Source organism: Poecile atricapillus, chromosome Z (genome assembly GCF_030490865.1).
Source record: "Poecile atricapillus isolate bPoeAtr1 chromosome Z, bPoeAtr1.hap1, whole genome shotgun sequence".
Taxonomy (NCBI): domain Eukaryota; kingdom Metazoa; phylum Chordata; class Aves; order Passeriformes; family Paridae; genus Poecile; species Poecile atricapillus.
The window spans coordinates 29,754,810-29,826,898 of NC_081289.1; the positions used below are offsets into that span (position 1 = coordinate 29,754,810).

General features: G+C 38.8%; 2 protein-coding genes across 4 annotated transcripts; both read right to left on the reverse strand.

Annotated features, from left to right (window-relative positions):
• Positions 1–7,015: 7,015 nt before the first annotated feature.
• On the reverse strand, positions 7,016–22,225 carry LOC131573892 (GAS2-like protein 3). Of its 2 annotated transcripts, XM_058828237.1 has the most exons (11): positions 22,158–22,218; positions 19,183–19,235; positions 18,266–18,393; positions 17,135–17,181; positions 16,021–16,189; positions 15,516–15,634; positions 14,661–14,802; positions 12,039–12,102; positions 11,235–11,373; positions 10,285–10,392; positions 7,016–9,570 (listed from the first exon to the last, which is right to left on the reverse strand). In XM_058828237.1, exons 4-11 carry the CDS (start codon positions 17,150–17,152, stop codon positions 8,194–8,196), a joined length of 2,136 nt encoding a protein of 711 aa, XP_058684220.1. In that variant the 5' UTR covers positions 17,153–17,181; positions 18,266–18,393; positions 19,183–19,235; positions 22,158–22,218; the 3' UTR covers positions 7,016–8,193. The 2 variants fall into 2 exon arrangements, with proteins under 2 accessions (XP_058684220.1, XP_058684221.1); XM_058828238.1 differs by lacking the exon at positions 19,183–19,235 and having other exon boundaries at positions 22,158–22,225.
• Positions 22,226–22,922: 697 nt separating this feature from the next.
• Positions 22,923–58,705, reverse strand: LOC131573642 (bile acid receptor-like). 2 transcript variants are annotated; one of them, XM_058827793.1, is made up of 10 exons: positions 58,565–58,705; positions 53,230–53,369; positions 44,957–45,319; positions 39,720–39,872; positions 35,895–36,028; positions 35,282–35,380; positions 34,642–34,741; positions 33,515–33,661; positions 24,742–24,855; positions 22,923–23,697 (listed from the first exon to the last, which is right to left on the reverse strand). In XM_058827793.1, exons 2-10 carry the CDS (start codon positions 53,312–53,314, stop codon positions 23,459–23,461), a joined length of 1,434 nt encoding a protein of 477 aa, XP_058683776.1. In that variant the 5' UTR covers positions 53,315–53,369; positions 58,565–58,705; the 3' UTR covers positions 22,923–23,458. The 2 variants fall into 2 exon arrangements, with proteins under 2 accessions (XP_058683776.1, XP_058683777.1); XM_058827794.1 differs by having other exon boundaries at positions 22,926–23,697; positions 39,732–39,872.
• Positions 58,706–72,089: the final 13,384 nt, after the last annotated feature.

The following is a 72,089-nucleotide window of genomic DNA, read 5'->3' on the forward strand; positions in this document are numbered from 1 at the left end:
CTTGAGTTTAGCTTTAGGAACCTATTGGCCTGAGTACAGCTTGAGAATTCCTGCTGTATAGGAATAAAGCATTCAGACAGAAAGCCTGAGCCTTGTTTCCAAAGAGCTTCTCAAAACATCACTACATATCCAGCTCCTCCTAAAATACAGAACAAACCTTGCTTTGAGAGACATCATTACATCTCATGTTTGTGTTATACTTTATGAGCTGCAGAAATCTGTGAAGACTCAGGCAATGTAACAGCACATGCCCTTGAATTTTTATTAGTCTATGCAGAATCAGATTTTATAGAGAGCAGTACTTGTTCAGCTAAAACCAAACGCTTTATCGTCACAATGCCACTTTATATTTTTTACAGACACTGCAGTATTTTCCAAAACCCACATTTCTAATTTGGTTTTTAAAAACTCCTTTGTGTTTATCTGTGTGTCAAGTGAAAGACAAACTAAGCCAAACACTACCATAATTCATTATCTACTAGAATATTTGGTGGTGGGAGTTTCCTAAGAAGAGCATTTGCAGAGAAGCAAAAAGCTGAGCTGAGAATAAGAGTGAGCTCACCTGCAAACTTTGCTTTGGAGCGGTGTTACTGAAGCATCTGGCACTCCAAAGGCAACGTCCCTCCCATCCAACCCACTGGCAGTCACCTAGTCACCAGGTTGTTCTTGGTCAAAATTTCTTTATTTTTGGGAGATAGACACAGCTTTTTAGTCTTCCAAGTGTGGCAAAGCTGCCTGTCCTGATATGTGGTTGAGGTGGTTGTTGGTTGTGACTGGAGATCTGGGGATGAGGTGGGAGAAGGCAAGGCCTCAACAATGCTGTTGCAGAAACTTCAGCAAAGGTTTTTGAGACCCTAGGTATGACTTCATGACTGCTTAATATAATTTCCTTATTGAGAGAGGGGGGGAGCAGTAAAAGACTTAAATTAAGCTTATGTGGTTTTTTTTAAGCTTTATAAAACCCTCTTAAACCCAATTCTTGGAAAATCAATCACATAATGCCTTTTTGTGCAGTCACAGCAAGAGTGATACCCTCCTCACATATTACAGTTCTCCAGGTGCGTGTTTCCATTAGAACGTTCACAAGAAGTTTGCTGACCAAGTTGGTAGTGACTGGCTAAGAAGATTAATAAAAAATGGTAAATAGTGAAGCATCTGCTTCTGTGTTGTATGCAGCTATTCTTAATTGTTTTCTTTCCTTCACCTTTGGCATTATACTCTTAGTTTACAGTTCAAACCCAGCTGAATAACTCAAACACTGTTTGAATCTAGCTGTATCTTTCACTAGGTACAAGCACCTATTTTCACCTGATTTGAACAGCAACACTTGTGGCAGTAACATGGAGTAGAATAGCTGAATTGGAATGGACCCATGCCATTCATTTAGTCCAATGATACTGAGAGTGTGGTCCAGAATTTGTGGAACAGAGAGACTTTAGGTTTCGTTCTACAGAGCAACATACAAAATGGTCAAATAATTCTGGAGGCAGATATTATAAGTTTAGGAATTAACAGAAAAAATTGGTCAGAATTACTTGTAGCACCTGAACTCAGATCCTTTACAAGCATTTAAGATGAGATGCTGTAAATTCCTGAAGATTGGTTCTGTATCCTTGTGAGAGATAGATGGGGAACATGTTGAAGGCATACAGGAAAGCTATATGATTTTCTCTTGCTTCAGGCAAATAATTTCTATCTCTAGGAGCAAGATTTATATGTCTTCTTTTTTATTTCTACCTCCCTGTGGGATATTAGACAAATGACATAAGCCCACCATTTCACAGAGCTACTTTACTTTTTTGTTACACAAATGTCTGACTTAAGCCCATTACTCAAATTTGCAATGCTGCTAAGCACTCCCAAGGTATAAAGCAGTCACCTGAAATTTCAAAATTATTCAGTCTGGTATCACACTATCACACTAACTACTTTGAAGTGCAAGCCACCTCAAGTTAATTGACTCAACTGAATGGATACTTTAATCTCAGTGACTTTCAGCCCTGACTTTCCTCAGTTTTAAGGAGATACACCTCAAGAAACACTGGGATGAGATCCTGCAAATACCCCTGTGACAATGATTCACTGTCTTCAGCACAGGCTGAAAATAAGGCAAGGGGCCACACACTGATGTACAGAGAGAAGTACATTTGCTGTACAACTGCTTATGCAGGCAGAGCTGTGTCTTCTACAGGCTAAGTGAAACAGCACACTGATGAAGTCATAATTTATAATGGACATGTCTGTCAAATGATTGAATCATAGAATGGTTTGGGTTAGAGGGGACCTTAAATATCATCTAGCTCCAACACCCCTGTCACAGGCAGGGATACCTTCCACTAGGCCAGGTAGCTCAGAGCTCCATAGAGCTTGGCCTTGAACTCTTCCGGAGATGGGGCAACCACAAGTTCTTTGAGCAACACCGCTCTCGGAGTGAAGAATTCCTTCCTAAAATCCAATCTAAACCTACCTTCTGCCAGTTTAATGTCATTACCCCTTGTCCTATCCCTCAGTACCATGCTCCCATCAAAAGCCCCTCTTCAGCTTTCCTGAAGACCCTCTTTAGATACTGAAAGGCTGCATTGAGGTGTCCCCAGAGCAGAGCCTTCTCTTCTCCAAGCTGAACAGCCCCAACTCTCTGAGCCTGTCTTCGTAGGAGAGGTGTTCAAACCCTCTGATCATCTTCATGGCCCTCCTTTGGACTTGCTCCAACAGGTCCATGTCCTTCTTATGCTGAGGCCCCAGAGCTGAACACAGTACTCCAAGTACTCCATGTATGCTACTGAAAGAGTTGCACTTACCCATCTGAATTACAGCTTTTTCTAAACTGTGAATGTTTGACTTTACAGACCTAATATGTTTCTTTTAAACACCAGTGTAAATGGACTGTGACTGAAGGACCCAAGTCTTAGGGAAACTCATGGGCTTTTAAGAGGGAAATCACACAAACTTCTCAATATTTTTCATTAAACAATTAAGTCCATCTATAATCTAGCAGATGTTCTTATGGCCATTGTCATGTAGGTTACCAAAAACACGTCTTCATGGATATATTTGTAAATAATTTGACCTAGCAAAATATCCTACTACAGCTAAGAGTGTTTTAAAATCCAGACTATACAACTTTGTAGTTAGAAAAACCTCCCAAATCTAATGTATTATATAGGAGCTTAATTCCAGGGCTATAGACACAGACACAGATATTTAGTTTGACTTTTAAATAAACTCATTCTGCTGCTTTTTTCTTTGGATGTAGCAATAAATAACAGCATGGTACTTAAAGGGTCAATGCTGCAATGTGTACACAATACAAGCAATTTATTATAGTTTTGTTTCACAGGTGTCTATAGAGCAGTGTATTCAGCAAAAAGGGAAAAAAAAAAGCTGTGAAGCAGCATATTGTTCATCAGGATGACACATCATGGTAATTATTTTTGTTCTTCTGGGAACACAGGTTCTGCTACAAGGCATTTTTTGTAACAGCAGCAGTGCTTCAGAAAAGTAAATAATAATAATGCTTTTATAAAAGATCAGCGAATTAGAAGGTTCTAATTTCAACAATTACTTTTCTTTTAAAAAGCAAGAGGTAAAGTATAAACTTTCGCTGTAAAGATGCATGTAATTGACTTTAATATGGTTCTTATGAGGTTCCCTGTGTATTTTGACAAACACCAATGTATGTGTCATTTGTATGTCAATGTATGTCACTTTTCCTGAGTGAATATCCTAACAGAGTGTTTGAGGAAGCATGCAGGTTTGGCTTTGTTTAGTAGGACCTCAGCTTTGCACAGTACTTTCTGACTCAGCACTAAAGGCCAACTTTACATCAAAGCTTGATGTTGCATTCTTACCTTCTAAAAACTCTTAGCACAACAAATCTGTCAATACTTTCTGCCTAGCTACATTCTTTAGAGAAATGGCCAGCTGCTCCCATCCTGCAAGGTTTTTCCTCCATCTGGAACAAAATACTTCACACAGAATGCCATAATAGCATTGGTTTAGACATCAGCACCCCTTCCTAAGCAGAAAGCCATCCACTGCTGGCATTCCCACCAGGTGAAATACCTGAAAGTGCATTTCTCAGTTAATGGGGATTGCTGGCTAGCTAGATCTGAACTGCGGGCAGCTCTCGCCTCTCAAATATTTTATTTTTTATTAAAATGTCTGAAATACCTAAGTGTTGAACTTGTAAACATTTCAGACAATTTGTTTTTCAAAACTTTTAGTAAGGAAGTGATCTTCAATCTTGGCTTTTAAAAAAAGAAAATAATGAAAAGGAGGTTTTCAAGAATGTATTTGCATTAAATGAAAGGGTCTTACAGTATTAAACGTCTCTTGCATTATTTATTTCATGCCAAGTCTGGATTTTGCTAGCTAAAAGTTTTATTTGAATCAAAGAGAAAAGTTTCACTTGTGCATTTCTAGAGAAGTTGAGAGGTTTACATTGTCAGAGTAGTCTCTATAAAATTAATAGACACCAGATGGCCCCATAGCACTCACTCACCTAAGAAACAGATTTCAGTTTCCCTGCAGGGAAAAAGGAAAGGAGCGGCACAGTTTGATGTTCAAAGTTTTGGGTGCTTCAAATTTTATAAGGAAAACAGCCTTAAAATTTACCAGATATACATATATACATATATATGATTAGGGTATATAAAAATAGGGTTAGGATACTTACCTGAGAAATTCTTGGACTGCCTTTGCACTTTACTGGCCAGCTGTAACAGCACCTCTTAAATAAAAGCTGCGACTAACACTTATGCAGAGCTTGGTTCTGTAGGAACAAGGATGGTAGATGCCACTTGCATGTGTTTACTAGACATAGGTGAAGTGGAAAGGTAAGTCTATGTGATTAGGCATCAGCACCAGCCTGCCAGGAACTGAAGGCACTTTGGAACAGGCACACAAACGCAGGCACTAAAGGAGGTTAAAAAAAAATCTAATAGGGAAGTGAAAAAAACTAAGTTAATTAGGTGGGTCCACTGAGAACACCCAATTCTCCACTCAACAAAACTAATTAAATTTCTGTCATTAACAGCAAGAGACACAGAGATGGGTCTTAAATTTGTTGACAAGATATAAGCAGGAAAAATACTAGCACACAGGTGGCTTTATATTTCAAGCAAACACAGCTTTCAGACTTATACCTGAAACTACTTAGGCTCAGCTAGGAAAGAGTAGGAAGCCTCTTCTACACAATTAGTCACACTGACACCAGGGTCAGAGTATAAAATGTCTTGAACTTCAAACAAATCAATGGATTAGACACAGCTATTTATGCCAGATGGAATCTACTTTTTATGTGGTGGTAGAGAGAAAATGTGAGCCTTCTGAAACACCTTCTCTTTCCCTCCCCACAAAAAGATGTCAGGAGAAGAAACACATATGCATATAAAAAGGTGCAGTGTATGTTTATTTTAAATAAGTACTCATACAGAGGACATTGATATCACATGGAGAATTCAGTCAGATCCTTGCTCCAAATTATCTTTCCCTCACAAAAGGTCATATAAACTGAAGATTAGACTTGCTATTTGGCAACAAACATTGCAAAAATAGTATGTATTTCCATTAGGAGGTACTTTGTTACACCTTATCTTGGTTCACCTCATGTTACATGACTATGCAGCTGGCAACTACAATTTTCAGAGTTGGATCACACTCAAATACACTATTTTTATAATAAAACCAAACCAAGTCTACCCATGTGTAACTTCAGATTAGCTGATAAAGCTTTCAATTGTAACAGTTTATGCACTTTTATTTCATTTTGAAATCTAAAACTCAGTCTATTACATGACATCATATACCACAAAGATGAAGCCACGTGCTCCATTTTCTCTGTAGTTCAGAAAGGCAGGTGTTGAAGTTGCCTTACACTGAGATCCAAGAGCCTCAGTGTTAAAATTGATGCTAAAACCCTTGTAAATGGTTTAAAAGGAGCTGTGGGTTGACCCCACTCAGCAGCCAAGTGCCTATGTAGCTTCTCACTCCCCTTATCTCTCCTCCACCCCCAGCAAGATAAGGAGAGGGGAGCAGCAAAAGCAAAACTCACTGTCTGAGATAAAGAGTTTAATGAATGAAGATATGAAAAGTAAACCACCAAATGATGCAAAGGCAAGCCTTCACTACTCCCACAGACAGACTGATGCCCAGCCAGCTGGCAAACAGCCACCTTAGAAGCCACAAAACCTGCATGCCCTTCTTTCTCTACCTCTTCCTTCTTTTTATTGTTGAGGTGATGCTTTATGATATGGAATAGCCCTTTGGCCAGCTCAGGTTGGCCAGTTCCCAGCCATGTACTTCCAACCTCTTGCCCACTCACTGTAGGGGCAGAGCAGGAAAAAGAAAGATTTGACGCTGGAAAGGTTTGCTCAGCAACAGCCCAAACATCAGTGTATTATCAACATTGGTTTCAATTTTAAATCTAAGACACAGCCCCATACGGGATGCTATGAAGAAAGTTAACTCTATCTCTTCCAGACCCATTACAGAAAGAAAACCCCAAGAAGTCAGCTATTAATCTGCATGAGATATATCACATAACTCACCATTTAGAAGCCCAAAAATCAGAAGTCATCTACTGTAAAATGCTTTCAGCATATGAAATCACGTGCCAGATTTATCAAACCTGACAGCAACCCACTACAGTCCATACTCTGTCTAACACTGTAGCAGTGGCTTTGACCAGTGTACATATAAAACAAGCAAGCCCAAGGCCTTTCCCAAACACAACTTTGTATGGGATCCTGTGGGACATGTGTCCACGTTTTCAAAGTAGATCTGTTTTCTTCCTACAGTTTGGATACTGGCATCTGCTGCTTACTCCCAGCAGGTTGTGAGCAGTATTGTACAGTAGATATGCATAAATAGAATCATAAATTAAATAAAATAAGCTAACAAGGTGCTCAGAAAAGCTGCTCTATGACTCTGCCACATCGCATGAGAACTCAGTTTATGACGTTTGCTTACTCTAGTTCCAGGGGGGAAAAAAACCCCAACAAAATAAAGCCTCTCAACAACAGAAACTACGTATTCCATGGAACTCTTCTCCTTTTAAAAAAGACTTCTGTGTTCCACAATCTAGAAGCCTCTATGGCAGTGACACCCACTCCTGCCTGTAAATAGACTGGGAATGGAGGGCAGAAGTGATGGTCTATGGAAACCATCAGTGTGTCTTCAAAGACCTTCGGAGCTCCTCAGCGTCTGTAGGGACAACTGTTCATTAACCCCAAAATAACCCAAACAGCACTACTCCCAAAGGCAGTAGTTTTCAATCTACCATGAAGCTCACTTCTCAAGGGTAAAGGTGTACAGCATCACAAATGTTTAACCCATGGAAAGACTTCAGGAGCTGGGTATAAACACTGCATAGCTTCCTGGCACTTTAAGATATTTAAAGGCAAATGCAGACCGTATTCCTCTTTGGGAAACTACTTTCTCTCCATGCAGCAAGAGCTTGCTAGGAAAGCTAGTCAGATTTGAACATGGACCAAGCAAGGTTATCTGCCCTGGTTTTTAAAGGTAGCATTGCTCACTGAAGAGTTCTGTTCTGAATTTGAGAGGCAAAGGCACAATGAAAGTGAGCAATCAAGGCCATGATTATTGGTGTCCAGCTTAAAAGAAACCAAGCTCCACTTCCAAGTGAGCTGAATCCACTTTAAGGCATACTGGGGGGGGAGGCACAGTGAACACTGACAACAGCATCTGTCAAATCTAAATAAGACTAGAAATTTCTTTTTTCCAAAATACATGACCCAGATTTGGGTTCTGGGATACCAGTGAACAAAACCCACAGTTTTGTTTGAGGTATTAGAAATTTTACAGCTTGTGCACAGCTCTGTTGCTTGCCACACACCTCAATGCAGATGTGCCAGAACCACCAGAGTTCTGCTGCAAAAGCTTCAGCCTTAATTCCCCTTTCTTCTCCCACACTTTTCTGCAGCAGATCATGGATATTTGCCATTCCACAGTGCTACACAGCAAGCAAGCTCACTTCTAAACATGTCCAAATAGACGTTTCTAAACCGCAAAATAAACACCGTTCTTACAGTAAGTTAGGCAGCAAAAGGCAGGTTATACTTAATATTTCATATCAAATGTAGTGTTATTTAACTTTTTTCCTTGTCCTCAGAGTAGTAGTTACAAGAGGCCCTTTTGAACAACACAGACTTCCACAGAAAGTAACAAATTAGTTTACTTTCTGGGCTTTTTAGTCCCTGTCATGACAAAATAGTGATCATCTTGCCTACTCTTCGGAGGAGGAACTTTTGACACACCAGGTGTTCCTTTGTTATATGCCTGCTCCTTTGGGAGTGGCTTCTTGGCTGCTAGGGCCAAGCTTTTGTTTGTTTGCAAGTTTTTGGTTGAATGCTGACCTTTTGTGGAAGGCTGTGCTGGCTTTTTGGTCACTGCTGCTTTGGCTGAAGTTTGAGGAAGCCTTACAACAGACAAAGGTGTGCGTTCAGCAGGTTTGGATAAAGAGGGTCCAACCTGAGGGGGATTACTGGCATTTGGCTGCTTGCTGCCTGCTGATGACACATTTTTGCTTGTAGGTAACAATGGAGGTGGTGACTTTGATGCTTTGCTTAATGCAAGGGAGGGTGCAGAAGCAGAAAGTTTTAGCTCGGAAGCAGTTTTCAAGTTCCTTGCAAGATGAGAACTTGTTTGTGGGGCTTTCTGAGGATGCTGAGACCCAGCACCTGAGATCTGAATATCATTTTCAAGAGGTTTTGCAAGGAGTTGCTGAGAATGTGCAAACTTGGCAACAGTGCGCAGATTTGTAACCGGCAGCCGAGCAGCCCTGGAAGCGACCAAATTCGCTTTGGTTTTAGTGGCAGGTACAGGTTTGCATTTAGCAGGGACACACTTCTGTTTTGAAGTCGTTGTTCCAGCTGTCCCAGACAAGAGAGATGGTTGTTTTTTAGAGGGTGAGAGGACAGGATGGGCTGCTGGTGCTGGGGAGCCCCGAGGCAGGGCAAATTTCACCTTGGCAGTATCAGGGGACCGAATACGTTTGCGCAGCGTTTCAGAGGGAACAAGAGCTGTTCTTGATCCTGCACCTGAAGAACTTTTGCTTCCAGGCTGTGAAAGAGCAGAAGCTGGTGAGTTGCATGCAGGAGACTCCCGTTTCTTCGAGGTGCCAGCTAATGGTTTGAAAGAAGACTGCACACCTGTTGCTGAGGATCCTTGTAATTTAGACCTGACTGTTGATGACTTGGCAGTGGAAGATGGGGTAACAGGCACTCTTGGTGATGCCAGGGCAGGGGACTGAGGACATTTAGATAAAGCCTTCTTGGCACTGGCCCCAAGACCTAAAACAGGAGCAGGAGATTTTGATGGCTGCTTTTGAAACATATTGACAGCTGACATTGGATTCATAAGAGGAGGCTCCTGATTTCTAGCTGACAAGCTGGGGACACTGTCACTGGTGACCCCTTTCTGAAATGCCAGGATTTTTTGTTCCAGAGTTGCAAACTGAAGCACTCGGCATGGATCATATTTGAGCAGAAAACCTTGAAGAGTGTCCCAGCCTCCACCAACACGTACCATCACATGCTTGCCATGCAGCATCTGAGAATGGGGAAGAGGGGGTGGGAGAAGAAGAGAAATTTTTATCTTGTGTTATTTTTCTTCATCTTACATTACCACCTATTGAAAGTGACTAAAAATAGCCCTTCCTTTCTTACAGAGAAACATTTTAAAACAGAGAAATTATGTGATAAACAAGATTTATGCTTCCCAATTATTTTTTTGGATAGCTTCTCCTGCAGAGATAATAATTCTGTGTCAGAAAATAACAGAAGCATCTTCACAGAAGACATTTTAACCATTCTGTAAGAATTTTTGTTAAGTATACAGAGTTCTTGGCATGGGTTTAATTTAAATTATGGATGTTCTTGTAACACAAACTCTTATGACTGCTGGTGAGAGTACTCAACTACCCCACAAATCATAAACTCCAAGAATCCAGGCTTTGAACAAGCAACATTCTCAGGATATTCTATGGCATTATCCTCAATTACGTTGCAAGTCATTACTGAAATTTTAGAGACACCACAGATAAACATTACCTTAGTTTAGTGTGGTTGTAAAATCAATGTTTGTGGATCAAAGCTCTAAAGAATGGAGTAATTACACCTATTTAGAATATGGGATTGAATGACAAGTTGTTCCAACCTAAATAATCCTGTAATTCTAAAACAACTCCATAAAAATGAGCTTTTCACTTAAAAGCATTTCTCTCCCCAAAATAAATATAAATCAGAGTTCTAAAAAACTACTTACTCTTATGAAGAGTATTTTATCTCCCAGCCTATAACGTCCCTCTGATAAGTATTCAATTGAAAATCGATGGGAACAACTGCAGGGAGGATCTTCTGCTATATGTTTTACCTGGTTATTAAATTGAAAGCATTTGTTAGTATTTTGATAGAGGCACAAGTCTAACCATCTATTGAGTTAATCTTCTATTAAGAAGGAAGACTCAAGAAGGGAAACACTAAATAAGGGGGACAGGGAGTCCCCAAATAAGTGCTGGGTTTGAGAGGATCTGCCTCTAAGAGCCACTTAGAAATGTAACGAATTGGAAGGGTGAGATTATAGCCAAGAAGGAGAAAGAGTGAGCTTTCAGAGAAAGTAAGGATCTGGTTGCTGACATTCCCAAAGAAACAGATTTTTTACATTACAACACAGAGGACCTTTAAAACAAATGAATTTTTAAGCAGAATAAGAAAATATTTCATCATTTCCTCTGGACCAGTTCACAAGATGTACAAATCATTTCCTTTTCTGCAAACATACTCATTTCCAATTGGTACAGCTACTGAGGTTTGATTTAGAAGACTTTCATCAAAGCCTGCTTTAACATCTGATGAAGTTTTACAGAAAGATCAAATTGAAGAGAAACATTCATTGCAGTTATAGAATATTGACACACAAGAAAAATTGGAGGAGAGCATTTCTTTTACTCAAAGAAGCAAGGAAAAGGAAGAGGGGAAAGGAAATCCAAGTAGGTAATATGCACTGCAAAACATATAGAACAGTACTGTATTTACATTTTCAAAATAAAACAAAACAAAAATGATAAAAAGAGGTGCATACCCTTCTGTTTTCTATTTGAGGAGGCTCACATGTGTTAAATGAAAACCAGTCTGTTGTTACTGAGACAGATCATACAAGCACCAAACTAAGAGTTCAATTCAAAGCCTGTATCACACTAAGCAAGTAGCACTTACTGCCTCGTGTAGCTCCCCATGGTGACAACATGACTTTGGTGTGCTAGGAGGTGATGGTGGCCCAGAGTTCATCAGCAGGGTTTCTTCTAGCTCAATTTCCTTCTCTAGTTTTACAAGTACAGGAGGTTCAACTCCATACCTCAAATACCAAAGAAGAGTGTTTAATTTACTAAAGAAAACAAAAAGAAACTGATGATAACAAACTTGCAAAAAAAGTGGCTTGACAAACTGGGACATCTTAATCAGTCAGAGGAGTAATTGCCTTGATAATTCAAAGAGAAGGAGCATCTCTGAGTTTCTAGCAGAAGCCCTTTCTAAGGCAGCCTTAGTGTTACCGAGGATGCAGTAAAAATACTTCCAAAACAACACAGTTGAGGTCACATCCAATTTAGATAGACTATCTTAAAGCTTCCAGCTCTGCACTAGAAATAAATTAAGTCTTAAAATAAATTTAGATAATAAAGAAATATGTTCCAAAAAGCTGAGAAATTTAAACCCCTAAAATCATATTTAATGCTCAGTGAGTTCTTCCAAGAGGTACACATTACCTCTACGCTGAATGCATAACTTAAACACACAGCTATAGAAACCAGCACCTCTCCATGGAAAGGGTCTGATAAATTTTTGAAAAAATATTCACACTGTATGATGGTCCTAGAAAAACTACTCATTACTTTTTGCACAGAATTAACATCCACTGCACTGCACTTAACAGCTGCAAATAACATCCTAACTTTGTCTTAGGTTTTACTTAGTAGGATGTATCCTTCAGTTTATTGTTAGGAGCGTGTGCGGATCACATACCCGGATACAATGCGCCCAATTTCCAGCAGACAAAGATACACTTGTCTTGGATCCTTGTGCAACACTGAAAGGGAACAGAATAAAGAGGAGTTGTAGTTCATATTTATTGCAGGAGGCCTATGCAATTAGGTACAGCCAAGAGGAGGGAAGATGAGGTATCCATGACTATAAATTTCCCATCATCCTACCAAGAGGCAAGGTACATTACCATTGATAAAGCACTACATGCTTTACAGCTCTAATTTTCTATTCTATAAAGTCTTTAAAGCCATCCTGGCACTCCTGAAACCACTCTTCCCTTCCTCCTAAGAGAAATATGTTTTATGATCTTTCCTCTTGATGAGAAGAGGAAAGAAAGAGATGTGAACATTTCCCATTCCCTACCCCAAAAATGCAATATTGCATTCTTAAAGATGAAAAGCACTTAACTACAAATAGGAAAATACACCTATCTGTTCATGCTCATGCCTACAGACACAGCCAGGTACATGGCACTCTGGAGGTTGCCATCCACAGGAGGATACACTGCAAGGGCCCTAGCTGAGAAGTGGATGACTACACAGCCAGTCAGCCTGAGTGGTTTTAACCTTGGCTGGGAAAGAACAATCTGGGTGACTGTGTTACCAGTTAAGTAAGCAACAGATATTTTTTCTTATCACTACTTCAAAAGTTCCAGCTCTATATTTACAGATGAAATCCAACACCTTTCTGATGTTCAATTTGATATTTAAAATGCCTTTGCTTTAAATGCGTTTCCTAAAGAATAATCCAAGCATAAAGTCAGATTTTCTTGTTTACATCATCTACTCCAGTTTCTAAGTCAGCTTTTTAAAAGATCCGATTATGAAAGGTAAATCTAGAATAGAAAGTTGACACAGCCATAATCTAAAAACTACTTTTAGAGGCAAATTAATCTCTTTTTTAGTGTATGAATATGTGTGTGCATGTGTGTGTGTATTTGCCAGCTGTAATGGAAGTGTTTTGATTCCCTTGAATCCAAAAGGGAAACATCCAAATATATCCCTAGCAAAGATCAAGACATTTGTTTTGGCTTGATGTCAAAAGGGCACCCCACAATGCCTACTCTTCCTTTCTGCTGTCTCAGGACCCTCTTGATTTATTTCCTTCCCAGTCATCTACACTTTTCAGGAGGTGCTGCTATATGTACCTGATAGGAAAAAGACAATTGTCAACTTATCCTTCCACCTATTTCATTCATGAAGAATGGCTTGAAAGTCTGATAGAAAACATCAGTGGAAAGAATGTTTCATCTAGGAGACTGCAAGTCTGCTCATTTCAGCCGCCAAAAAGGCTCACAGAAGATATTTATGCCACAGATCAAGCTTGTGTCAAGAATTACAGACTTCAAAACACTTCTTTGCTATGAGTGAAAGCCACAGCACCAGGAAATCATATCTGCTTATCTCAGGGAAGCGAAACAGGTTCTAATTACCTGTCCACTTACAGGAACTAATATGTTTAAGCAATACAATTCATACAAGGAGCTAAAAAAGAAAAAAATTAAAATATTCTTGTAATTCAGTCCTACTCATCTGTATTTCCTGGCACTGAAACAAGATACACTCACTAGTTAATCAAAATGAGACAGATGCAAATGATGGAGTTTTCTCAGCTGTTTTAAAAGATGACATATCCAGTAGAGATGCATGGGCATCCAGTCCAGCCAGCATGTAAATAGCATTTAATGGCACAAAGACTTCAAAATCCAATAAATATCCTGACAAATTAATATGATTACTGATAACAAAGATATTTTCTCAGTTTTTTGCTAGTCTGCTGACAGGCAGATATTTTTTCTTATTAAAAAAATAAAAGCCAGAAGACAAAAAACAGAATTTGGCTTGCCATAGAAAGTTTTGTATTAATTTTTACTGACATAATAGCTGGTGGAAGAGCATTTCCTTATTTATTATGTGATGGAAATACAATCCTCTTAACTAGCAGTCAAAAAATTTTATTCTGTCATATCACTCTAGAAGATTATATACAGCATCAGTTGTGCACTGGGGCAGGCATACTCATAGTTGGTAATACTTATTTTTATAACTATCTTACTAAATGGGAAAATACAAATTGTTTAGCATCATGTTAAGTGTGTCCTGAAGTAAATGTTAATTATCAACAGGCTGTTGCCATTTCAGACACAGTGCCCTGATGTTGTTACCAATTTTAACCATCATGAATGTATTATTCTGAGGGATTTTTGCAACAAGAATGAGCTCTAACACCAAATAAAGGATCTTATTGTGAGTTGACTCCATGGCCTTGTGGTCTTCCCACACACAGAAAGTGAAACCACACTTTTCTCCTGATTCTCAGCAGTTCTTTTTACTGAAGAAAAACACGTTATCTTGCACAGCTCTCAGTCCCCACTTCATCCCACACAGTAACTTTCAGAAGTTTAGAAAAGCATCATGAAAGTTATATTAGTTATTGAACTGATTTTTCAAGGCTTTTACTTGGACACTGCATTAAATAAAATCTGGCACAAAACATGCAGAGTCAAGACAAAAAGTTCAAAAGTCTATAACAAGGCATCTTCCTGACCAGGTAGTTATTCACACAGAGATCAAAGCAAATCTTATGAAAAGAATGAGTTACCTAAGCCTTCAGATTCAAAGAGGTATGTCTCATCAACTCCAATGGCTCTACACCACTTAAGAAAGTTGGCTGTATTATCTCTTGCAAAAAAAGATCCTGATGGAGCATCCTTCTTACATGGAACTTTTCTCATAGGAAAATTCTGTCAAGGTCAAAAAACAAGAAGTACATTGTGCACACACAACATTGCCAACAGATTTCAAAGCATATTTGTAAAGGAAAATACACCCTAAGTTCAGAGCACAGAAAGAATTGTAACTATTTTGTGTTCACCTCAGTATGTATCCTATGAAAAAAGCTACACTAATATAGAAGGCATTCTACTCATCATTGTGAATAGTCAGTGAGTGAACGGCCCTTAGCTCTGCAGCCTTTGTACTCCAAAGTAACAGAGACTTGCTTGCTTGCAATTCACATTTCAAGTAAGCATTGCTGCTCAATAAAAACACTGAAGCCCATCTCCAGGTTTGGATACTTTTACGGCTGACCTGCACACGTGAGTTCAGCCACCACTTTCTGGCATAAAACATACTACCAAGTGCCAATGGGTATCTTATTAACAACCCACACTGATGTCAGGGGAACAAACTCCAGACTTGAACTAGCTCTTCCCCTGGCAAGATTTCCACTGAAATCAAACTAAAAACCTAGCAAGAACCTTAGGATGTGATTAACAAAGCAAGTAATTTTTTGCATGAGTTCACCTATAAAGCCACTTTGTTGTTAATCTGTCTCTGGATACACAGCATACAAAATGCTTCTTTGGGAAGCCTCACTCACCTGCTTTCCCTGTAACTACTGCTTAAAATTTAGGACTTTATATATATATGTTTTAAAAATCATTATACAACTTACCCTTAAGTTATTTGTGCTACAACATTTTTTAACTGTGTTTTGAAGAACATCAACCAGTTGGCAAAGCAGTACCCCATTATCAAGTTCTTCTAGCAGTTGTTCTGCTTTGACTTCCATTCCTTTCAGAAAAAGAAGGTCAATATTAGAGTTATTCCACAGAAGGTAAAGAAGTTTCATGTGAACTTAGAGGCAGCTCAAAAAGCATTCCAGTGTAAGACTGAAAAATAGAAGAAATATGTAAGTAAAATCAAATCAAATATTCATTTAATTAGATTTTAATTAGACTAACAAGATTCAGAAATATAAATTTGAATTAATTGTGCAACCCTTAAGAGGTGGCAGCTAATAAAACTGAAATCAAAGCATGCATTTTAATCTCCCAGCCATTCAAACTCAAATACACCAGATCTTAATAGTACTAACCATAGGTATTACACATCAGCGCTGACTAGAATATTGGAAGTGCTTTGAAATTAATTAGAGAGTGATTTATTTTCAAGCTCACCCAGCAAGCCAGAGAGCCAGATTGAGAGATCCTCTTGCATAGGCACCAAAGTGGCTTCATGCCGCACAGATATCCATTGGTCGTACAGGCACACATCTGCCAAACCCGGCCCATGTCTCGGAGTCAGAGGACTTCGGGGGCTCAAGGGAAGCTCATCTCCAAACCACACCTGCAGAAGATTGCAGTAAGCTGAAGAAGGAAGCTCTAATACTTGCAGTCAGATGACAAAATTTGTGGTTCTGAATTAGTCTGAAGAACAATTATTCAAAGAGTAAGCGTTCCCTTTCAACAGATACAGCAAACCAACACTTCAATCAAATGGTTCTGCTCTTGTTAGTAACTCCTGCACCAATATACCACTGCATTCATTCTCTTGATTCCTTTGGATTAAAAATTACATACTTTCCTGAATATAGAATAAAGAGAACATACATTAAATGCTTCAAATTTTTTTTAACTCGGCACATTTTAAGTCATGAAATCTGCAAATTATCATATAATTTACTACAGACTACTGATTTTTTGACCAAACATTTCAGAGACATTTTGTGCTTAAATCATTAAAAATTATAACATTAAAATGCTGCATGTTCCCATGCAAGGACATAACACATTTCTTGAACACAAACACGTAGCATTTCTCTTCTGCATATTTTCTAAATGAGAGGTAACTTACATTTCAAGAACAGGACCACACCGTGGTGAAGAAAAATTTCCAAAGACAGAGTCCTTCTGGTATTCTTAACTATTTTCCTTCAGTTCAGTGTATATGTAAAATATATTTATTTATACTTAAGTGATTAAGTAGAATATAAGATTATTCAAAACCACATCTTAATCATGATGCAAATTTTTAAATAATCTCAGGCTTTGACTCCAAAACCTTCTTAGCTAACAGCACTAAGCAGTGAATGGGTCACCTATCTGATAACAACAGTGCGTTATCCTTGTCACATTTCTCCTTGTAAAAGGGGAAAATTACTACTTTTTTTTTTTTTTTTTAATCAGAAGTAACTGGGGAATCTAGTATTTCATCTGCTTCAGGGTAGACTTTTGTATTAAAAAAAAGTATTATGCATGTATACAGGATTTAAACACTTCAAAAGGCATTTACCTGAACCGCATTCTGCATGGTCACCTGCTTTACATTAGTTTCTGCTCCTGGGGAAAAATAAGAGATTTTTAATACAGTCTCTCCTGCTTTCATGAAAATCCTGAGAAAAACCCATCAGTGCTGTTTTGGAAAAATAAGAATGAGTCTCATAGGAAGGGAAGGGGAAAGAAGGAAATATCTTCATAGCTAAGGTTTTGATCCAGTATTAAGTCAACTTCTGTTCTCTGCCCTTAGATAAAAGTGCAGTTATTACAGGAAAAGTAACAACTAACTTCGTATTCATAAACAATGCTCCAAAGTTGGCAAGATTTTTAGGAGCTGTATGACATTTATTTTGCCAAAGAGTAATACACATACTTCAAACCATTCTTGGATCTAACTGTTGGCACTGATTTTTCCTTCCAAGTTATCACAAGTGTATCTTGTACATGTGTGCAGAGAGGTATATGCATCCTGAGTTTACATTAAATATTTAGAAGATCATGAAAACCTTAAAGCAAATTAATAATTTCGACAAATAAGATTTTTCTCTCATAGAATCATAGAATAGTATGGGTTGGAAGGGACCTTAAAGATCCTCGAGTTCTAGCACAGACACATGAGAGAAATCAATGTCAGGCTCCGGGTCTCAAGACGCGCAACATTGCCAGGCTAGCTGTGTGCATGTGTACAGAAGGTATTCCTACATAATAATTTTCCAGTGGTATTTTACAATGTCAAAAAAGTTCCTATCTGTGTCTTGAAACCTGTTGAAAACAATTTACTTGCTCTGTTACTTAATAGCTGCAATAAAATTTCATCTTACTGATTAAATTGAAAACCAGATTGCAGACATTATGAGACATTATTAACTCCTCTGTTTTCATTAAAAATAAGTAATCTTCCTCTCCTGCCCCATATATTTAGGCTTTGTATGTAAATGACATCATCTTCCCTCCTGCACATCCTGGCCCTCTTAAGACAAAAGGCTGAATAGCACATCACAGAAACACAATTCTTGTAAAAATTCTCACCCTTTCATCTACATGAGAAAGCATAATGGTGTGATTTTCTCCCCTTTGTTCCTTTCCACTGCCTTAAACCTCACAGACTATGTGGGACCACGCGTATCAAGCATTTCAAACAACTTACCTCTACGACTGGCAAATGAGCAACCAGTTTGGTTTCAGCTGAAGACACTTCCTTGTATCAGGACTGCTAGCACTTCTCCGACCTTATCAGAGACACTCCAAGTGATATCTTTCCCCTTCCTTTTATTTCTAGGGAAGGAAAAAAAAAGAAAAATTAAAAAAAAAAAAAAAAAAAGGAGAGGCATCCTCTCCTTGATGTCATTTTTCCTTCTATGAATGAACAAGGGAAGGGAAGGGTATATACCAAGCATTACTAATGAGCCTGTTATGCTTCCCACAGCTTTGTCCAGGGGAATACGTTTTCCTTTGGCATAAGAAAGCTATTGTCCTAAGAGAAGCTCAATAAGAGGCTTCATTGATTAAAAAAAATAAATAAAACAACAGCAGAACAGCCAGTAGAGAAGTTGGTCTCATTAAAATAAGGAGTTCCATATAGGCTAACAAGAGCTCTAGCATATTAACTGCCAAGGGAAAACAAAAGACAGCCTAATTCACAGGGAGCACTCAAAACATGAACAAAGCAAAATATTCACACTGCAGCTATCACAGGAATGCTCAGCATCTGCAGTTTTGTGGCATGCCTAACAAAATCTAGTCTTGCCAAAAAAAAAAAAAAAAAAAAGAGGCGATTGAGGAAAATCGTGGCACTTGAACTTCAAGGGCCTGCTCTTCTAAAACAAGTTATTTTGTAAGTCCACATGTCAGAGCTCCCCAGAAAGTCAAAAGGCTTCACTTATCAGAGCATCTGAAAAACACTTAACAAAAACCCCCTCTGAAGATATGAGCTAGTGCATTCATGCACAGTGCATGAATTTTGAGTTGAAAAAGTGATACAGTAACAATTACCCATTTTCAGATGCCAAATGGTTCAGCTCAGAGATTGCAGGGAATACAGATTAATGCAGCCTTATCACTTACTGCAAGAGGCACAGGATGAGAAGACCCAGATCTGCCACCTTCAAGTAGTCAGCCTGCAAATGTGCAGAAAGTGCTGTGGTGAGGTGAATACTACAGTACCAGGCAGAGTCATAACCAAATGTGACTTCTAAAACCAGTTGGGTTCCCTGCATCAAAAAGCTGTTCATAATGAATGAAGTATCTGATACTGAATTTTGGCAGCTCCAGATAGGACTGCATCAGTTTCTATGCATGCCAGTTTCATCAACTCTCATTCAACAGGCATTTGGCATTCAGACACAGAAGTTTGTGAAAGAAAGGACCTTAGAATAAAAGTACAGTGTAACACGTTCCCCACAGAGCTTCAGGCCATGCCATTCTCATTTCCAGGCAGACCTTGATAGGCTCAAAGTTCTGGTACCCAGGATCCTCAAGGTCGCTTGGGAGAGAAGTCTAAATAAGCCTATCACAGTAGAAACAATTCTTTTAATAATTCTTACTCTTACTCTTCCTGGTGTTGTTTCTTCCCCATTTTTCCCTCCCTGCTTCACCCCTTAAGCACAAGGAAAACACCAAGAAACTTGTGAGCATTTCCCAACCAGGAGGCAGTCAGTCCAGTCCCAAACTCAGCAAGCAGAGATGTCCCCCACCACCAACCCCTCTTTCAGGAAACACCTCATTTCTGCTACCAATGGCTCTGGGGATGGAAGGAAAAGAGCTCCCACCTATCCACACCTTACAGCTGGATCGATGCAGAGACACTAATTTACTGGGAGACAGGTGGTTAGCCCCAAATGATATATCAGGAGAGGCAAGAATTGCCTTCAGCTGGTTGAGTGTCAAATCTCCAGTGAAGGACTAGAGCTATAGATCAACACCAGGTAAGAGATGAGAAAAACACCCCTATCTATTGACACGTGGCATAGGGACAGTCATTCCTCAGGAAAAGGGGTACAGACACACCCTGGACATGACCAACACAGACTTGTGAGACCACAGTTTGCTTCTGCTCTCCACAGAGATGCCCAGCACCTTGCCCCCAGACACTTTGAGAAACAGCAGAGTCAGCAAATACTAAAGCACTTTACACAAATACTTCAGGGTGTTAACACATGCTCTTAGATGCCACATGAGATAGCCTGCTTAGGATCAGTTGTATCAGGATTTACAGATCTCTCACTGGGGCCCAACCAGCAAGACATGCTACACTAATTACAACCCATTCTGTAGCACAAGATGAACTGAGTCCAAATCCCCCTTTACTTGACTGAACAGTTTACATATAAACAAACAAAATCCACAACCCTACAGATAGTTAAAATATTGATGAAGCAGCCATTGACCTAGCTTAAGTCGAACCTAAAGGGATTCACAGGCTCATTAAAATGCCTTCTGTTAACAGGCTCATTAAGAAAAAACTTGGGTAGAAATGCTTCTACATCTTCACCCAATATTTAAGATATACAACATCATCTTCTATTCCATCAACACCTAAAGGCAGTCACAACAGTCTAACCCACAGCAACTGGGTTAGTCTTGACAGTACCTACTGAAAACCATGTTTATAAACACACTGAGATGAAAGAAGCTGTCATGTCAGTATCTGTTGAAACCTACTACAGGATAGTCAAGATTTTTTTACAGACACATCTGGCTAACATGCAGAAGAAAAGGGGTAGGCGCAGAGACACCCACTGAACGGAGCACTACTCCCTCCATCACTACAACAATTACAGAGCCTTTTTGTTGCATTACTGAGTCAGCAGGAGCTCTGCTTCCCTGGGGAGGCCTCAGAGGCACGAAAGAGAAAGAACCAGACTAGTCAGTCCGAGGTGATGGGCTTTAAGGTGGCAACCAGCTCCTCACATTAAGGCACGCTGACTGCTCTCCTCAGCGACAGCGTTTCCACACCTCTCCGTGAAGTGCACACAAGCAGAGGCAGCGAGCAAGCTCTCCCCCGACCAAATGGCAACAGAGGCCCTGCGTACACCTGTCAGGGCAGAGAAACCCACTTGAAATCAGGGAGGAGCAGTCCGTCTCCACAGCTGGCATCTCCGCAGGAGACATGCAGACGGCTGCTTTCCCACAGGAGCATCCAGTTTGGGCAGAGGCTGGTTAACACCAGACACGCTGCCCCAGCTGCTCCCTCATACACAGACAGATTCTATCCCTCCCATTTCTACCCTACACTTCCTCCAGCGAAGCAACGTGGAGGGGAGCATTTTTCGATGCCCATTTAGCAGGCTGCTGGCTGGCCACTGTCAGGAGTAATTTGTTACGATTTAAATATAAAATCGTGTCTTATTCTGAAATTGTCAGCCGGTACAATTTCAAATGCATAGGCCAGTTAGGCCTTATAGCTCCTAAAGGAATACATGTACTTTTTCCCATGTCTTGATCTGATACTTTGCCAAAGGTGACACACAGCATCCTTGGAACACGGCCCGCTTTTGGGCAAAGAAAGGAGCCAGACGCTTTTTGGCTTGTTAAGCAATATGAATGAGTGTTTTAGCCCAGAGCACTGGGGCAAATTTCCTACAGAAACAGCACTGCATCCTCGAACGCCTGCATAAGGCACAGGAGAGACTGGTTTGAAGGCTCTTATGCAAAAACTCTCCCCTCTCCCTTCCCCAGGGTAAGTTTCGAGTCACTTCCCTTCCGACAGCCGTGACAGAGACAGCGGATGAAGTGCTGCCGCTGGACGGGCGACCGGGCGGACGGCAGCGCCCGGCTCCGCCCAACACGGGGCTCTGCCGGGGCTCCCCGACACGCGGGACCCGGCGCCTTCCCAGCGCTGCCCCTGCAGACAGGCGGGACCCCCCGAGCGCCGCCGCTCCGGAGCTGCGCGCCCGAGGCACCGACGCCAGCGGGGCTCCGCCACAGCGCCCGCTCCTCGCCCGCCGCCGAGACCGGACCCGCTGCCCCTCAGCCGCCCCGCACCTCTCCCGAGGGCCGGGCCACTGCCACCCCCCGGTGCGGGCTGCCGTCACACCCACCACTCTGCTGTGCCGTGCTGTCCTGTGCCGTGCTGTCCTGTCCTGTGCCGTGCTGTTCTGTCCTGTGCTGTGCTGTGCCCTCACGGCGCATGGGACGCCACCGCCCCGGCCCGCGCCGGCCGCTCCTTTCGAAAGCGCCAATCGGCGCCGGGGGCGGGGCCGTGCCCGCCGCACCTGGCCCGGAGCCGCGGCACCGCCTCGTTCCCGGCTGGTACACCGCCCCCGGCTGGGACACGGCTCCGGGCACACCGCCCCCGGCTGGGACACGGCTCCCGGCTGGGACACCACCCCCGGCTGGGACACCGGCCCGCCCCCGGCTGGGACACCACCCCCGGCTGGGACACCGCCCCCAGCTGGGACATCGCCCCCGGCTGGGACACCAGCCCCGGCTGGGACACGGCTCCCGGCACACCGCCCCGGGCTGGGACACCGCCGAAGGGCCCCTGACAGGCGGTGTTGTGCCCGGAGCGCTCGGCACAGCGCTGCCCCCGCAGCCTGGGGTCGCGCCGATGGGAGCGGACCCCGGCACGAAGAGTCCCCCCACCCAGCCTGCAGCCCCGGCGGCATCCGCACCTCCGGGCACAGCATCCAGACACGCTCACCTGTCTGCTGGTGGTGTTTCTGAGAGCCATTAAACACCAGCAAAGTCATAAAGCAAATTAACCTGTGACACACTTTCACAAAGTAAAGATACTCTATAATTTTTACTTCGAAATAATAATGCAATTGAAATTACATGTTATATCACGAAAAGAGTCTTTGTGTGTATGTGGTTTTTCTCCATTACATAATTTTTCATCTAGTGAAGAAATAACATCTTGCACGCCTTATATGAACACAGTTCAGAGTAGAACAGCAAATGACTATGACATTAGCCATTTAGCTGGTTTATTACTGTAACTATCTGGAATACATTCTTTGACAGAGGTAAAGAACAAAAAACACACTGCAATGAAAAATTATGAATGGAAACTTGCATTTCTCCATTTCTTTACACAGGAACAGTAACTGCAATCAGCTTAATTGCAGTGGGAATTAATTGGGTTCCTCTGAAGAGCTGGTGGGCCCTTTCTGATCAGAGGGTATAAATACAGAAAAAGTTATATTCACATGTGCGAATCTGATAGCTATACAATATTCTGTGCATAGTGAACAAAATTACTTTTATGAATCCATGGCATGTTTCTATAAAAATGCAGTAAAGAAAATATAATGCACCGTGGGATACTTTTCTGTGAAAATAAGTGCTATGTGGTCCTTTAAAAAGATATTTCTCCTAAAATAAAATAAAGAAGTATCCATCACTGCACATCCCAGATCTCACAGAGAAGAGGTGTGAATTTGTGATCATTCACTCTCCATGACATCAGCATCTCTGCATGATGATGGTTAAATGTCCGTAATTCTGTGAGACGACCAAGAAGACATGCAAAGTGTTGAGGGTTATCTGGGTGGTGAAGTTTGCAGACTTTTTGTAAAATATCCAGCAGTGGTTCTTGAAGCCTTTCCACAGAATCTCTGTCCTTTATGTATTGTCGATCTGATTATGGTTTTAAAAGAAAAAACTGGTTAACAAACATATGCTTTGATACATTGCAATTATTTACTGATAAGTTAATATAAAAATATTCTTATTTATTCACTGGTCAATGATGTTCATACTTACAAATAATATTTCTTTTCAAATTAATATGAAATAAAAATGTTTAATGCTGTATTTTTGCTTTAGGGTTTTCACATAAGCTTCCCACTTCTAGCTTGAGGAAACTTTAAACCTTCTCAAAAACTGAAATATTTTAACTTTGCAATGTTTCACTGGAGTTCTGTCATTGTCTCTCCATGTGGTTCTGCACCAGAGTACATCTTGCAATGCATTGCAAAAACTGAGCAACAACCTAAGTTCTTGGAGGTGTAGTACTCCTGGGGAATTTAGCCAGTAGAGGAGTGTACAAGCATGTCACCAGGGTGAAATCAAGCATCTTCATCCTCAGATTAAATATTTTGTTAGAAAATACTTGTCTTTTTATTTTGTTCATATAGAAATATGTGTTTGGATACTTGGATTGGGAGGAAAAGAGAAAGATGGGATTTTTGGTCTAAAAAAATTTCCTGAGACACACTGAATCAAAGAGTCATCTAAATACTTCAGCTTCCCATCTTTCATGAAACCCGATTTGGAAACCTCCCAATGAAGTCTGAAGACCTTCATTGCCATACTCTATTCTACATTACAGGTTTCCCAATTTCCCTCTAAAATATGTGGCACTCCACAGTGGTCAGTGGTGATGTGCATATAGCCACATCTGGGATCTTCTGAAGGAAGAAGCCTGTGCAATGAAGAGATGTAGTTTTTAAAAGCATGCTATTTAAGCAGTCTCTTCCTTGTATTCAAAACCAAATGGTGCAGCAGGACATTTGGAGCTTGCATTTATGTGCTTGTTTTCTAGTTTAACAACTGAATATACAGAATGAGCACGCACATTCACTTACTCCATGTAGAATGTAAGTCTTTACAAATCTCACATCATTCTCCTCATGCTTTCTTTCCAGAACCACTAATATTTAATTCTGGATGAGAAGTTACCTGGAGATAGGATAACTATGGCTGTGAGCAGAGCATATTCTTCCTGTGTCATCTTCAGCTCTCCAATACTTTTATAAAAATTAAACATGGGAGTTATGAATTCATCTGAGATACCTGTGAGAGTGAAAAAATAGTTATAGTATGTCTTAATTATTGAAGCACTCTGGTTTATTGCTACACAGCAATTATTTCATATTTCATATTGACTGTCTTGGTGGAAGAAATGTAATATAGAAGTCATGATGCAAGACAATTAGTTACAAAAGTGCAAGTACATCCTTGTTTTCCAGAGAAAACTAGGCACAGGCAAGCACTGGCAATTTCTTTTTGCATGGTTTCAAAGTCTTTCCTTCAAACAGTTCATTTTACTCTGCAGGTCTGTCCATCTGGCTCTTCAGGACAAGTTTCATACATGGTTTCCTTGTTGTCTGCTGATAATTCTCTTGCGAAGCAGACCCTGTGTTCCCTGTCTCTGCATTAGTTATATGGAAACCTCTCAGAGAGTATGGTTTAACTCCAACCCAGCTCTGCAGCTAACTGCCTTGGGCAGTTGCTTCAGTTGTCTCCATAAAGGCTCTTAATTAATCCCTTTATGTAGCCTGAAACTTTCATTAGGTCTAGGATTACCTGTAGTCCAGGATCAACTTGCTTGCAACTACTACTACTACCTTAAAGCGTAAAGTAATGTATTATAAAATACAGAGCCAAAAATAGCTAAGATCCAGGCCTATTTATGAATGGGGTCATGTGATTCTCTCACCATCAGCAAAAGCCTTCAGGGTTTCCAAACTAAGGCATGCCAATGGGATTTCTTCCTGAATTTGTCATCACATCACAATATTCTTAGTTAGCCTTAAATTACAGAAGTACTCCATCCTGCTTTTTGGTGTAAAAGAGAAGTCTTGTGACATCAAAATTATTCATTTGTTAAATGATATGTGAGTCACTCAGAGCAGACACCAAACTATTGACAGCAGCTGCTTGCAGCTCTGAAGCAGTGTAGATGTCCAAACCAGTGGTTCTGCTGCAAGAGCCTTTTGGCCTTCAGTGGCTGAAAAGGTGGAAGCTTCCTCGGTTCCCACAGATGAAGGCCATAGGATCTCTTGTAAATTTAATCTTAATTTTTGAGCCATTCTAGGAGAAGTCTTTATAACTTGCTTTGGGAACCACATAAAATAATACAGGTTTGAGCGTTGTGTACAGCACAAAGCTGAAGTCTGGGACTAGTGAGGTTTGGAGTTCCCCGCAGTAGGCGAAATTCAAACTGAAACTCAGCAGGTGGAACTCAAAGAAAGGAAACATGAAGTCACTTGACTCAGCTATGAAACAGTCACATTTTGCTGTGACAGTGAATTTACTTCAAGCAGTGGAATAGTTATGTGTCCCAACAGTGAAAGTATGGTCTTGCAGGGTGTGGCTTATTTTGTGGCTGAGTCATGTGTTTAAACACATGACATGAGCAACCTATGTTCACTTCATATTATAAACCACAAATCTTGTTTCTGTGATGAGTTCAACACAACTGAGCCTAAGTCAATTAAGGGGATATATATGATGCAGGTCAGCTCATCCTGCAGAAGTTTGTAACACGGCTGGACCTTCTTACAGAGCAAACAATAGTCACAGCATCTAATGTGCTGCGAGGCTTATGTTGTTAGTCATCAGCGTTAAGTACTTAAAATTTTGATTACTTGTTATTGCTGACTTTTGGGGAACCATCTGTCTCTCTCTCTTGGATGGTTTTAAATGCCAAGGTTCCTTATGTTATGTAAGTAGCACATATATATAACACACCAAAGTCTTAAACTTTGCATGAAACTAGAAAAAAAAAAAAAGAAGTAAAAAGCTGGGCCCTAGAGTAGAGCAAATGAATTCCTTTCATGGAAATGAGTAGCTCAGCAATAAGATGAGAAAAATCCAAGACAAACTTGAAAACTTGATAATTTTAGAAGTCTCTGTGCAAGGTATCATGTCACTGGACACAATCTTGACAGGAAACAAGAAATGGTAGGAAGTGGGCTGTGACTAGAACTCCCATCATTTGTTTCTCATATTTATAATCTGATTTTTTTTTTCTTTTTTCTTTCGAAGGTCAGGTTAGCTTTCAGCTGGATTAATTCATTGCTTTTGCTGACCCCAAGCTCCTCAAATCCTGTATGGCAGAAGTAGGATGAAAATGGTGCTGGCAAACAGGATGAGAAAAACTAATTCAGGTCCTCACTGGTCCAAACAATGCCTAAGCATGTAGTGAAACAATCCCTGCCCAGAAAGCTTATCAACTAACATTAAGTATGGAAGCATAAAGTAAAAAAATGAGTACAGATGTGAAATCAAATTAAATTACTGCAGAGGACTCTGCATTAGTGTACTGCAAACAGAGAAATAAAATCATAGCAATGAAAGGGAATTTAAAAAGGGATGTCTGAGCAATGCAAGTGATTTACCACTTTTCTAAGGAGAACAGAACTTCAAAATCTTTAAACTGATATATGTCATGAGACAATTATGAAAAAAATCCATGAAAAATGAGCAATTTTGGAACCAGGAATCTTTTCTCTTAGTAGTTTTGTCATCCCACCTATGCTGGAGTTTCCCTGCTATTATTTACTCTTCCTGTGCACGCTACACAAATTGCTTTTCCGTCACAAGAGGGGGCTGTTTTCTAATGTGATTGTAAAGGCTTCGGTCTGGATTTAATAAGCTCCAACAGAAAGAAAAGAAAAGCAGGAAACACAGGAAACAGATGTATATAGTTCTTTTTTTTTTTTTTTTCCTAGCTACTGTATGAGATGTTGCCACTTCAGATTATCAGAACAAGAGTTAAAGGTGATTTGGTGCTTTGTAGCTGGAAAGTCTAGAGAAGAAATGAGTAACTTCACAGAAATGTCATTACTACAAGTTATAGCTCAAAAGCAGAAAGAAAAAAACCTCAAATAGATGAAATTATATTTCTGGCCTCACTGAGAACAGAGAAGTTAGTTCTGCCTAACTGTCTATATTTAGATCAGACAAGAACTCTGCACAGTGCTGTCAGGCAGGCAGAGCTTCCTGGTCACTGCTAATTGTGCCTCCTTCCTAACTTTCTTCAAAAAGGTTTCAAAAACCTTGTTTCATGCAGCATTATGACAGTAAGAACATGCTTATTCTTCATATGTCATTGGGCACCTTTCTGCATTGTATGGATTCCTGCCTAACCCAACTCAGCCACCTGCAGAAGATACTGCAGATCATTTGATTATTTTGTTATGTTCATGCATGTCTGGCTGTAAAGCCAAGTGTGGTCTGTGGGAAATACAAGCTTTACTGAGTGCAGCTTTGCAGCATCAAACTAGAGCAGATTTAAACCCATGAGCATTATTCATTCAACGTCCCTTACTTGCACAAGTTCATCTCCATCTGTAATTCAGGACACAGCATTACTTTAGACCTTGTCTTTTTTAGAGTTTTGTTGCTATGATTTCTCTTTAAAGGTAAGGTGACTTATACCTTAATAAGGTTTGCAGTTTCAGGCCATGAATAATTATCTGTTTAACATAACCCTGGAATACATGTATTTACTGTGGTATCAAGTCAGTATTGCCAGCTTTTTGAGACAGCATTATCTCTTCTATTTTGACCATTTTGCAAAACTGAATAATTAATCTCTTGCAAGAAGAAAGTTTGAGAATAAATGCTAATTAACAGTAACTAGCACCGTGTTATTAATATAGATAGAGATCATTTTTTCTTGATAAACATTGAGGTGTTAGCAAATATGAAACCAAGGGTATATTAGTAGCTGCTTTATGCAAATAAAATATTCTAATTACTCTTACATTTTGTCTTTCACATTATTCCATCCACCAGAATTGTTTTTCATGATGCTTATTCACTCTCCCTTCTGAGCTGCTCAAATGCATCGATGGCCCTTTAAACACTGACCAAATTCACCCCCTTGATGCTGAATGCCAAATCAGGGGAAAATCTAGCCAGGAGAGAAGACACAGCAGAGCATGGGCACATACTTTTTTGTCTGCCATTATCCTGAAGGGGTTAAATGGCCAACTTAAATGAGACGTTAGCATGTGTTGAGCAGAGCTCACAACCAAGTACCAAACACCCATCTTCTTTAAAGGAGTCAGTAGGACCTCTGTTAAGTCATAATGGCAAGCAAGGAAACCTTAGTTTAAAACACCCAACCAACCAAACAACAAACCAAGCCTGTAAGGAGGGTGCAAATGACCTTTCCACATACCCTCCTCTAGCAGCGGCCTGAGTGCCTGCAGTCGACAAACGAGGCCTGATACACAGCAGCAGCATCTGCACTGCCTTGAGCTAATCTTCATAGGCAGAGCCTAAAATAAGTTTTTGGCCTCAAGAAGCACACTTACGCAGAAGAAGGGAGATTGGGTCCCTGACATCTGTTCTTGCTTTCATGGGTACAGATCTATTCTGTAGATATGATTTAAATAATTTTAGCACCTTTATTTGTACTTTAGGTACCTAGCACTGGATGTCTCAGTGTGGTAGATTGAGCAGGAAAGGTGTGTGAACAGAAGAGCTCTTTCCTCTATTCTGCAATTTAGAGTGGTCTAAATTTCTAAATGTTTTGGGCAGTGTGCCAGTTTTGCCTTGAGTCACAGGATGATGTGTCTCCTTTCACGAGGATGCACATGACCATTTGAAGGATTAGACACTTTGGACACATCAGTGAAGATTAATTTTGTTTCTCTGCACAAAACCCAGCACAAGGGGGACTTGAAGCACCACCCTTTCTCTAATAACCAAATTATAAAAGACAAAGGCAATGGAAATTATGAGGTATCCATGTTCCAACACCAAATTTTGCTTTTGGTTGTGGGACCCTCTTATCCATATCAATGGGAACTTTGTATCCCACATTCAATGGCAAAAGGTGGCCTCTTGCCAATGCTTTGAAAGTGCAGCTATTTATTTTTTTCTTTGGATCTCAGTGTACTTCAGCACCTGTAACCCATCCAGGAAGACAACAGTGTATTTCACAATGTCAGAGGTCCTGCTGCCAACTTAAAATTTGTGTCCAGATTCTTCCCTTTCTGTCAATACCAGTATTTTATTTCCCAATACTCAAATTCCTAGAACTGCTCTGTAGAGTAAAATGATGAAATAAAAAAATCTCTGCCTTTTCATGACTACTGGAACCTGGTATCTTTAGCAAAACAAATACAAATGCTCACAGAGAAAAATTTCTGTATCTCAGCTCTGTTTTTTAAAAATACTGTACTGCTCAATAATTGGGAGAATTTGCTTTCAAAATAACAGAAAAACACTAAGCATTAAATTACTAGAGGGTCAGCCTTTCACAGAATGAGTCAATCACAATATGATATGTGCATAGTGAAGCATCAAATAAGATGAGTAAATGGCACCCAATCTCAGTAACATTAAAAAAAGTCTGTATTTCTCATTAAGTCTCAATATTATTGTGTGTAGGAGAGGATTTGAGTCACAGGTGCACCTAATGCAAGAATTTTCATAATGGCTTAAGGAGAAAGACCATCAGGGCTCAAACAAAGGCAGTCTCTGAGGTGCAGCAGGACTTGAGCAACATGCACAAGCTGAGAAATAAAAATACACCTCATCAGCATGAGAATGAAAATGAATGCTGATAACACTCAAAGGTCATCACCGCCAGATCTCTGACTTCTTTATCAGAAAAAAACCCCAAACATTCCATACACTCAGACTGAGAAGACATAAATATTAATAGATGAGAGCAGCTTCAAAGTGGACATGGTGACAGGTGACAGAAGTCTGGACAGCTTGTGACTTTTAGGCAGGATCACCACCACCCTCCCTGATTTTATGGATACAGGCATCAAAGCTTGACAGTAGAACTTATGTGATATTCAGGCATCAGTCTGTACCTGAAAATACACAGACAGAAATTCTGACTAACAGCAATAATTTATGGCTGCTGGCATGACAATGGACCTCACTAAGAGCCATAAATAATCCTGATTTTTTGTCTGTTACCTATAAACTTGATTTTAAAACTCCCACTCAACCATCACTGAATTTCTTCTTATTCTCTCTATTGTCTTTGCATGTTTCAGTTTGCTGCATTTAGCCTTTTTAGTTTCTGTGTTTGTTTTCCAGTGAAGCATATGGAAAAAGAGGTATTTAATCTCTTCTGGCCATTCTCATCTCTTGGACCAGTAGATAACATGATAATGGGCAGCTGCAGCTTTTAGCAGCCTTGGTCTTTACTGGTTAAGACTGGAAAAGATTGCTTACATTTCTATTTTAATGTCACATTTGGTACAGGCTACTATGAAACCTAGAGCCCTGATGTTGAGTCTTATGACATGCAGGGGTGTGAACTGCACAATATTTAGTATTTTTAGCATTGAATATTTGCAATATTTTATTTTACTATAATTTATATTACATATTATTGAAATAACACTGACAGCTGTATGTGTAAACAGTGCTAACAGAAGAATTTGGATGCCTTTCTTTCATTTTGTTTAAACTTTGACACATGAAAATAATGGGGGTTTAAGCTGCAAAAATAAGCTATTTCTGTAGTAGATACTTTAAAACTATATAAAAGTTTTATTTACTTAGAAGTTAAATAGGTCCAGTACAGGTAATTAAACTACAAATGCAAAGATTTACAAGCTGCTTTTTTATTGTTACAGCCCCATTAAATGCAGCATAGGAAAATATTTTAAAATAGGTTTGAATTTGCGCAAAGTAGATAAATAAAACATATGGGAAATGTTATTTTATTCTGTATTTTGGCTATTAATAGAGGGAAAAAGTGCAGTCAGTAGCAGTAAACTGGATAATAAATTATCCTCCTGTAATACATGGAGGAGGAAGTTCTAGCATCAGTATTTCCTCTTATGTCTTCAACTCTATCCTGGCTTGAGGGAAGATATTTTAGAAACCCTCTTCCAAGAGCAAGATAAACATTTGTATTTATACATGCATACACATTAAAAAAGTTATTGTGTTTCATTTCTTGGGAACTATTCAGCCTGGGTTTTTGGTCTAAGAATTTGCTTTTAATTTACCCTGGAGTTTTTTTCCCCACAGAAAAAAAAATTGTGAGAAATTTACCACATTTGTTATTTTTCTTAAAATTTCTAAACAAATTTCTTCTAAATTGTTCTACACAGAGTGCTTTTTTAAAATGTGCAACATCACAGGTAAATAATACTAAGGCAGGATACGATGTAATATTCCAGCCAGTAGTGCTATCATGAAGTTAAGCACAAACTTGCAAAATATAAAATTGCATCTCATCTGGACTCAATAGTTGCAGAGAATTAACAGAATATTTTTTAAATTATGACTAAGGAAAAAATGTTGGTATGACATAATGGCTTATGCAATGTTCTGGATTAAAGTATTTCTTGCTTTTGGGTTTTGTTTTTTTTTTAATGAACAGTTGATACCCTGAGCAAAGAAGCTTCATACTCATTGTACAGATTAGAGAAGAGAAGCTTTCAGTAATCACATTGCCATATGGATTCATTTCTCTAAAGCCTATTTTTATCAAAATGTGGGTTATAGGCCAGTAAAAAAATCTCTTAATGAAGACATTTGAATCTGTGACAACTCATTACAGTTTCCAGGAAACATATCTGGCCTTCTTGGCATATTTCTCTGCCTGCAGAACCTAGATCAGAAACTATTCAGTTTCTTCCAGTGACTCTGGAAGTCACTGTTTCCAATCCATCAAACAGTACCCTCTTATAATCAATCAAAATGAAAGAAGTATTAAAAACTACTAATTATAAATGAGTGTGCTAAGCCAAAATAAATACATATGTTCAGCAGGCAAATTATTCTCAAGTTTTCTGACTCCTTTTCTGTGAATCAAATATGTAAGTATTGGCTTAATTTTGCTTACATCAGTAGTATTTTCTGAACTGAATTCAAGCCCATTTCCATGACTAATATTGAGGTTATATGTTCTTCTGTCTCTTCTCATTCTGATTCTTAAAAAGGAAAGTCAGAAACCAGAATCTACGGACTGACTGTCTTATTCAGAATTGTTGATCCATTTGAATACTCATTGATAGGTATCTGAGGGTTGGATAAAGCTTGCTGGTCAATGCAGAAAAAGGCAAAACATTCAGTATTGTGCTAGTGGAGCACAAAGAATGCACAATAATGTACAACACAACTTTGCCATCTCTAAGGAAAAACAATATCTAGTCCCATTTGGCTTTTCATAATTATTACAATTTATGTCTAGAAGTGGAACTTATCAGAGTCACTGAGCTTTTGATGGACCTTAAGAAGCAAAAAACATACTGAGAACATGCTGTATTTATAATTCTTCCATGCACCTTGTTCAGTGTGATTCAATTTTACCAGAACAACCCTAACAACAGGTGCTTGCCTTCAGTCATCTCCAATAACATCCTAACATCTTTTTTTATTTTCTTCTCTTAGGGATTGTCTTTGAAAGCTTAATTATCAATACTTTATGTGGACAATTTGAAATGGTAATAGTTCTTCTTCATCATTCTTTCATACTTATCATTGGAGACGTTCTCTACATGTATTTGATGTAGCGTTATTCATAATAGTTGCAATGTACTTGTAAAGAGTCCTTTAGCTAATGAAATTTAGATTCAAAGCTCAGTTAGATTTGTTCTAGTTAATGAAAAGAACAACATTCAGATAAATCTATCTCAATGCTACTAAACAATCTTATTGGCTTCCCAAGGGCCAAACACTGACACAGAAGTGCAATGCTGTGGTTTGGTTTCACCTCATTGAGCAAGATACCTACCACTATTGCGAATTCTTTCTTCTAAAAGGACAGTGTGTCCTGTAGGAAGTTTCCTGCTGAAGATCTCAGCTGAACGGAGGAACATGGCTTCTACTGCTGAGCCCTTCAGCAAAGCAATCTGGTCTTCATGATCAAGGGTTTGGAAGCCTGAGGACACATTAGAGACAAGTCAGGCAGCAAAAGAAAGAGTTCCCACTTCTTTCTGTCCTGAAATTCCTGCGTGTGAAGCGCCACACATCTGCATAACCTTGGTGCTGGTATCAGTAGGGTTGCTGAGTGCTGCAGACATTCAAACCTGGACTTCAAAAAATGACAGTGATTTGAACCTCCCCAAAGTTTATGAGGATTACACACATATTTCAGTGTTCATGGTACTTTTAGAGAGTAAACAAAGTGTGGTGTAGCATAACCAATAGTAAGAATTTTGTCTAACCTGATACTGCTCCATAATATCTTCTGTCGTGTTTCCACCAGATCTCTCTACATTCCTTTCCCACTCCCATGCTGCTTTCAGTGTTAAAATGCACCTTCCTTAGCTAAAGGGCACCTCTACCATATGCCCAGTGTTCAGCCTTGAGGTAACATGAGCCTGGGAGCTAAGAAAATGCTAATAAACTCAGATTTTCAGCGCTTGGCCATAAAACACTATGTAAGGACCATAAATGTTGGTGCCATCAAGTAGAGAAAGTTCTTGAGTGGGACTCACAGAATCTTTGCTATCAATATTTCCTGAATTCAGTGGATGTTATAACCTCAAGGCATTGCTAGAAATGCAGCAAAGGAAATGAAGTAGAGTCTAGCAAGTGTTAGCGGTAATTTAGAGGAAGACTATTTGGCATTGCAGCAATATATAAAAATAAAATCTCTCTACAGACACAATCCTTTCTCTGAGCATTTCGTTTGTCAATAGCTAAAGGGTGCCACATCTTGGAGTAACAGAGTTTGGATTGTTCAGCCTACTATTCTTCTGAGCACAAAACACCTTTTCTTTGTACAGTATCTAAAAAATGTGTAGAAGGATCAGGCATTTCTAAATAGTCTTTACAAATACACAAAGATTGCCAAAGGCAACAGAAAGACACCTAAGTGTTGCAATAACAAAATTTTCCCCAACACACAGGATATACCTGGCAGTTTTTTAGTGAATTCCACAAGAACCTGCACGTGACTGGTAGCCATTTCTGTTAAAATCAGAAAATTTCCTTCAGCGCTGAATTCCTCATTCAACTGTTAAAAATCAAACAGAATCTGTTAATTTTCACTGACATTTCATATTTAAGAGCATAAAATACAATATCTGTTAGATTGGACCAGGCAAGTGTTCCATCAACTTGTCTGCAATATTGTCAAAACCAAGTATTTTGGAAGGCAACATAAGAAGTAGACAGTGTCTTTTACTCTAGAAAATATTTTCAAGATTCCAGGCTGGTGTCTTTACAGAAAGGAAGCTTGACAATGGGTCAAACTCAAATCACTGCCTACACTGACAATGGAAAAAAACAAAGCTCCAATCAGCAAAGGTTAGATTTGATCACAGAAGTCTTATTTTAGAGCTGAAAGATTTTTCTTGACATTTAAGTTTGATAAAGGTGTGGTCTAATTTTTGACTGAATGGGAGAGATTCTACCCCACTTTCAGCATACTTTAAGTCCATAGTTTGCTCTATTTACTACACCTACTTTTGCTGACTACAAATACTTTTTGCCTTGTAATCCTCAGATTCATTATCAATTTTTAAAAAAAAAAATTATTTGTCAATATACTTACTAATTTTTTTGACACCTCCTGGGGTATTTGTTGTTTACTGTATGAATCCATAATATAATCAAGAAGTTTCTGCTGTTCTGGGGTAAATTCTACCTTCTCCTATACTGGCAAAAAAAAAAAAAAGCCCATCATGAAATGCAGTCATAGAAATGATGTAGCATTTCTTGTTTTAGGCAAAAGATATGCATCTATTTTTCACCATTTGGAGACCAAGGAGATAAGATGTTTGCTTGTCACTGAGGCTTTTACAGAATGGTACAGAAGAGAGGTCTATAATGTTTTTAAACTGCCTAGGTTTGTGTGGCTAATTATCAGAAATAAGGAAATTTTTAGCAAATAATGATCAAGTTTTAATATCACATCTCACTGTATGTGATATACATACCACCAAAAATACTGCATGGATCTTACAGATGCTTTACAGGGTTTTGACTAAAAATATCAGAACTACTATAATCAAGTATTTCCTTGACTTAATGGAAGATAGAGTTTTATTCAATACATGTAGCTCCAGAGGGTTTTCAATAATCTTTTTTTTATTCACTGCACTAGATGCATTTAACAAAAAATCACATCACCACTACTATAAGAACTATTACAAGAATTCTCTTACCCTATATATTTTAGTTGTAGAAGTTACTTGTTTTGCATCATGGCCTTCATTGTCTTCATTGACTGTCTGATCTGGGGGCTGCTTCACATTTTTCCGTAGCCTTTTTGACTTGCACTGTATCTCTGTTAAGAGACCTAGGACACATAATGCAACACAAAGCAATTTGATTTATATATGCCTGAGGCACCGAAGAGGTACACAAAAATGCCCTTTACACCAACAACCCCCTTACCTGTGCATGTCCTCCTGAATGTGTCATTATCTTTGGATGTGAGTCTACTGAGACAAGCTAGGCACACGCTATGGCCCACATGGAGCTTATCTGCAGAGCAAAACAATTGGTTCTGCTGACCCAGAATCCACACACTGAGCATGTCTGGGGTTTTGCTTTGGACCAGGTCTAATCTATTCTTACAGGCAAAAGGCCCATTAGTGTTGGGAATTTGCTGGATTGCACCTTTGGCTCAGTTTTATACAAGAGAAAAGCCTTTCCTGTGCTCCAAGACCTGAACCAAAGTGCAATAAATAAGAACAGCTGGAAGACTGTCATCAAAATAATGCTCTTTTGCTCTGATCCAAAAGAGTGATCAAGGTGCAGGTGTTCTTACACAGAGGGCCTTGGATACTTTCAATAATCTTTAAGCAATATTAGGTCTGTTGTGCAGAATCTTTGGGAAGAAAGCCTATGCAAAAGAGGGGACTCCCAGGCTGTAGCCATTACTGTGTCACTACACAGGTAGATCAACAGCTGAAAACGTAGACTCAGAAGAAACTCAGACTGGCAAACATACCTTTAAAAAGTATTTAAGAAGTAACCCAGCTGGTCTTGTTATTTTGCTTTTCATTGTATTAGAGAAGTGCATAAAGCCCTGGTTTTATTATAGAGTTTCACTTACAAAAAAAGGATTTTTGCATATGTAGTTTGGGATTTTTTCTTTTTTTTTTTTTTTTTTGTTCTAGACTACATTGCAGTACCTTGAAGCAGGAAGCATCCTTGTGTGGATGTCATAAAAACTATCAGTTTTCTTGTGCTAACAAAAGAAACAAACAATAGGTACCCTAGACAATATGTGAAAGAGAGTCAGAAATCACAAATGAAAAAGAAAACACCTAAGTATTCATCTAAAAATAAACTAATCAGCACAGGACTTCTTTTCTTTTCTTTTCTTTTCTTTTCTTTTCTTTTCTTTTCTTTTCTTTTCTTTTCTTTTCTTTTCTTTTCTTTTCTTTTCTTTTCTTTTCTTTTCTTTTCTTTTCTTTTCTTTTCTTTTCTTTTCTTTTCTTTTCTTTTCTTTTCTTTTCTTTTCTTTTCTTTTCTTTTCTTTTCTCTTTAAAAATGCAGAGCAGGAAAAGAGGCTCATTCAATGAGTATATGATGTGGAGGAAGATACCATGAAACCAATGAATCTCGTTGTGAATGTTTTTAATTTCCTGTTTAAGCCCTATATAAAATGACCTACCTGAACCCCTGAGAGAAGAGGAAATTTACATGATTAAAATAAGACCTGCAAAGAATACCTTGAAAGGTAGGAATAGGAATGATGGAGATAATAATTGGTATCAAGCCATGTAATTTGTGGTGCCACACAGTGCCATAGATTTCTTTTTCTAAATTATTCAGTGCATCCTTTGGTGCTATTAATGGGCTTGTGCTGTTTTCCACCAGCTTAGGATCTGGTCTATTGCCTTCCTAGGGAAAATTTGCTTTACATTTGCCTTAAGCATTAAGACAGATTTTTCTCATGCTTCTTGCTAATTAAGTATTACCTTGATATTTTATTCTGGCTCCATGTAAGTCATCTGAAAAATTTTTGTGTGAGACAGAATGTCACTTTTTAGCTCAGAGATACCTAAGTTTCAATGAGTATTAAATTCCAGGAAGAGTGGCAGAACCTGGGTCTTCCCTAGGTAGACATTTCACCCAAGAAACTTACAGTCTAGATCCTTTAAATGACTGAAATTGATGGGTAGTAATTTTGGTCTGTCTGTAGTTTGCACATAAAGGGCAGGAGAAAGATTGTTGAGTAGCTGTGCCATAAATATTTATAATACTTTAGCTCCTTGTTCCAAGGGAAAAAAAGAATCCACAGAGCTTGCAATTACAGTCTTACAAAATGAGTAAGTGAAACAAAGTTCAAGGTAACCTTTTATTTCCTAGTCATACTTTTTCAAATAAATGCCCTACACTACTACAAGTTTCATGTTTTACTGTCCTAGGTTGCCTTGAACTAAAAGCAATTATATGGCACACTCCTACTTTAAAGCCATTAAATGGTGCCTTGCCAAACATCCTCATTGCAGTGCATTAGAGCACACTTATGGTTAAGTCATGAGCAACACAAGATACCCTGTGTTTCCATTGCAGAGAGAGAGTCAAATGGCAGTGGCACCCACTGGCTTTTATTTCCCTTATGCCAGCTTGTGAAAGTGATAGGCCAATATAAAAGTTTCATGTGGTCCCAGTCAGTATTATTTACGCTGACCTGGTTGGTTTTTTTCAGCAGTGGGTTGTTGGGTTTTTTGCTGCACTGAGTGACTCAAGCTATTTTGAATCCTCAAAATTTTGAAACAGTGGATTGGGGGTGAGCTCCACAGGGGAGTTACTTTCCTCTAACAATGAAGGAGTTTTTTCCTTCAAATTGGGATCTGCTCATATATTTATGTATTGCACAAGAATATGTCCTATCTCAGGATCTTTGCAGCCTGTTCAATTTGCAGAATGAAAGATTAATTACATTATGCTGGCAACACCTTCGAAATATTGATGGAGCTTATTGTTTCTCATATAACCAACAGTTACTATAGCATTTTCTGATCAGATTGAAGGATAGAAATATATTAAAAATTCCACGTAGATTAATTTCCTGTATGAACCTAAATTGATTTCACACATACGTGTATGCTAAAGTGACTGGAGCCATCAAGAAAAATAAATTGTAGTCCTGTTCATGGAAGGCAAAAGAGCAGATGTTTACAGAGTATTTTCAGGGGCAAGCTTACAAAAATAGTGCTATAACTCAAAGAAGAGCTTTAAACATGTTAAAAGATGCACTCCAATATCCCCATTATTCTAAGTTATCCAATTAGAAGCTAAATAAAGTTTATAAACTGTCAGTCTGAATAGAATATTTTTCTTAATATGAAACATTATTAAAATCCATCAGGTTCATTTCTGGAGACCTATGTGTCTATGAGTTCTACCTATGTGTCTATATGCAAGGCAGGAAAATCTATAGCACCATGAGAAAAGCTAATGAGACTATAAAAAAGGGCTAGCCCTTACCCAGCTTGGCCTGACTGCTGGGTGAGGTCTGGGAACATACATTTGGCAAGTCCACAGAAACTTCCTGCTAGCAACACTCCCGCTCTTTTCTTGAAAATGGCATTATGTATGTGCCAAAACTTGGACTTGGCCAGCAAGAACTTGACTGGGGGAGCCCCAGAAAGAGTAGGAAAGAAAAGCACCAGGAGTTTCCTGCTTTGGCTTCCATAACACTGCAAACCCCTCACTCCTGGGGAATCCCCCACGGACTCACTTCCCCTGCTCCTTCCCACGCACACAGAGTAATAGCTGGCATCCAGTGCAGGACTGGCCTTCCTTCACCATTTGCCCAGCTCCTATGCCCTCGCATTCCTGACCGCCAATTAAATCCCATTGCTTAAAAGTGCATTTGTCTTCCAACAAGGTTTGATGCACAGGCACGGCATCTTCCTTCATACACTTTCCACCTGCCAAAAGACATCTCTTGTAACTTTATTATCGAGACCAGACCACTCAAGCAAATACAGTATTGAATGCCCACTCTGACTAGATGATGCAAATACCTGTATACATACATTCAGCTAACATTCCCATCTGCTTGCATTTCCTTAGACGGCACTCCTGACATTTTCTCCTCATGTACATGTCCATCTCGCAGTTGCCTCCGTTTTTACACTTGTATACTGCATTTTTTGTGATGCTTCTTCTGAAGAAACCTGCACAAAACAACAGTGATGTAGATGAAAGAAAACTCTCAGAAGAAAATGTCATTGAGGTGAAGTTCACCTCCATCTGCACTGAATTTTCTGAATGACACGTGTTCTGCCAGACCATCAGCTTCTTTCAGCGCCTGGATGACTACATTCTTGATCCTTGTACTGACAACAGTGCCCAAGTCATATAATTTAATACATGAGCCCAAACACTAGATGTTAGTCCAAAGTCCTGGAATTGTGAATGTTGGGAAAATTCAGACCCAAATCTGAAACCTGCCAGTAGCAGGCTGAGCACCAGCACTAGAGCCATAGGGTGATACATACAAACAGCCAGTGAAAAAACAAAAGTCTCTTAAGTCTCTTGAGGTACCAAATGTGCAGAAAGAGAGCTGAGTAACTCTTCACCCTTCCCCCAGTTCCTGGGAGCAACAGAAGCTCCACATACTGGTCTGCTCACCCACCCCCAAGTTTAATAAGGAAGCTGCGCTGTATCTACCTATTGTACATGTGGCCTCCACCCCTGTTTACAGTAGATACTCCAGTCTTATTCACTAAGTATTGTCCACTTGATGAGTTAAGTAGTCACCTAATTTCACCTGCACATGCAGTTCTACTGTTATCGTCACTGGATTCACTAAAAAATTGCACAACAATCGCTGCAAACAGCACCTGATACAAGAAACTGAGAGGACCCCTCCTAAGTCTGTCCAAATCTCCTATTTGGCTGCTGCCCATATGTGAGAGCAGCACTGTGGAAAAAACGTGGGGTACATAAGACTCTAAATGTGATTAAATAAGGGTCATCACAAAGTAACAGAATCTTTGCTATCTACGTTTCCTGAGTTTTTAGTGTTACTTACTGTGCCATTGTAATTTTCTTACACTGCCCTTCACATGGCAGAGACTATTCAGCATCAGCTACAGTGGAAACCAGTTTTCCTCCCCATGTGAGGGCACGTTTCTGAAATAAACTCCTGGGAGCTTCTGCTGCTAAATCACTGATTTATACTGTGCTTCAAACTAGAGCTCTGTGTACATTTATATTAACCAGAGCTATTCAAAGAGCTTTTGCTTTCTTATCACCACTGCCTGGCACAATAAAGCTATTGTCTTCCAACCTGGCGCTCTGATGCATTAAAAGGGGGACCAGATAAGAGCCAGTCTCCAGTACTCAAATCATAGAGCAAATTCAGTTGTGAATCTAAAGGATTGCCTGTGTGTTTGCAGAATTGTGCATTGTCAGATGACAATTTCCCGAATTTGACCCATGGATTTATACTTGCCTAATCTCTTCCAAGCACCAGGGTGTAGCAACCAGTAAAACAATTCCACTACCTGGTCACAAAAAGTCTGGCATTTCTCTAAATCTTCTATAGTTCCTGCTTGAAATCTCCTCTATGCTGTCTGTTTTATTGGCTGCTCTTCAAACAAACACAGTTGACTGGCATCAGTCTCTTTTGAAATGCAGATTACTTAGAACCTCCAGAAGCCCCAGGCATTATTTTTATTCATCACTCACATGGTTTTAATACATTACCATTTACTGGTAAGGGAAGGAAAAAAAAAGCTGGATTTAAGCTGCAAGTTCTCACTGCCAGTTAAAGGCAATTGCTTTATATAATTTATAATTTTGTTTGTTAATTTTAAGTCCTGCAGTTTATGACATTAATTAGTAGTAAATGTTGAAAAGCTCTGCACAGATATTTATAATATTCTAAGACTGATTGATCACTCTATCACTCAACCTACTCACAAGGTGTGCATTTACTCCTTCATGGAGAAAGAAAAATAATTTTGGTAATTTTTTTTTTAAAGATACGTAATAAAGAAGAGGCAAAAACATGGATGCAAAAGCTAGGAACAATCAAGATTCAAGCTGCCAAATAATTTTTGTTGAAAACTAAGGTTTTGAAAAAGTGAAATGATGTGAAATGAAAAGTGATTTTTTTTTGGCAAAAGCTAGTTTTAACCGTATTCTTGCTTCAGTTTTTTGGGGAAGGGACTCTTGAATCATTGTCTTCTTGAACAGACTTCATAATTAATTTTGAAATTAGCTTCTCATATGAACAAAATTTCTGTGTTTATTACTCAGTACTAATTCAAAATTAACTTAAACTGCTAGAAATACTTATATATGGCTTTCTATAACAGGAGAAATTTATATAAGGAGTACTATAATTCAAAGGTAAGACAGAACCAGCTTATGTTAAACTAACAAAGGGTTAGTATACCCAAAAGCTGAAGGTTTTTCTGGTACAGTCTAACTTTCATCTGATCTCGCCAAATTACAAAAAGCTCATGTTGGCTGGAAATGTTGAATTTGCTTTGTTCTCAGAGAGTCATGAATATAATTAATTATGGTAGAGCTGCTCCAATGTTACAATGCTGATATTTTACTTGCGGAAATTATGAAAGTTGAAGGAGGGCAGTTGTAAAAAGAGTAGATGAAAGCTTTGGAAATATCTCTGTTTGGCATCCTGATGGGTTTTAAATCTAAAAGTTTTTGAAGTTCACAGTTGCTAACAAAGCACCTGCTCTGCTCTCTCAGACTATCAGGACATCTTCCAGGGTTCCTTCACCCCATGCCCCCATGGGGGTGTTAGTGTGAGGAGATTAGAGAGGAACCCTTTGCAAGAGTCATTCTAGTCTGGTGTGAGACACATCAAGCAGTACAGGAGTGGTTTGAATGCTGCAAAAACTCCTACTGTAAGCCTGCATGGAGGGGATGTGTAACTAGTTTTTCACAGAACAATAGAACGGCTTGGGTTGAAAGGGATCTCAAAGATGGGTGCTTTTTGTTTCAACAGAACTTATTCTGTGGCTTTATTAAACAAGCAGAACATTGTGTCACACTTGTTCTGTAACACCTAGCAATGGCCCTTAATACCCTGTAAAACTATCCAGGCTGAGGCTGTAATAGAAGGACTTTCATGTCAGTCTGCAAAGATTGTTTTAGAAATGGTCTCCACAGTAGCAAGTTTAAAACAGTGTATTGCTCCTTGTACTGTAAATATTATGCAAAATACTAATGAAATAGTTCATACATATTTGTTAATGGATGGTAATATATTAAAAAATATATACATATATATATATCTCAGTACATACTCCTGCCAATATTTTCAGATGAATATTCTCATGAGGACAATAGATAAGGTACTAATATTGTTCCATCTGCCCAAGACAGAACACCAAAGAAAAGGGAAAGTGTTGCTGAATGCACTACCCAAGAACGAAATTTAAAAAAATAAAATTAACATATTCATCACAGAGGATTGAATCCCATAAAAATATGTGCAAAGCTTCTTCCTTTGAATAAGAACACCCACTGCATCAATGGAGGAGAGGTGCTGCAAGGTGATCATTAGTCCTACAGAAAGGAACCTGCATACCATTTTGGATACACATTGAGCGTGAATTAGCAGTCTTGCTGCCAAAAAGAAGGGATAATCTCATACTGAGGTGCAAGACAGACATGTGAGGTAGTTATCCTACTGCACTGATAAGAGCACAACTGAAGCACAGAGCCTAATTTTGGTGTCCATGTTTTCACATGTATACCCCTGTGAAGAATTCCACAGATATCAAGAATGATCAAGAGATCTAGGAAACATAGTATCTGCTTTGCCTTGTCAGACAGAATTACTGTTCTCAGCATATCTCTGTACTGAATCAGCTGGTACTTTAGTCACCTTTAAAGTTTATTGTAGAAACAGAATCCATTATCTTTAAGTAATTCAGCTTTTACTATGTTTGATCAAGGGTACTATTCTTTCTAACTGATGTTGCAGTCATGAAACAGAACAAAAACATAAAATAGATTATCCCAATAAAGCAGTAAAATTACAGTTACATAGAGTGATTCAAACTGAATCAGTAGGGAAGTGGATGCACTTTTCCTTTCCCCGTGGATTTTAGTCTGAATATTTACCTGATAGCTTTAACTTTTCTTCTAGAAACATTGTATACATATTTCAAAGTGTAATTTTATGTCTCTGAAAAGTTTCTCACACATTTAATACTGAAGTTAATAAAGAGGAGGAACAGCTTACTAACAGAATAAATGTATCATTACTTGGAATAGTCAAATCACGATTGAATTTAACCTGATTTATAATGACAACCTTAATATGAGTTAATTCACAGTTTTTGACTTGGAGACTATTTACTCAGACAGCAGAAAGAAACTAATCTCTTATTTATTGCAATTATTGAGATAAGCTGTGTGAGCCTTGGCTGTATTCATGTTTCAAGTGCTCAACTATTGTGATCTGTTTTTTTCTGTTCATTTTTCTGGCCATAATGTACCTCAGTCACAAATTATATTATACCTCTTCAGGTATAATATTTGACATAACCTCCTGTCCCTCTCTGCTAAAATATCTGACAATCATGTTTACCATAACAGCAGTGATTTTCTACATCACATTTATCCTGATAATAATATGTAAATAATATTCTTCTAAGAAGCAAGATATTTGTCCTACAGATACATTCTTCTTCCTGAAGAAACTCCCTCCCTAGAGATAGGGGCTATCCTTAGAAGAAAGTATAGAACTAGAAATCCTTTCCTTTCACAAACCTGAAATATCACACACCCATCATATCCTCTGGGAGCAGGGGGAAAGAGAGTCCCTGGGAACAGCCTGCAGGTGGGGGCTGACAGCTTTTGCTTCCCTTCAATGCCCACTACCAGAGGCACTTGGGCTGGTTTTTAGCTATCTTCTAGGGCAGCCTGGCACTCAGCTCCCAGGGGCCTCCATGGGCTTGTTCCTTCCACAGGCAGAGAATGGCATGAAGAGCTTCCAGGGAGAGCAGAGTCAGGCTGCCAGTCTCCACAGAGAAGCTGTCCTTCAGTTCACCAAAAGCTAATGGTGCTCAAGAGCCGTAGGTTGGCCTGTTATGCTGTGTAACCGTAAGGCAATGGTAGAAGACACTGGCAGTCTGTCTTGGGGAAAATATAGTATAGGGTACACAGGATCCAAATGTAAATCTCTAAAATGCTTAATGATTTGTATAAAATTAACAAACCCAAAACACCTGAGAAGCTGCTGTGCCTATTAGCTGAATGGATTTCATCCTACCTTTACATCCTTCACAAGTAAGGGCATTATAGTGATACCCAGAGGCTTTGTCACCGCAGACCACACAGAGCTCTTCTCCTTTCACTCTTCCTGTGGAGTGACCCAGTCTAGGCTTTTTGGCTGCAGGGATATCCATTATCTCTGTCTCCCTTGTGAAAAAGGTCTCTGAGGGTAACCTCCTGAGTTCATACATCCCAGAGGAATACCATTCCTCATGCTGCGGAGGGTAGAAGCCTAGGTTGGAGTAATAAGGTGGCGATGAGATCTGAGGCTGAACTTGGGGAAATGGCACATTGTTGTACTGTGCATAAGGTGACACATCTGCCTCTTGCACTGGAGAACTCATTGGTTCTGAAAGGACACCTGGAAAATAATAATGCAAAACCAATTTCTATTACTACCATGAAATTGTAGTTATCAGAGAAGTTTCCACTTCCAGACATCTATCTCAAAAGCCAGGCACAAACATAAAGACTGCATTATCTAAACTCAGATTTGCTACACAAATACACTGCAAGAAGTTTCAAAAATAATTTATTCATTCTCAGACATTCCTTTATAATTGGTGGAAATGTCCGACACTGGCAGTTACACAAAAAAAAATCTTGAAAAACGATGTGCAGGTAATAGTATAATTGTTCAGTTTACAAGAAAGAGGAACCCCACCTCAGAGAAGTTAACAGCCCAAATTAGGCCTAAAAGCAGAATGGAAGAAATCCAAACATGGCAAAAACCCCATGATATTGGCAAAGGTTAAACCAAGGCTCAAACATCATGCTAATTTGTATTTAATTCTGAATGAATACATCGATGCAGACAAAAACTGCACTAGGGAAAAATGACAAGGGTAAGGCTTAATTAGAAGACAGAAAACATGAAATAAACCTTCAAGAAGAGCCTGAAATAGTAAGGTGAGGTTACCAGGGAAGAACAAGAAAGATACTCCTTCTATAAGTGGTGAAATGCAACCTTCTCACCATCCAGCCTCCGGCAGCCAGCCAGCCTCTGCAGCCTGGTCCCCTGCCCCTACCAGCCTGTGCCATTCAGTGCAGCTGTGCAGCTCTCAGAGGAAGCACCTCTGAAAGCCAGCATTAGTCACCTCAGAGCCAGCAGCAGACCTGGCAGTGGCACAAGGAGTGGCAGCCTTTCCTGTTGGGATCAACATGGTACCTGGAAGTTACCTTAACCTTGCTCATTAAATAGCATATTTAAAACTGCAGAAAACTGAACTCTCATTTCTTTTCTGCACTCCAAGCACAACAACATCCAGCAGTCCCTGGATGGTGTAGGTAAAATCAAGTCCACATCACACAGCTGAAAAGCTGAATTTAAAAGTTATTTGCAAACTATTTCTTATTTTTTTTTGGAGACAGACACGTCTTGCTGCTTCGTGAAATCACTGACTCAATTCCTTCAATAGTTCCAAGAAGAGAGGAGAGTCTGTGAAAAATAGAGCATGTTTCCAGGAAGGTGACCAGTCCAGTTTTTTTTTAATCAACAGCAACATTTACAAGGAAACCATAGATTAATGTTCATTGATGACCATCACTTACCAGTGCTTCAGAAGAACTCCAAAAACATTTTTGCTGACATAAAATTGGTCCCAGATAAGTGCCCTTCTTTTATGAGAAATTAAAAACAATGAAGAAGTGCTAACAATTAAGAAGAGGAAACATCTGTTATGATGTAAATAATTACAATCTACAGTGGGGGATCCAGTTAATGGCAGAAACCTTTTAATTACACCTGCTTTTTCACTTTCAAGGTGTCACACTCTTGCTCTGCAGCTTTCTGCCCCTCCTATTTTACCTTGCTGCAGAAACCATACAAGTGTTTTGGGTTTGTGTGATCACTCTATTATTGCTCACAGCACATCTTTGCCAATAACAAGTGTTGAAGTCCCAGTTCTAGCATAAGCAGCCAGATGTACGTCTGTAAAAATGTGACACATTGAATAATGGTGCCCTTTATTACCAGCAATTAGTTTATGGTTGCATTTTGTTGCTCCAGAAGAGGCCAGGGCACCAAGTGCTACAGTGGCAAAAGCAGAGTAGCAGAAGGCACTCCCCAAATCCAAGGTTATGCCATTTAAACAAAGAGTACAGACACACAGAGGGCATCTGGGGACTCTATGAAAGAGCCTGGAAGTGACATTACAGCTTCATGCATCAGATGTAAGCTGTCACTGATACCTGCCAGCCACAGTGGTGACAAAACAAGTAAAGGGTGAGGACAACAAAGATTTGATATCCAGTATAGGTTTAATGAGTCTTTGGCTGTATTTACCGCTTGTTGAGACTGCTGCTCCTGAAGACTGGTCAAGGTATTTCAGGTACAGAAGCTGGGGTTAGTTGTGGGATACACAATCGCTCAGTCTCCCTTTGGAAAGGAATCTGCTCGCTGTGGAAACCTAAGTTTTCATTTGCTTATTAGTAATTGGTTAATTGAGTTTTCTAAAAGAAAGTGGGATAATCCCAAAATGGAAAGGAAGAAACTGTTGATTTTTAGGTTTCTGCCATACACAGGGAACTCCACAAAAGCTGTATACCAGCCTCTTGAACTGCTTGGGCCTCTGAAGGAGCAAGAAGAGACAGCAACATTCCTTCCACAGGAAAAAATCTCAGGGCTTGTTAAAAAAACTCAGGGCTACTAAAGAACTGCAGCACATCCTGAGACAATACTGGGGGTTTATTTAAACAACTGTAGAGCCATTTGTGTTACAAGTATGTTGAGAAAAATCTTCCCAATCATTAGTTCTACTCTGTTTCCAAAGGAAACAAACAAAAAAATATGAGTCTTAATTAATGAAGTTAAATACAGGGAAAAAAAGCCAAACAGCCCACCTCCTTTTTTCTTTCCATCAGACACATCATTAAACAATTTAGCTGAACTGAGTCCATGCTCAGATCAGTGGAAGGGAAAAGGAAAAACAGAGAGGTTTGAAAGAGACTGAGAACATGGTCTTGTTTTACACAAAACAGACTGACAGCTTAAACTCTGGGAAGTCCTCAAAGACCAGTATGATTTTTGAAGATAATTAGGTTGCAACTGTGTAGGTTTTCCCACTTTAGCTTGAAGTTTTGAGGGTTGTTTGGTTTTGTTTTGGTTTGTTTTAAGTAGACCTGAGCATCGTGATGTACCTGTAGACCTGTACATGAGAGTCTAGACCAAATAATTTCTTATCACAAAAGAAAAGTAATCTTATCTTACCCAGCAGAATGTACATAAGCTTTTCTCCAGATATATGTATTAGTAGAGGTCTGGGACAGACTGGTCTCATGCAACTAAAACATGAGCAGCCCAGTAAAATCATTGCAGTTGCAGTACTATAAGCAGTGAAAGTGAAATCAGAAATGAGCTCACTGGACTACACCAACATTTTGTTTGTGTGGTCTTAAATATTTTGAAACATTTATCTCTTTTTCCTTTTGGAAGGATACCTTTCAGATTTTTAAGGAAAGAATATTTAAGCAAGCACAAATATTAAGTTACTTACACCTGCAGATTTTTTTCTATTTGCAAATTTTATATTTTGTAAATAAGCATTTTTCAATTAAAGCCGTTCACAAAAATATCAAAAGCTTACTAAAAAAAGTGAAACCTTCACATGCATGTGATCATTGTTTTTCAAATATTTTTTCCACTTGCAACTAAATCTTATTAGAGAGTTTTACTTCTGTTACTTTAAGTTTTTACACAGAATATTTTACATGAAACTTTAAAAAATATTTGAATTGTATAAATATTCTTTGAAGGTATAAAGAAACTGTTTTCAGTTCACAGAATTATACTGAGATTCTTTGTAAGCTAAAGGTGATTTTATGCAGAATATTACAGAAATTACAGAAATTACAATGAGATCACATTTTAAAGTAAAAGTTATTGTTCCACTAATATAAAGTTCAACAAAGAGAACTAAATTCTAATCAGGCTTAAAATATGAACCCCTGGCTCTCCTTCGTTATTCCGGAAGGAACATAATAAAATAAAAATATTCAGAATTAGGTAATTCAGAAATCACAGCATAGCCATTAATAAAATTCTGGTTTAATTCTGAACAAATTATTTGCATATCTTTTGAAGATCACTTGGTTTAAAAAAATCTAATAGCATCCTACCATTTCAATGAAGAGTGCAAGAATAGATAACAAAAATGTCCAGGTGAGAATATGGCAATATCCTACCTCAGGCTGTTTTCAGTCTGACCATGCCTTGACAAAAAATATTCTCCTTAAGGTGCCTCAGTCCTCATTTCTCTCTTTTTCTTTTTACGTCCTAAAGTCTATATATACGTGAACCTTCTTTAGTCTGCTTTGTCTGTGTCCTGCTCACTTCTTTACTGTGAGAACTTTCTTTAAGACTAGAAAGGAGTGATACAGACCAGAGGTTATATAGTTTACTAATTAACTTCATTACAAGCAACTTGTTTGTAAAAGCCGGAAACAATGTCTGTTCCCAGTATGGATTTACTTGGATAAAATGTGGTCACCAGTTTGAGAGGATGCCTCCAAGTAGCCTAACCATTGTATTTTTGTACCTATTGTGGTTTAGTTACAAGAAAATTCTGTATCAATAAATATTTGGTAAGGTCAGGTGGTTCTGTGCAATTGATTAACCACTCCAGTATCACAGAAAGCAAGTTTTTTTAAGTGCAGAAAGGTTACGTTCTCAAAAAAAGGCCAAAGTGCTCAGACCACACTGGACACACCTGTATGACAAGATAGAATGGTTTGGGCTGGAAGGGCCATAAAGATCATCTAGTTCCAAACCCTGCAATAGGAAGGGTCATCTTCCTCTTGAACAGGTTGCTGAAAGCCACATCCAATCTGTCCTTCTCATTAAATTTTTTACTCACATTGCTCCTCTGTTTCGTTTGGCTCTCTTAATAATTATTATGCTTCCAATGTTTTCTGTTTTAATTTGTGCTGGTTTGTTTCTCTTTGATTTGGGGGTCAGTTATGAGCCTAATTATCTTCTCTGCAGGGATGAAGCCAGATGTTGCATCAACTGCCAGGTGGTGCTAACGACAAGAAGTTATTTAACATATCTTATGATCCTGAAGCTGTTTAATCGGTTTGGACACTTGACCCAAGCAATTTTTTATTACTTTTATTACTGTTGTTTATTAAAAAAGAAAAGAAAACAAAACCAAAACCAAAAATCCCAAAAACCAAACAGTGGCAACAACAACAACAAAAAAAAAAAACAGGAACCAAAAATCCACAAACCAAACCAAACAAAAAACCAGAAAAAATATGCAGATTTAACTAAAAGGAGTCAGCCTTTTAAGCTCTTCTTAGACACTGTTCTGTGTCCACAACAATTTTCAATGATATTTGTTATCCTTTCATTAAGAAGTTTAGCTATAATGGTTCTTTTTCCCCTTTGTTGCATGTAATTTATTTTTTTTTATTCTTCCTCATCCTTTTCAGTACAGCTTGTAAGAGTGTTAATTTCCCACAAAGCCTTCTTTCCCAACTAGGGACATGTACAGTGAGGGTGGCATTTCTTGTCTAGTGATATTTTAATGTCACATTCCAAGGAAACATTTTCAGGCCATCAAAAAAATACTTGAAATACCTGAAAATACTTGAAATAAGTCTTCATTCGAACTAAGCATATAATTTTTTTTCAGCTTCTTAGAAATAATTCCATTTCTGATATCTGAAGTTTCACATTTAGTATCTTGCATACTAGCAGCTTCTACATAAGATGCTTTCACGGAAAATAGAACAGAGCTAGTACTTTAGAGGCCTGCTACTTACTTATCATAGAAATGATAGTTTGAGTCACATACTCTATATATTTCAGGTGCCACAGAAATATAAAACCTTTCTAAATCACCTGAGGAGAGAGAGAGAAAGAAAAGCAGATTTGCAGGAGGACAGGGTGGAAGGGGAGGACCCTCACTCTAGCTAGGCTAAAGATCCCTCCTCATTTGCATTTTGAGGCTCTTTTCCCAGGGGCTTAAACTGCAGAAGTGATAAACTATAGTTAAAACACATTTAAAATGGCAGCATACAATTTTCATCTACTGAAAGGTAGAAAAGCTTTTTCCTGAAACCTGCTGCATCTAGAAGTCTTGAGGCTAAGGATGTAGAAGTGCCCTGGAATTACCATGGTGATGAGGCTCAAAGCACAGGCAACTCAGAATTGACATTTCTTTTGAAAGAGCTGAACCTGGAGCTAATGTTTGGAGATGCAATTAGATTTGCTTCTGAAGGTCTAAGAACACTCTCCCCATAGACTGAATAAAGCATAGTGAAAACAAATATATTTCCAAGTTTTTTTATAGAATGTGAGTATGCATCTTTGGGTAGAGGAGACTGGTTTTTATAAAGGGTAATGTTTGTAAGCCAGCAATTCTTCATTTTTGAGCTGCAATGTATGAAAAGACCTAAAAGAAACACGCATTATAAGGACCATCTAAAAGAAAAGCTTTCTTCCTGTTTTCTGGGGTACACAAGTCACTTCCTGCCAAAACTGAATGTCAAAAATTGCAAATAAATTAAAATGATAAATAATTGAGAGGCAAAACCATTCCCTACAAGTGTTTTGCCTAGATGGAGTCATATTTTCAGAATGAGTAACTTTCTCTGTGCACTTGGTTGCATATTATTTCTGATAGGCTTTCTTCCAGCTATAAAAGCAAAACAGACACAGTATTAGAGTGACACTCTACAAAACAAAAGTCAGCTTAAGTGAAACACAGCAGGAGTGCTAAGTTTTCTTCCTAATGGGACCCTTTATTCAACTCCTTAATACATTATTTCTTTCTGTTACAGAAATGTCAGTTTGAATTAAATCTCCATTGTGATAAGCTCTGAACACCTAAAATGAGAGACACAATCCCTCTTGTGACAAATTCACAATTTGTAAGTAAGATTACCCTGTGGAGGAAAAGTTTTTTATATTCACATTCTTGTATTTTCAAGCAACATTATAATTATTCCTTAAAAATAATGAAATAATTAATGAAAACTTAGATATTGGGGGGGAAATTTCTTGACAAAGCCCGGAAGTAGCTCAGGTATGCAGGAGTTTTGAAAGATGACTGGATATAAGATTTGGCGCCCTAGATTTGAACATCATTCTCCTCTCTATACATTGAACATCATTATCCTCTACATCATGGCTTGACATTGGAATTAAGAGGTAACAAAGGAGTTGTCTAGCTGCTAGCATATATTTCTTTTAACAACTCCACAACATTTCTCCAACCAAACCCCAAAACAAAGAGGGATAAAAGCCAGTAACACACAATAATGGAGTGGGTTGTGCTTATCATTAGTGAAAAAGCCTTAGTTTAGCTGTATGGAGCCAGGACACTGCAAGTGGTCTGACTTGTATAGATGATGGTCCTGACTTCTAGGAGCTCTGCAGCTGGAGTGTCTCTGGGTGCCAGAGCCCTTCCTCCCATGTCCCAGGCACTACTCTTGTTTCAGACAGGTGAAACTGGAATGTGTTCGGTTTTTCCAATACTCAAAAAGTGAGAATTCTGGTCTTATTTGGACTGTAAACTTCTGAAGTGTTGCAGCATTTTTTGGAGGTCTGTATTGCATTTGAGGCCTTCAATGCATCAAAACTCACTCAATGAAAGACACACTCTTTGTCAAATGAAAGGCAAAAAAATGTATTATTCTCTTTTTTTTTTTAGCAGTACATATATCAGAAAATAGCTTGCCCATGCTTATAAAATATTGACCAAGAATTTTTCACTCATTAACAAACTCATGCTTAGCCTTGAAAAATTCAGTGGAATTGGAGCAAGGAGACTTTCCAACCTGCTTTATAAATTTTCTTGTGCACTGAAATTAATAGGATAAGTTTTTAATGGTCTTAATAAGACAAAGATTTTAATTTAGGTGAAATTACTTTCATAAATTTGCATAATATGACAATGCAAATATATTGCACTATAATTTCATTACAGATTAACTGGAAATATATCTGCTCAGCTTGATTTAAGTGACTCACATGAAGGCAACATCCAGCCTCCATACAAAGGTCTGGTTTTGCCGAATGATCTCCAGTATTAGAGGTGTCACAAAAACAACCCACAGTTTCTGCTGTGAGAAGTGATGAGAGCAACAATGTGCAGGATTACACTAACACCACAGATCTATTGTTTGTTATTCTTCTCATAAGTACTGAAGATTCAAGAAGGTTGGCATGTTTCAGCCACATATCTTTGACTTGAAATTTCAGTTCATTTTCTTCTAGGTTTCTGAGTATAGGACAGCTTGCAATTTCAACCTAAATTGGTGACTTACCAAACAAATGAGGACCTTCAGCAAGAGGAAATCCATCAGCACCAGCCAGCTGATGATGTCCTATTAAATTCATTTCAGATCCCATTTATTCTTCAGTTCAGGAGGAATATGCTGATTGAACAGGAGGTTGAATAGAGACCCTGAAACATATGAAGCAAAAATAATATTTATAGCAAGATAACTAACTTTAGTGTACCTAGTGTAAAGCAGGATACAGGAGGTTGTTTCAATATTTGCTGTAACAAACATTGTCTTGAAATTACAATACCTAATACAGCCTTTAAGTAAAATGCTGGGTTTTTTCCGTGCTGTGGCATATTTTATTTGCCCTCTTTCTGTTCATTTTAAATTAATAGTGGTTCATGCCCAAATTTATTCAAATATTCAGACAGAAACACTGGCCCAACCTCCTGAGGGCATGTTGCCCAGCCCCACTGCCATGCAATACCAGTGGTTTGCATTATTTTTCACCACCCTTTCATTATTTCATTGCTTTCACTTACTGAAAAAGTGTAAGTTTATGGCTAGATCAGGAGAACACAGACAGGAAACTTGAGTTTAGTTTCTAGGGACCAGCTCTTTATCTTGTCTTCACTAATTAGTGAACAAGATAAATGGTGACAAGCACAGAAAGCCAAGCCTTGCTCTGGTAACTCGCCCATCCGCTCTCTCTCTGGTCTCAAGCAGCCACAGAGCTCTCGCCTGGGGAGGCTGGGAGAGGTGTGGAAGGTGTGGAAGGGGCTCCCTTGCCCAGCTCACGTGGCTGGAGTGGGCCAGCTCCAGACTGCACTTGAGGCAGGACCAACAGGGGAATAAGGAGCTCCACCAAGGAGCTTATGTCTCAAGGGCTTATAAAGACACCAAGAGGATTCTGCATAAAGTTGACAGCAATCTGTTTTCCTTTGTTTTACAGTCTTAATTCTTTATTTGGTTTTATTACCGTGGGACTGTCCCTGGGCATTTCCACTCATTGAAGGCATTTGAGAGTTACAGCCCAATCTGCTTCCCAGTGAGGGCTCAGCGTGTTTCTTGAGCAGAAATGAAGTCATCTGACAAAAACGTGAATGCTGCAGGGGGCCCCAGTGCTGAGCAGGCTGGGAAGTAGCTTGTGAGAGCAGCAAGCACACTGTAATTATATTCAGATTTGTCCATAAGGATTCATTAAGTACTTCTTTAACATAAACAGAGGCCCTCTAATTAGACAGATGCATTTTAAATGTCTGCCCACAGATAATTTAAACAGTTTACTTAGAAATGTCAAAAGCTACTTGTATCACAGACCAGATAGGGTTCTTGTGGCAAATCACATGTAAACAGTCTCAAATCTAGCACAGAAACATAGTTTTGCAACAGCAGAAAAGCTCCCTGTATCCCGGATGGGGTTTGGCAATCAGCCCAGCCACCCCACTAGGTCCACGTTTACTTCCAACCATTTTATTGCCTTGCTGCCTCATTTTCCAGAGAAGTTATCTGCTGAAATCAAGAGGTGGGGCCACCCACGTGGCTCTAAGGTCTTAAAATTCCTGACAGACAGATTTCTCATTAAATACCCATGACAAACCCTTGGGATGGGATTCCTCTTAAAGCCCGTTACAAGTGTTCTGAGATGGGAGAAGACAGCGGCACAGTCAGAACCATTATAATGGCCAGCAAGAAAAACATCAAAACGAGGTATTTTCAGAAGGCTAATGAATATTTTTCTGGATTTTCTTGTTGAAGACCAGAGAAGAGGGGCCATCAGCACCCTCTCCTCATCTCCAAGCCCTTTAATATCTTCCTTGCAGTCCATGGGAATGCAGCCCTTATTGCTCCTTGCAGGATCACCTCTCCCAGCCAGACATGAAGACTGTTCCACCACTGCTACTACTACTCATATCTCCTCATCAGCCCCTGTTTGAGGGCCTCGCTGACATACCTAACATCAGCACTGGGATTGTGAATGTCTGTATGTTCATACAGAATCTAGAATTTATCTCCTTAGGGAATGTTGGAAGTCATATCAAAATACTTCAAACACAGTCCTGAGAAGACATCTACTTAGAAGTATTTACTGCCAATATATGGTCAGATTTTCAATGCATAACTTCTTAGCTTGTAAGTTTTATATTCTGCATCCTGATAGTTTCTGCTGTAAATAAAGAAGAAAGCAGGCAAGCTGTGTTTCTAAATGCTTATAAAGTGTCTGTTTTTACAGCATCTTCGATATGTCTATAAACTTCTTTCTCGTTTCCTTGAGGACATTCCATTTTTTAACTTATCATTCTATATTGCCTCTCTTTAACCTCAAGACGGATTCCTTAGAAACTATTATTCTTTGCATACACACACAACAAGACCCAACCCTCATGATATTAATACTGCCTTGTTGATAGTAAGAATCTTGAGGACATATTTGTAATAATCTGCGCTATTGTAGTGCATTACGGTTTTTGTAACTCTATGCTTCCTGCCACATAAATTTTTTGTCTGGATGGATTCGGTTCAAACCAAATGTTCATGATGATTTTACAATTCCCACCATTTTAATACTTCATTTTCTTTAATATATCCACCCGATGTAGACCATTTACTAGATTTCACGGAAGATATTATTCCTATTTTCTTGGTGTTTCTGCAAGGCACAAGATCATCATAAAAAAGGGCCAGAAATATATTTTCCAATGCATCTACCTTTGGAACTGTAAATTTCCCTGAACACCAAACTCTTAATCAAATACTGATTGATATTTGGCGTTGATTTTCTCCTGAGTCCAGCTTGCTGTAAGCTATCTAACCTGCATTAGATTTATCCATATAATTAATTTCACATGTATTTAAAAGCAGCAGATACAAGTTTCCAGCTCTAAGGCCTACACTAGGTACACAATACAGAGCATTTAAGCTACATTTACTCCATACATTGTTCAGTTCTGGGGAATAATGTAGGTCACTATATTGGACTACTCCATTCTGAGGTGTAACAACAAAAACAAAGAGCATCTGACATTTAAAAGCTGAAATAAAGGCAATAGAAGCACAGGAAATCATGCTCTCCAAAATAAGTGTCCTTCAAGAGAAAAGAGGAGGCATGTAATAAATTAGAAAGCTTCGTTTTTCAAATAATTTTTAGTTAATTTTAAATGAAGCAATTTACTCCACCACCTTTGTAGATTAATTTCATAGGCCAAAATATACAGCAAAGAAAAACAGAGATCAGTATGTATAAAGCAAATATGTGCACAACTGCTTTAGATTATTGCCTTCAACTGCATGTTAGGAGCTCAGAATTGCATACTTTTATTACATGTAACCTTTAACATACTTCGAAACAATCAATGGGTGTTTACATGTTGTATGTTTAACTAAGAAAATTTACATGTATGTTATTATATATAGGGATTGTTTTTTCACTGTATGGCTGTATATACATATTTATTCCAATTTCTTATGGGATATATGTTCATTGAGGTATACAAATACATATGTATACACAATTGGGCTTACCACTGAACTCTAGGTTTCAGCTTTACTGTGGGCTCTTATCTGTGCACTACCCCTGACCTTGCTCTAGTCAATAGTAAAGCTTTCCCTGGCTTATGTGTAAGCAAAGCCAACTCTCTTGCTGAAATAATTAAATCAACTGAGCTAACTGAAAACAAAAGCATCATGGCCTCACACTTTCAAGTAATGTAAAAATACATCTGATCATCAGAAAAGCTTCATGACAGTCTAATTGTGGTTTACCTTCAGAAGAATGACTGAATCTATCTCAATTACTCAGCAAAGGGAGACATATCAAAGCACATGTAGAATCTTTCACAAATATTAGTGAAGTACATTTCCTTCCATCTGTCCCTTAATATTTTCCTATTCTTCACACATCTGACTGCCTATTGAAAGAGAAATTTCAATAACATCGTTAATCTATGGCCCAATCCAAACATTGTTAACATCAATGGGAAGATAGATTCCCACCTCAATCACAGGCTTTTGATGTGACCTCATAGACTTTCTGTAGAATATTTAATGCAGTGCCTCAGTTACTTGAGAAGCTGTTTCATTTGCTCACCTGTTTGTTTTAAAGTGTATCAAAGGGACCTGAAAGCAGTAGGAAGATTCATGCTCTCTATTCCCAGCCTGCTGCTCTCAGGTCATTTTGGCAAGCACAGCACTACAGTCAACTACACAGCAACTGATGCAAAATGCAAGCAACCATACAAGCAAGTTTGAGAAGCAGAGGCAGGACTAATGTTTATTAGGAATTTTCTGATATATTTCTTAATATGGAATTTAAAATCAGAGCAGGAAAGAGACACAGGACAGAAAAAAAAAAAATATAGACTATTCTTTCTTCTTCATTCTGAAGCAAAATCAGGTATCTGAGTCCCAAGTAGAACTGAAAACTCTGTGAGAAGTATCAATGACATTCCTATAAAGAGGTGAGTAACTTCAAAGAGTGGGGCCAGTTTCTGACTCTGCCTGGGATTACCTCCTAAACACCATTTGTGTGTTTCTTGCTTTCTCCAGCATATTTTTCATGTCTCACCTGAAAAAACTGAAAGCCCTCCATTTCTAACTTGGTTTAGGACTGCCATTTAGACTAGTGCAATTCTGATATAATTCCCAATTTCTAGGTTCTCTGTAACACAAAATAGCAATAAAAATAACAAAAGCGAAATGTGTTCCACCACAGTTATAGTTTCCTGAAGATAAATGAGTGGCAAGAGCACTCAGAAAAAAAAAAAAAAAATTAAAAACTAGCAATGGATTCAAATAGTAATCACTTAAAATTTGAAACCCCCTTTTACTTTTCCTAGTTATGTGAAATATGTGCTAAAATCTTCAACTTTGGAAGATGCACTTGGAATCTGTACACAAAACTGTCAAAGAAAAAACTGTATGAAACAAATACAATTTTCCTTTTCTGGATTTTTCTCTGCTCTCCCATTGAAAACATTTTCTGTTTCTAAAAGGAAAAAAAAACCAAACCAAACCAAAAAAAGCCCCACCCAAACAAATATAATTTCAAACACAAATGCACACAATTAACTAGATAGCACTGTTGCAAGAAATTCTCAATATCAAACTTATGCCTTCTGTTCCAGTGACGCAAAGAAGCCAGATTTCTAAAAGCAAATTTCGACATGACCTTATTTTTCACCTTACCATTTTTCCCAAAGGAAATTCTTACTATTGAGACAGTTCTGTGGATGAAATTACTTCTTATATTATTCTTCACTTTAATTTTTTTTTTCTGATCAAAAATTCATTAACATCCACTAAATAATTCAGGTGATAAAATTACTTTTGTATTACACAACAGCAAGAGCTATCAGTTTAAGGAATTATTACTTACTGTTCTTTTCTGGAAGACTGCAGATGGCAGGATGTAAGACAGCTCTCCACTCAGTTCAGTGTCCTAATGATTCTCACATAGGAACATTTTTGTTTTGTTTTTCTTTCATGTTTAGCAGAAGCCTGTAGTGATAACACAATGAATCAAAGCTTGGGTTTATTGGCTCAGTGCCCTAATGGACAAGGATTACTCATTAACAATTCTTTCTTTGCGAAACTCTCCAAACATGGACTGTATTAAAATGTGAATTCCAGCTTGACCATCGGCACAGAGATTTGAGATGCTCATTAATACTCTGGTTGGGTGCAGAGGGGAAGTTAACTCAGACAGTGGGGTGATAGTACCTTGTTGCTAATTATAATAGTTTCCTTGCACATGTACATTTTTATGACATCCTCAGCCTCCTTGTCTTTCCCATCCAAAGATGTCAGATGTTATTCCAAGACATAAACTTGACTTTTAATTCTTCCTGTTATTTTTCACACTTTTTAGGGAGATTGAGCATTACACTGAGTACCGAAGCAGAATAGGCTATAAATTACAGCATCACAGGGATGTGAAGACATTTAAGTTTAATTCCTGTATCTGCAACAGTCTCTAAAAACTGCAGCATTTTGATTTGGACTCATCACATAAAGCTCTAGACAAGAAACTGAGGCTCCTAATTTTAAATCTATCAGACTCATGCACTAGTTGTGCACAGAGGGAGGAAATTGGTACCTGTAGATGGAATACTACATCCTTGACTGGGTTGCACTGTATCTGAAAATGCTGATGTGCTGTCACTGACAGAAAGGGGATCTTGAACTACCACATCCCCATTTTCTCTACAGAGGAAATTAAAGTGAAGAGGAATGGATTGAGGCTGTTTTATTTCAATATCCCACCTACACAGGAAACATAATAATTCTCTGATTTGCATTGCTAAACACACCCAATGGCATGAGTAGATCTGCCAGTGATACTGAGACAAATTTCAGTCAGAGGAGACTACTGACAGCATCACTCATGGTGAGTTCATGATTGCCACACAGTATATGATGTCCATCCTTTCCTACATATTTGCACTGTCTGAGCAAGGCTGAATACACAGAGACACAGCCTGTGCCTCCTACTTGAGCAAAGAGAGGCACTGGGCAGCAACCATGGTCCTTTCTCTGAGAAAGGTGAGAGCTGCTGGCCCTAAAATTACCAAGAGTAAAATTCCTTCACTTTGCCTCATTTTAAGGAAAAAAAAAAAACAACTTAAAAAAGGTATATTAATCCTCAAGCTTTTATCAGGGAAACTCAAATTCTCTATAAGTTCTCTATATTTCTCATGAAAATATTATTAATAATGAGTCTCTTTTATGTGTTCTGTCCCTTGAAAATTCACCTGGTAGGCACACTTGTAGGGTGACAGATTTCTGAAGAGAGCAATGGGAGAATGAGGCTGTGACTGGAAACTAATTCCCCAGGGACTCCTTTTTCCAGGGATTTATGCCTACAGCTCATTCCAGCAGGCAATGGACATATGATAAATACATTTAAGACTAAGGATCTCTGAGTCTTCATTTCTGACTCTCTGAAGACCATCTCTCTTCTGTGAATAAAATTTCTGTTTGACAAATACACATTTAGTAAAATCAACAAAGTACTGTCAAGTAAGAGAATTTTTCCAAAACAACCCTACCCACAGGAAATAGGTGGTCTCTTCAATCAAGCATGCCAGCAACCCAGCTGTCACTTTCCACTGTATCTCCACTCCAGCAGTGCCTAGAAAACCCATGCCAAAAAGCCAATTTCTTTGGTCATCCTGAGTCCAGTGATGGGTTTTGTCCCACACCAGGACAAAAAACAGAAGTGGAGCCAGGAAGTCCAGCAAATGTAATATTGTGTCTGATTGAGCTTTTGGTCTCTTGGTAAGTTCCAAAGATCTGAAATCTATTTTTCATCATTCAGCTTTCCCCACATTGGTCTGACATAATGGCACAGAGCAATTTCTTTTTAGAAGTCCCTTGAGACTAAGTTTTAATAAATGTTCTTTCTGAAAAAGCCTTTTCCTCTGTGTGAATGTTGTTTGTCAGACAGCTAAGAGTTTAGCACAAAGGAAATGAAATTAGATGTCCCTATTCACCAACACTTTTGTTGCATTAAAACACTTTTCCTTTCCTTACAATAATAAAGAGGCAAGTTCCAAACTGGTGCTTTGTCCTCTAATCAATATGTTCAAAATATTACTGGAAAAAGCAAAGTAATCCACATGATCAAAAGAGGAGATGTTGCCTGTAGCATTGACATATGGAATTATTGGTTAAAACCAGGTGTTCATATTTATTGTGGTTCATGTACAAATGATAATTGAAGAGAAAGGAAATGGAGCAAATCAAATATATCTTCTGTGGTGTTTCAAGAGATTACATACACAGCATCAGGAGAGAGAATAGAATGAGGAAAAATGCAAACACAGATACTTATAAATTTAATATCTTCTCTGAAATAGCATTATATTCTATAATTTTTAAAATTTCAGAGTATTATCTGACATCCTGAAATTTTTCAATAAAATAGTAACATTACTTCTGAAATTGACAAAGAGTAATTGACATTACTTCTCTAATTGACCTGTGTTCTTTGCTACATCTACACCATTAGCAGTCCAAATTCATGTTCAGCAACAAAACCAAGGATGTAGACAACATTCAGAACTAGAAATCTGTCTGCCTAGAAAATACCATTTCATAAACTCCACACCCCATAAAAGAATGGGGGTGTTTGCCATATCTCATTTGCTCCTCCTCCTGCTACTCTGTCTTTTCTCCACCAAAATAAATGCCATTCCACACTTCCACTGACAAGGTGCCTCATGGAAAGGCTAGACAAATCCTGGCAACAAAGTATTTTGCCATCAAAAATGTAGACAGGAAAAAGCTAGTACAGGAAAAAGTAGGGGGAAAAGACATCTAAGGTCATTGAGTCCAACCATTAACCCAGCACCACCAGGTCCACCAGTAAACCATGTCCCTAAGTGCCACATCTACACAATTTCTGAATACCTCCAGGCTGGGTGACACAACAATTTCCCTGGGCAGACTGTTCCAGTGCTCGACAACCCTGTTGGTTGAAACTAAGTTTTCTTTTCATTTCCTATTCAATCTCAACCACCCCGACACAACTGGAGGCAATTTCTTTCCTGCATTAGACAGTCATTACCACAGGGAAGGTGAGGATGAGGATGAGGAGCTAAAGCCAGATAGATCTCTGCCAATTGATTAATTTCTCTGCTCCCCAAGAAGCAAAGGGAGAAACCTCCCATCTTGCCAGTGAGAAAACATATCTCCTTGGCCTAGGGATTCCTTGGAACACCTTGGGGCAGGTGGGGATTGCAAGAAGGAGTAGATCTGGTTTGGCTGAAAGAGAAATCAGCTTTTCCAACCAGCACCTGGAGCTGTCAATATCATGAAAACACCTGGACATTTCTGACAAAAGATCCAATTTGCAGCAGTCGCAATGGACCTGTGTTTGTTTCATAGGCCAAGGGACAGTTGTCTTGACCAAGATCTACTTGTGCTCAAGGACTTCTTTTTCCCTATTCTTACAGCTCCTGGAATGAATGGTATGGCCGACACCTGAGAGATCATGTGAACTTAATTGTGCCTCAGCACAAACCATCAGTTTCAGCTCAGAAATTGTTCTCAAGATGACCATAAACAGTTTTCAATGAACAGCAGTCACCCTCAGCTCTTTTCTCATCCCTGTGGCACTCCTTATTTATCATTGCAACCCAGAGGATACACATCCTCTACACCACTTTGAGCCATGGTCTGTCTCCTCAAAGAGATGGGTTTATCTCTCCAAATATTAAGAGATAACCCATTTCTTACTCTGAGACACCCTCACCTTTTTATTTCTGGAAAGATGTCCAGGATTATCACGAGCTTGCAATAAATTTTATCAACTGAAGATAATAAGCAATCTTAATAGATATGGTTGTTTCTGTACAGGTTAAAAAATTGGTAAGGAATGGGTGCAAAGTTTCAGTAAGTTAATTCTAATGTCTGTTAATCTTTTTTTTTACCTCCTGCATTTCAAAAGTGGAGGAATAACTGCTTTTAAGGTTAGTTTAGTTTTTTTAAATAAGTCTTTCATTATTCAGAGCCTGTTTTACTATAAATTGCTCTCTGATTATTAAGTTTCTGAGCAGGGCAAAATTTATTCAATAATCTTGTATTTTGTCCTGGTGAAATAATCTGTCCTTGTCACTCCCACATTTTAAGTGGAATGTCATGAAGGGTAAAATGACCACAGAACAATCTGTCCTAAGAGGGGGAATTCCTCTCTGGTGGCAGGCAGTTAATTGTTAGCCAACATGCTCTAGTGAGACCATATACGTAAGATAACATCTTACAGCTGTCTGGGTGCAAGAGGAGAGCTGACTATATGTGGAATCAGCTACAGCATCAAAAGTTAAGCTCCAGTAGGGGAAACTTGGTCTACTTCCCATAGCTGACTTAACAAAAATTTCAGATGTGTTTTTCTATTAATAAGTTCTGGTATTCCACATTAGATTATCTCTCATTATTTAAAATTTTAATTAAGAAGCTGATATTACATGTTCTTCCCCACCCTTACCCCCCTTCTAGAGGTTACAAGTTCCTAAAGAAATCACAGCTTTAAATTAAACATGTTGGTACAGTATTAGCTGATAAGAAGTTCTCCTAGAGGCCTCGGACTAAATATATACTTTTTTTCTTACCAATTTTTTTCTCTTGACATTTTGATGTTTTACAGTGTGATAGTGATTGAGTTCAATTTTTATTTAGCCTTCATTTATGTAAATATTTGGAGAGATAAAATTGTTAAGAAATGTTGATCTATTCCAGTAAATGAAAGCACTGTCCTTTCATTAATAAGTAGTTCTCTTAAACTAAATGTCAAAGGTGACAAGTGAAGTATTATTAATAAGTAAATATTAGAATATTTTTAGATGGGTTTTTGAATTGTTGAAATAATCACAGTAAGTAAATTCATTCTGTAAACTTTTAAACCTCTATTTTTTTCTCATACTTTGTCTAGTGTCAAGGAAAAGACAGATGTTTAAAAGGACTGGTTCAGTAGCTAGCAAGAAACCATGGGGGAAGAGGAAGCGTAGACTAGACATCATATGAATGGACAGTGTAAAGCATTGGAGGTGCAGGATGAGCTCTGCTAATTCTGTCTGTCAAGGCAGAGTCACCATTAACCCCTTAAACCCTCAGGTCTGTAATTTATTGTTCTAGGGGGAATCTCCCTATCCTGTCTCTAGAAGTCCATGACTAGCTGGAGAAAAATGGGAATACTGCACACTCAGCAGCTGATGGAGATGTCATTACACTGGCCTTCACATCTAAGAGAAAAGCAAACATCAGATTCCACTGTAAGCAATACTGCAGGGCTCACCTTGGGGAAGCTGCCTCCTTCCTCTGGCAAGGCAGGCACTTGTGCATGAGGAAGGAGCAAGAGCAGGGCTGTTCCATGAGGGAATAAAACTGGAGCTGAGGACAGCTCCACAGTACCTGAGGGGCCAGGGTGCTGATAGCAGCAGGCCCAGGGGAGGAAACACGGTAAATCAGGATGAGGGGCCATCCAGAGATCAACCAAGAGCAGCAGGAAGAGGTAGGGACAGATGCAGGCCTGGAAACACACTGCTTGCAGCATTCGCCCAAGATGAGGGGATGAAGATGAAGATCTCCTCTTGCAGGAGGCAGAGCAGAGCCAGGACAGCAGATTTAACACCTGCAGTCCACCTCAAGAAAAATCCACTCATTATCCAGGACATGAGGAGAAAATACCAAACACAATTCCAGAAACGTAACACAAACCAGGACTACAAGGCCAGGCTTGAGCAGCAAGCATCCTCAACCCACAGGCAAGGCATGTGGGAGGATCCAGATGAGGCTGATTAGGTGTTTTAAAGCATATTAGTACCTCAGGACACTAATGTAGAGCACCTCTCCAAGCTTTTGTTGACTCATCCTTGTTGCCTAAGAGAATTTAGACAAACAAGGAACATAGTTAGATCACTTGTGGCAGGCAACAGGAGTAGCAGACTAGACCTTCAATGTCCAACTTGACAGAAAATACAGATATGTCACAAGTTTAGATGAAGAGTTCTCATGACTCCACATAGCTAAGAAGAGATGAAAGGGACTGGAAATTAGATAATGTTAGGTCCTGGACATAACTGAGGTGTTTCCAAACTCAGAAAAATAGTTTATTGTACCAGAGCCCAGATCAATTGGATTGTGCTCTTAGTTTTCACCTAGTAAAGAGCTGGTACTAAGGGAAGAAAGGGATTTGAAGATCAAGGAAAAGTGTGGTCATTGAAGGAAAAGTTAAAGGGATATTAAACAATAGATCTTGGAAGAATTAGTTTATTGTCCTTTCTTTCCTAATCTTCAATTGACATCACTGTATTCTTAAAACAAATTACTTCCCTTTTTAGAAGAAAGAAACTAAATGTGATATAAAGCTTATTAAATTTCAATAATGCATATCAGGAAATGGAGAGGTTACTTATCTCATAGTGGTATTAGCTTGGGCTCAATCTGAAAAAAAAGCTTCATTTATCAATATCTAATCTGAATAACATTTTTTCCCAAAATGTGGGATCATTTGCATTGGCAGATGCCTCATTGATGTCAAACCTTGCTTGGCTGATATATTTCATCTCTCCATCTCATCGCAAAACACAAAACATATAATAAAACCTGGTTATCTAGAGTAGACTTCATGCATGGAAAGTTTGTCTAGCTCTGCTCCTTGTCTTTTGTGACCCCCTCCTACAAAACCTTCACAAGGGAATCATACAAATCTGTGAATTTTAGGAATTAACTCTTTCTCTGAGTAGGTGTGTAAGATAAGAAAATTTATGAGGAAAAGGGGGGAAAAAAAATCAATTCAAAGCATGGGAGCTCACCTACTCAGCAGCTTAATCAGCAGCTTAAGCTGTTGTTCCTTCCTAGGCACTGGCTCCTCACAAATATGGGGGATTGTATTTCAATCAATACAATTGTATTTCAATCAATACAGTTTCACAATTGCATTTCTTGGACATAGAAACTGCTTACCACCATGGAAATGGGGAAAGGAAGGCACTGTCACTACAGAAACAGCAGCTAGGAAGTTCTTCAGAGAAGTGACTGCATTGAGCAGCCAGCCCTGGTGTTAACTCTTTTGTCCAGCTGGAAGAACTAGATTCCATTAGGATTTAGGAGCCTTTCTACCAACCTATCTGATGTACAGAACTGCTTAACAAAAACTTCCCCAGTCCACATGAAACAGACACCATGTAGCATGGAGAATACAGTTCCAGTTTCTGATCTATGAAATTTGAGTGAAAAATTAAAACAAGACAGCACCAATAATCATAGCTGCTGTTCTGGTTATCATGAGGACTACAGCTAAGTCTCAGCTGCAGCAAAATTACACATTAATTTTTTGGGGAATGAAGCACATACATGTCCATGTGTAAGTGTTATTTCTAGTCAAAGGAAAGAGAATCTCTACATGTGATTAAATTGGCATCACCAATAACTGAGGAGCAAAAGTCATACCCTATTCTTTTTCCAGTAGTCTTTCCCCTTAATAGCTGCTGCTGAAATACTCCGCAGTAGAAGCTGATGGAAACATCAATGGTACCAAATACTGGAATAACAGTGTGATTATTAGATGCAACTAATCTAATATTAATAAACTGATAATTTCCAGTATGTAATTTATACCTCCAGAAAGTCATTCTCATGTAAACACAACAACAAAAGGGATTCCTTTCTGTATGCATGAAAATTACCCAGATAGAGGCAGATGATTCTGTTTCAGATTGTGTCTCACTAGTGTGTTTTAGCAGCTGCTAAACATGCATACTGCCAAATGAAAGATTAATAGAGGAGAAAAAAAAGTGCATGTAGCAACATTAGATTTTCAGACTAGAAAACATTTTTCTCCTGGATATGTGATATCAATCAGGAAATGTACATAAACCCTGAAACTGCATTCTTTTTTTCTCCACATCCATATCAGTCCAGAGAGAGCAAATGAAGAACACACCTAGATCTTACCACTTTCAGTTTAGTTCAAGGGTCTTAAGTCAAAATTGGAAGGTGTGAGGGAACTGCTATTTTCCCAGTGACAGAACTGCTGTTCAAATAGGTGATGAACTGTGAACTTTAAGCTAGACCTTTATGTCACGGCTATTACATGATACTGTCTATATTCCAAGATATTTGCTCTGAAAAACATCAAGTCTTAAATCTTTTAGGAAAACTGACAAAGCATAACCTTGATGTATTTTAAAGCTGATCTATAAAAGGAATTTGCCAAAAATATGCCTCTCCCCGAACATTAAAAAATATTTTTAAAAAATTGTCTGACAAAGAGGATAATTAATAAATATCAGTTATTTTAAATAAGCAGAACAGAAAAAATTTAGTACTTCAAATTTCTTACCACTCAGATAACTGTGGTTTTTTCTTTATACTTTCTAAATATCTTTTTAAACTAGCAGAGTTGATACCCATTTTATCCATTTAATCATTGACTTGTTGCTTAACTTGTCTTGTTACCTAGGCCTTTTAAAGTCAACAGATAATAATATGAAATAAACAAAACCTTTGTCACTTATTCCTACATCAAGTTTTATGTAACTCTCCTAAATATGAGTTGCAATAGAAACCTTTGAACAGTATGCCAGTAAAATGGACTGTATTGCAAAGAAGCTGATAAAATCTTGTTTGGAATACCATACATTTATTCCAGGAATTAAATATAATTAACCAGATATTTTAGGCTTCTTGAATGTAATAAATCTCTGTTCTGTTAATATACTGCTCGTTGCTTCTTCAGGTGGAAAATCTTGATCCGTAATTGCCTGGATACAGTTTTTTGAGATTACCAGTAAAAGTGGGCAGAGGCACAAGCTCTCTCTAGTCAGAATGTCACCCAGCAGGTGCTAAAATGAAATGAGACCTTGACTGCCTTTACGTCTGAGCTTGGATTATCCCAAGGCAATAACTGAGGTATGGAAAAGCACTCTTTTCCCGTTCGTGTGCTTGATCTCTCCACTTAATTTCACAATTCAATAATATTATAGCAATCTACTTACCAATCCAGTGTTTTATAAATTAATTTAAATTTGGTGTGTCTCTGTTCTTTGCCTTTAGATGGTGGATCATAATTCTGCATACTTTAGCATGTTGAGGACTTGTTTGGAAGAGTATCATGGGATATGGCCCTGGAGAGAAGAGAGGTCTAGAAGAGCTAGTTATCATTCAAAGATCTCCTCCAAGTTAAAGAGCAGTCCATTCTAGAGCATAAATCCAAAGTCATCAAGTAGCCCACATGGATGAATAAGGAGTTTCTAACTAAAATCAAACATAGAAAAGCAGCATAGAAATGGTAGAAGCCATGTTACATGATCCAGGAGGAATACAGACCATGTAATGCTTGCAGTGATTGTGTTAGCAAAGTTAAAGCCCACCCCATTGCATATGGCAAAAGATATGCAGGGCAACAAGAAATATTTTTACAGTTGTATAAGCAGCAGAAGGAAAATTAGGGAAAATTTGGGCTTGCTGTTGAGTGGGACAGGGAACTAGCTGACAAACAGAGAAAACCAAGGTATTCAATGCTGCCTTTGCTTCAGTCTCCACTGATAAGAGCAGCCTCCAGGAATTCCAGATACTTGAAAGCTGTATAAAAGTCCAGAACAAAACAGACTTGCCCTCCATGGGGTGCAATCAGTTTAAGGAGCATTTACACAGACTGGGCATGTATAGGTCTATGGGTTCTGATAGAATGTACTAAGTGTTTTGAGGGAGCTGCTGTGCCACTGTAAGGCCAATGGCTTTTGAAGGGTTGTAACTACTGGGAGAGATTCCTGATGACTGGGAAAAAAATCAAACATCACTCTGTTCTTTAAGAAGGAGTGAAGGAGCCCAATAGCCTCCCATGACAAGAAGACAGGCTCAGTGAACAAGGGCAGAGCTTGAACTTAACAAGGCTTTCAGCACTGTCTCCATTGTCATCACAAAATCATAAAGCACATAACAGGTAAGTACACAGTGAGTCTGATTTGAAACTGGCTAATCTGTTTGTTTCAGAGGTTTGGGATCAGCAGCAGGAAGGCCAGCTAGAGGCAGTGATTCATGGTATATCCCAGGACTGAATACTAAGACCAGCATACAGTCACTAATGCTTGTATGATGGGACAGAGCACACCCTCAACAGCTTTGCAGATGATGCAAAACTGGCAGGAGTGGTTGGTATGATAGCTCATCATGCTGCCATGGGCCTTGACAGGTTGTAGAAATGGCCTGACAGGTATCCTACAAACTTCATCAAAGGGAATTTTAACTACTGCAGCTGGGGAAGAATAGCCCTGTGGAGTAACCAAATTAACCTGGGCATCTTTCACTAGGACACTACCTAGAGAAACCCATCTCTCCAAAGAAAATATAGCATCACTAAATAAATTAAAATATTAAGCCACAACTTCTGGGGAGAACACCAGGTGTGGAAACTCAAATTCTACACAAGTTTGGTGGACTTTAGTTGCTCATTCTTAGATATTTCATAGTTTCTTGAGGGAAGCACTAACAAAAATATTAACAGTAGGGTTTGTACCAGGCATTCCTGATGAGGAAATTTGCATGTGTGGTGTGTTGGGCTGGAAGCCTTGCTGACCTTTAACTCTTGCAGTTAAATTGATGGCTCAGGAAAACATCTTGTGATTTTTTTTTTTTTTCAAACCAATATGTCTGTATCCTCTGAAACCAATTCCAGCCACTGACACAAACAGAGAACAACCTGTTAGCAAACTTATCCTATGTGCTATTTTGAAGAGGTAGATCTTTTTGGGGTAACTGGCATGAGTCAGCACCATATCTTCTGTGAAAGGCATAAAATTTCCCATGAATCATAGAAGCATTTGGGTTGGAATGGACCTGTAAAAGGTAATCTAGTCCACCCCACTGCTATGAGTAGGGATATATTCAATAAGACCAGGCTCCTCAGAGCCCCATCCACCTTGATCTTGAATGTTTCCCAGGCTGGGGCACCTACCACCACTCTGGGGAAGAAGGAGGGGGCAAGAGGGGTGCATGGACCAAAGGTACAGCTCAAGGGCAGTGAAGGAGGGTTGGACTGGGAGCACCAATGCATAATGAGCTCCAGGCTTCGGAAATGTCTTGGGAGAGAGAAGGAATTAGCTGTGGCAATACTCTTTGTCTCAAGTAAAAACAGCAGAAGATGCCAGTTAACAAGGGGCATTTTAAGCTGCTCAAAATTTTCCATTAAATTGGAATAGAGGTGGTTCCTTGGGAATAGTAAGATTGTGGATGAGGAATGCAGAAAAATTATTGGAAACACCAGATGTTTCTCATAGTCTGACAGTTCCTGTACCCAGGCAACCAACAAGGGTAGGGGACAGAGATCCTGACTGCAGTTCCCTTCCCAGCTTTGTCAGCAACTTTGCCCTTCAGCCCCCTACAAGCATGACAGTTTGCTGTGTGCTCTGGCAGAGGGAGCAGGACAGGCCAGCGTGGCCTTGACCTTTGGCCAGGCAGGGTAACATTTCAGCTGCCCACCAAGGACTAATGGTTCCAGCTGCCAGCAACCTTGGCAAAAAAATTGTCTCTTCCTAGAAAAAATAAAATAAAATAAAATAAAATAAAATAAAATAAAATAAAATAAAATAAAATAAAATAAAATAAAATAAAATAAAATAAAATAAAATAAAATAAAATAAAATAAAATAAAATAAAATAAAATAAAATAAAATAAAATAAAATGTTAACCCTTGTTAATTTTGACTTTGGGTTGCTCTGGTGTCTTGTGTACCATTCCATCAGTTAGCAAGGGTCAAGGGAAGCCACTCATGAAAGCAAGAAAATAAAAGGTAGAGATAGGGGTTTGGTGTGTCCGCAGCACTTTCTACACACTCCATCCAAACATTGTTAACAGGTAAACCTGCAGCCAGTATGGGGCACTGGGAAATGGGTAGTGAACAGTGCAGGATAGAGGTAATTCCATTATACTCCCTTGCTGAGGGGAAACCTACCTGCCGGGGTTACTCCCAGTCACCTATGTCTACCCCACACAGCAGCATTGTTTCATAGAAGTAACATTACATCCATTCAAACTGATTATCCTTCTCTTGTTCATCCTTAATGTTAATCTCTTTCACATCTAAATTCAAGTTTCATGTTAGTGCTATAATTTCCCCTTGCCCAATGTAAATCAGCAAGGGCCCATAAGACACTTCCAGCCCCTTGCAGATTTGTACCAGTACAAACCACACAACTGATCATTGCCAAAAAATAAACGGGGTCTCTCAGGACCTGCAGACATTTTCCTTTTGATTACACACCAGAGAAGGAGCAGGGAACAAGCAGATGGGATCAAAGCCCCCTCCCTAGAAGAGACAGTCCCATTTTCCTTATCTTAAGCACTGTATCAGCAAGTTTCTCCCCTTAGTTGCCCTCCTGCTAATTACAGTTATTCCCAGCCTAGAGAAAGCACCTGGCATGTTGCTCCTGGTGATGACTGCCAGCTTCAGAGAGCAGAGGTATCTTTATTGGGGATACTCAAATACTTCCTGGTTTACCAACATTGTCTTCCTGGTTAGCGCTTCAAAGATTTGTCAGACACCTCTGGGCAACCAAAACTTTGAGCAAATGGAGATGTATTTTTCATGAGTTCCAGTGTTTTCCCGACACATATTCAACAAAACAGCCATGACCTGCTCAGAGGAGCTCTGAATTTGTTGTGCAGACAGAAGTCTAAAACAAGGAGTGAAATGTTTGTCAAAAATTTGTACAGCAAGTGTCTGAGCACTGACTTTATTTAGCATATAAATGTGCTTGTACATAAACAAATGTAGTCTGATAGCTGCTGCAGATATCCAATATAGTAATTAAATTGAGGGGGCAGTACACAACAACTTGAGATGGGAACAAGAAAATAAATGAGTCAGGTTTTTATTGTGATCAAGACCTCAAACAGCCAAATATTCTGTGGGAAAAAAGTCTTGGTCCTTATTATGCTACAGACAGTTCATCATGAAGAAGTACAGTCTTACTATATTTCTTATATAAATTTTCTTCTTCAGTTATGTAATTTTGCAAGCAGAAGAGCTGTAAAAATGATAAGCAGTATAACCACAAAATCAAAAAAGTTGAGATATAAGAAGGAACTTTTTTTTCTGCCACAGCTAAACACTGTTATCAAATGGAAGTTAAGAAAGAACTGATACCAATATGTAAGTAGGTGAAAGCATTTTTTCTAGGAAGCCTGTCTTCTACATGGATGCATAGAGCTGCAATAGTATTAGTTGTGTTACCTTTCCAGCAGTATTATCTAATCCAACATAAGCATTTGGAAGACCTAAGAAAGAGGAGTTTTTAATCTCTCCTTTTATTCCTGATTTCACGAGACCTGAATTAATTCCCTGGACCCTAGGATAATGCAGAATATTAGATCTTGGCACATCCTGTAGGTTTTTAACTCA

Bases quoted from the DNA above. Each gene is read 5' to 3' on its own strand.
- LOC131573892 (XM_058828238.1), bottom strand. The intron at 11,374-12,038 runs GTATGTGATCCG...TTGGTATTTGAG, and splicing joins ATTGGGCGCATTGTATCCGG to GTATGGAGTTGAACCTCCTG. The intron at 10,393-11,234 runs GTAAGTGCTACT...TTTAATAACCAG, and splicing joins ATGGGGAGCTACACGAGGCA to GTAAAACATATAGCAGAAGA.
- LOC131573642 (XM_058827793.1), bottom strand. From the start codon at position 53,314: ATGGGATCTGAAATGAATTTAATAGGACATCATCAGCTGGCTGGTGCT. The intron at 45,320-53,229 runs GTAAGTCACCAA...ATTATTTTCCAG, and splicing joins TGAAGGTCCTCATTTGTTTG to GTGTCCTTTCAGAACCAATG. The intron at 39,873-44,956 runs GTAGGATGAAAT...TGTTTTGTGCAG, and splicing joins TACTTGTGAAGGATGTAAAG to GTTTCTTCAGAAGAAGCATC.